The sequence below is a fragment of the Eschrichtius robustus genome, chromosome 1 (assembly GCF_028021215.1).
Source record: "Eschrichtius robustus isolate mEscRob2 chromosome 1, mEscRob2.pri, whole genome shotgun sequence".
NCBI classification, from domain to species: domain Eukaryota; kingdom Metazoa; phylum Chordata; class Mammalia; order Artiodactyla; family Eschrichtiidae; genus Eschrichtius; species Eschrichtius robustus.
In genome coordinates this window covers 135,192,010-135,259,458 of record NC_090824.1, presented here as the reverse complement: position 1 = coordinate 135,259,458, position 67,449 = coordinate 135,192,010, and the positions used below count along the sequence as shown (strand labels likewise).

Here is a 67,449-nt window from a genome sequence, read left to right as displayed (position 1 = left end):
CAGGCTCGCCCAGAGGCCTAGCTCCTGCCCTGCGGGCCGGCGGCCGAACCTGGTGACCGCTGGCCGTTCTCTCCGCCGCCTCGAGTTGTGGAGGACTCGAGGGCGCGCCCCCGGGGCCTCCCTCGGCGTGACTTCCTGGTGCGGGCACCGCGGACGGGTCAAGTGTGGACCTGCTGTGGGCGCAACGGAGGGGGCGCAGCGCACCTCCAGCGCCCACCGAATCCCTTCGGTCCCCGGGCCGTGACCTTGCCCCGGCGCTGACCCCGCGGCCACATGACTGGGAGTGGCCACCGCCGGCCTGCAGCGCTTCGGCGAAGGTGACATTGAGCTCAGGGTAGGGGCGGGGGGGGATGGTCCCTCCGGGGACCCCGGCACCGCCGCCCCCAGCTTCTTCCGAGAATGCGTTATACTTCCGTGTGGAACGCAGTATAGTCGTTTCATCCGACATTTCTCGGTTAGCGCTTTGTCACTTTCTCAGACCATTCTGCTATTTTTAGAGACTGCTGTGCCACGTTCTAATTCTTCCATTTTCACGATAGATCGACGTGTGTGGTTGTTTCCTGAGGTCTGGAAGAAAGCCTGACTGTTGATAGGTCTTATGATAAGAATATTACTCTTTCGAAAATTGGATACCACAGACCCAGGAATACTGGCTTCTACAAACATGGGGAAGCATTATTTTTGGCTTCCGGTTAGAAGCCTGATTGTTGGAGTATGAGATGGTCTGCTGATTGCTGTCTCTTATTTTGCCTTCCCCTTATATGTGTTCCGGGAAACTTTGTGTCCAGCACGGAACTTTTAATTATTTTAACTGCACTTTGATTTTGGTCCATGGTGGTAGTATATGCGACATTATGAAATTTGGCCCCTAAGCATGCGTATTTAAACACGTGAACTCAAACTGTTAGTAAGTTTGGACATAGTGATTTATCTTCTAGGCACTCTAGTCACCCTCTTTAGTGTAATTCATAAAAAGCTTTATTTTAGGTGTTGTCCTATAAACCTAAATATTTGCCACAAGGAGGCAGTCTTGGTTACATTTGTGTCAGCTACTTTCTAGCTGTGTGACCATGGACTTATTAACTAAACCTTAAGACTCAGTTGCCTCATCTGTAAAATTGGGATAATATTTAGTAGTTGTGAGGTTTAACTGAGATAATGTAACTCTTAGCACCTTTCCTGGCACAAATGCTTAATACATATTTGCTTTTTTATAGTGCATTTCATTTTTGCATATTATAGGTGAGGTTTGTTATCAATATGAGATGAAGAGGTTTTATGCAATTAAAAGTCAGAAAGGACTAAGATTCTTGGATGAGGCTATCCAAGGTCAAGTGAAAGAGCTCTGGAGGGGTTACCTGAGGGGCCTCAAGTTTGCTGTAGGTAAGTAGCAACCCAAATTCCATATTTGGTCCCAGGAGAAGTCTCCAACTTGTAACAGAATTGTTTTCCAATAACTGCTGAATTAGATAATTAAATGTTTTGAATAATGGTTAGATTCTCTAGTCAACCGTTAAAAGTTACACAGTCCTGGCACCTGTCCTTACCCTGATAGCTCTGAAAAGGTGGGAGGAGTTTCCGCTTTTCCTTTCTTGGTGCAGGGCTACATTTAAGTAGCACTTTTTATTACCTTCCAACCTTTTCTGCACCACTCCCACATTTATAGATTTCCAGCCTTAGGATCCCAAGGTTCATGACTGCTCTTAAGCCTTACACCTCTGTAACCCTGCCTTTGAGCTTGTTCATGTACCCTCTACATTGTTCACTTCTTTCCATTACTCCTAGAATCACCACCACCAAAATGTCCATTCTCTGAGCCTTGTCTGAGCTGATTAGTTATCGAAGGGGATTAATGTGCCTCTTAATTTTTCTAAATATATTGTTAGCCTTTTTTTAAAAAAAGATTGCTTAACTGAATGCCAGAAAGCAGTGTTAGAAATAGATTTTTAGATTGTAGCCCTAGAAATGTCCCAATTTTTTACAGCTGCTTCCCTTTTCCTAGTCTGGAATCTTTAGTTTATATAAAAGCACTGAGTAATTGTTTTCCAAAATAATTTACCATACAAGCCTCAAAACTAGGTGGAAATGCTGTACTTAAGTAGGGGTGGTGTGGGGGAGGGAAAAGATGCCTATATAGTTTACCTAAAAATCAAAATGTTAAGCATGTCCATAATAACTACAAGAATAGATCCTGCTCTACCCATTACTGGAATTAGCAATATAATTTAAACCATGTGGGAGAGTATGTTTTTCCCAACCTGGAAGCTATGTGTGTTCCCAGTGCTTGCTTGGTATTCTAAATACTTGTCTCATACAGGGTTTTTGTTTTTTGTTTTTGAATACAACCAGTTTGTAATTTGGGACTCTCAGAAGGAAAGTGAACAAATTGTCGAAGGTGATCCATTAATCTCCCTGTCTAGGATTTGTAGTTGCTAGCCATCTTTTTCATAGTTAGAAAACAAAACAAAGCCACAGTCATCCAGTGAAATCCATGCCCATGCCCAGCAGTGAGCAAAAGAAATTTGTTATCATGAAATGCTTTTCTGGGTGGTTGGAGAGAATTATATACTTCATTTTTCTTGGGTAAATACTAAGAAGTGGGATTACTGGGTATGGTAGGTGTGTATTTAACTTGATAAGGAACTGGTAAACAGTTTATACTTCGATTATATACTTGCACTTTAAGTATTCTGCTAGGGATAACTTTAGTTTTTAAAAACAGTAGTTTACAAATTTTTGGTAACAGTGGGCTAAAGTGTTATTTTTGGTATGTTAAGCCTTTAAAAATAACTAGAAGTTATACCAAGCTTGTCTAATTCATATAACAAGAAATGCAATTTGAAGAATGTTTTATTTCTATAAGTTAGGATTTCCATAAACAGAAGATCAATTAAGACATTTCTAGATAAGGATTAATTTAAAGCTACCATTCATTGAGTACCTACGTACAAGGTACTAAACCCTGGGCAAAGTGTTACCTTGCTTTCATTTTTAATCATCATACTCTGCTAAGGTAGTGGTATCCTCATTTTATACATAAGGAATATAAAACTTGAGTTAATTTTACCAGGGCCAAACAGTGGGAGAGTGAAGAGCCTAGAAGCATCTGACCACTAGGCTCCGCTGCCTCCTAAAACCCAAAGGTAAAAATGCCTTCTCCCACCTCCTGCTCCATTCAGAGGCTGTTTAGATAGAATTCAGATTTCTTAACTCCCAATTCACTGTCCATTTGATAGGCAGAAACTAAAAATGGGAAGGCTTTTCATATGGTACTAGAAAGGGTATATTGATTGAGAGCAGAATACTGTTTCCTATTTTCTTGATAGTGTTATATTAATAAATCTCACTTCTTAGAAATCTAGTAAAACTTTTTTCCATTAGGTGTAAGTCACTTTTTTAATTAGAATTTTCAAGGAGGGGGCTGTAGTTTGATAAAACAATTTTTAAATTACCATTGCTTTGTCACGATGTATAATTTATTTTGGGATATAATTTAATGGAGAGCATAAGTTTTTTTTTTAATTTATCAAGAAAGTGTATCTTATAAATTTGGTTAAGAACTAGAATGGACATTGTTTTATTTTATTTTTGGCCACACTGAGTGGCTTGTGGGATCTTCGTTCCCCGACCAGGGATTGAACCCAGGCCCTCGACAGTGAAAGCGCAGAGTCCTAAGCACTGGACCGCCAGGGAATTCCCAAGAATGGACATTATTTTAAATTAAGAATTAATAATTGCTTATCATAAAAATAAGTGTATAAAGAAATAAAGTTTTTCCTTCCAAAGATAACCGCTCTTAACAATTACATGCCAGCAGTACACATTAGTGGGATAAAAGCATAAACGTACATACATAGTACTTTTTGTTCTACTTGCTTTTCTGTGCTTAATTTTTAAGATTTTTTTCAAATCAGTACATAAGATTTGTTTCATTTGACCTGCTGAATAATTTTCCTACCATGACATACATAGCTGATTCAAAACTTCATGCACTGAGTGTATTTAATACCACTGAACTGTACATTTAGACATGGTTAAGATGGTAAATTTTATGTTATGTGTATTTTAAGACACCAAAAAAAGAAAAAAACAAAAAACTTTATGTATTGGCAAGATACGTCAAGTACTACTTCTATACATTGAAGTTTTTGCTCTCTCTCCCCTATAGCTATCCAGTCAATTCGCTGCTACTCCCATGGGTCACATGAGACAGATGAGGAGTTTGATGCTCGCTGGGTGACATACTTCAATAAGCCAGATATTGATGCTTGGGAATTGCGTAAAGGTAATTGGAACATAGGCATATGTGTCTGTTTTAGTATAGAGTTATGAACTGCTGTATAGTTTTCCACTACTTTGTTGAAAGTAACTACAGTTAATCCTTGAAAAATTTGGGGGGTTAGGGACACCGACACACACCCCCACATAGAAAATCCACATATAACTTTACAGTTGGTCCTCTTTATCTGCAGTTCTGTGTCCAAGGTTCTCCATCTACGGATTCAACCAACTTCGGATCATGTAGCACTGTAGTATTTATTGAAAAAAATCCACGTGTAAGTGGGCCTGTACAGTTCAAACCCATGTTGTTCAAGGGTCAACTGTATTTTGAAAACATGTATCATGCAAACTGAGTATTGTCATGCATCTTGCAATTAGGAAAGTTTATAGTTTCCAGAGTAAGTATTTCCTGTAAAGCAGGGTTTTAAAGGAGGCACAGTTGACATTTTGGGCCAGACAGTTCTTTGTTGCAAGGGCTGTCCTTTGCATTGTAGGATATTTAACAGCATCCTTGGTTTCTACACGCTAGATGCCAACACCCTCACACACCCCCAGCTGTGACAACTAAAAATGTCTCCTGGGGGACAAAATCATCACTGCTATAATGATAGGCCAGGATGAGCAAGATATAACAGTTGTGTAATTTTTAGATAATTTACGCAAGTAGTCATTTAACCCTCTTGGTAATAGTTTGGGATTTTTGTTATTTTTATTCTCAGTTATGATTGTCTTGCCCTGAATAAGTGTCCGATCTGAATAAGCTAGAACTTGTTTATCCTAAATTTGTAAGTACACATTTAACATAAGTAAGTAGCATTAATAATAACCAGGCTAGTAGACTGGTAGATAACTAATTTTAAGTGTAAGAAGTTTATCTCAGACCAAGAGTTCATTCTCTATGACTATATTCTAGCATTGCAGTCACTGGTGTCCTTTCTTTAAATATTTTAAAATAAATAAAAGCAAGAAACCTAAGTGCTTCATACTTCTCTGCAGGAATGTAATGACACCATTTTGCTGCAGCTGGGGAAATTCTTATTGGATAATCTTAAGTAGAAGTAATGAAAAGAACAGCAGTTTTGCATTCCCATTAAGAGAATCTTAAATTTTATGATGTATCATTTTGTGCCAAGCCAAAAGTAATCATGCCCAGTCATTTTCTGGTTGAATGTTTGTGACTGTGTGCTAATGGCTCTCTGTATCTCCTTAATGTCCTCATTTGGGCTTCATTACCTCTTCTTAAGCATTTCTCTGGTTGTTTTTAGATTATTTTCCAATCAGATCTATTTTAAAGCAATCAAAGTACATACATTGTACTAAGAGTTAAAGATATAAGTTGAAAATGGCCCTCTTGTTTGAAAAGAAACCAGCTACTTTTGAAAATAGGGTTTGCATTTAAGAAAACTCTTGAGGTTTTTTTCCTTCCATCTGTATGCTACTGCATAGTTCTTTTCACTAACTCACTGTGGAAGATCCACTATGATCTCATTATCTAGAATATTTTATTTTTGGCTGCGCCATGCAGCTTACAGGATCTTAGTTCCCCGACCAGGGATCGAACCCAGGACCCTGGCAGTGGACCCGCTGAGTCCTAACCAGTCCTCCCTAGCCAGGAAATTCCCAATTATCTCATTCTAGAGATAAGAGAACAGAGGCTCAAACAGACAAGATCACATGTCTATGGTTCAATAAAAATACAAATAACTAAATCATAGTTTAAGTGAGGATATTCCAGGTTGATATGACCCCTCTTTTTAATTTGACAGGGATGAACACCCTTGTTGGCTATGACCTGGTTCCAGAACCCAAAATCATTGATGCTGCTTTGCGGGCATGCAGACGCTTAAATGATTTTGCTAGTGCAGTTCGCATCCTAGAGGTTGTTAAGGTCAGTAAAATAACAATGCTAAAGTTGTTTTGGAAATAGGTGGACTATTGATTAGGTATTAGCATATTCTGTGTTTTTGAATTTGTTAAAATACCTAAAATTAGTTCTTATATAGCTAGAGGGAATATACATTGCAATTACAGTCTTTTTGGAGGGTGGTTTGGTAGAATTTATTCAGAGACTTAAAAATTATGCTTGGGGCTTTCCCTGGTGGCGCAGTGGTTGAGAATCTGCCTGCCAATGCAGGGGACACGGGTTCGAGCCCTGGTCTGGGAAGATCCCACATGCCGCGGAGCAACTGGGCCCGTGAGCCACAATTACTGAGCCTGCGCGTCTGGAGCCTGTGCTCCGCAACAAGAGAGGCCGCGATAGTGAGAGGCCCGCGCACCGCGATGAAGAGTGGCCCCCGCTTACCACAACTAGCGAAAGCCCTCGCACAGAAACGAAGACCCAACACAGTCATAAATAAATAAAAATAAATTTTTTTTTAAAAAGTACCAATTTAAAAAAAAAATTATGCTTGATACCCATTTGTTCAGCAATCCCATTTGAGAATTTACCTTAAGGAATAATTAAGAATGTACACTTTATCTTTGTGCTGTTTGTGATATGAAATTAAATGTTGCTAGTGGTTTCTTAAGGTGGGACTTCCCAGAAGAGGTTATTATTAATGTTGTAGAAATGTGCTTAACATTAAAGATATTCATAGTATATTAACTGAAGGAAATTATGAAATAATTTTTGCGGTGTATGACCCCATTTTATTAAAAAGTATAGAGAGAATGATCAAAATGTAAGAGGATATATACTTATTCTCCTCCCTCTTATTTGATTATAGTTTCTAATTTTTCTGTAATGAACAAATTAGTGCATGGAATTTTAAATAAGAATTTTATTTAGCAAATACAGCTAAGGAGACCTAGAATTTGTTAAAGACAGAAGAGTAATATTTTGGCACTGTCTTAGTCCATTTGACTTTTTTAATATTTGTCCCTGAGGAACAAATATTATGACAATATGGGTGTGATTGTATGTTATGGCGAGTATTCATCAAAACTCTCTTGCCTTGGAAATAAGTATTCTCTAAGTGTGGCTCTCCGTGAAAAGACATTGTGTTCTATAAGAAAGAAATTCAAGGTCTGTAAGAGGGTAAGTGTGATATTACTTTATCTAAAATGGGTAAGATAATTAAGGGTTCTGTAGGCTATCAATCCATTCAGCACCAGTAGTTAATTCAGTTAGGGTCTCAAATTGAGGCAAATCAAAAAACTTTTTTCTGTGATAATTTAATTATTACTGTTGCCTGCTAGGCATGTTTAATTGCCTTCACAAAATTCTGTCATCACCACCTTCTTTTCCAGTAACTCAAGGCTTTAAAATGTTTTTTCCCTTGGGTTTAGTCCAGTTGTCTTAGTTAGTCTCCAGGTGTCTTAAAAACCTACCTTGAATAGTGCCTATATAAGTTGCTGTCTTGTTTTGTTTTGTTTTTTATTTTTGGCTGCGTCAGGTCTTCGTTGCTGCGCGCGGGCTTTCTCTAGTTGCGGCAAGTGGGGGCTACTCTTTGTCGAGGTGCGTGGGCTTCTCATTGCAGTGGCTTCTATCGTTACGGAGCACAGGCTCTAGGCGCGCGGGCTTCAGTAGTTGTGACACTCAGGCTCATTAGTTGTGGCTCACGGGCTCTAGGGCGCAGCCTCAGTTGTTGTGGCGCACGGGCTTAGTTACTCCACGGCATGTGGTATCGTCCTGGACCAGGGCTCAAACCCGTGTCCCCTGCATTAGCAGGCAGATTCTTTTTTTTTTTTTTTTTAAGAAATTCACGTTCTTTTATTTATTTATGACTGTGTTGAGTCTTCGTTTCTGTGCGAGGGCTTTCTCCAGTTGCGGCAAGTGGGGACCACTCCTCATCGCGGTGCGCGGGCCTCTCACCATCGCGGCCTCTCTTGTTGCGGAGCACAGGCTCCAGACGCGCAGGCTCAGCAATTGTGGCTCACGGGCCCAGCTGCTCCGCGGCATGTGGGATCCTCCCAGACCAGGGCTCGAACCCGTGTCCCCTGCATTGGCAGGCAGATTCCCAACCACTGCGCCACCAGGGAAGCCCCAGGCAGATTCTTAACCACTGCACCACCAGGGAAGTCCCAGGTTGCTCTTTTTTGAACAAATATGTTAACTTAAAAGTAGGTGACTTGTATTCTCTGCTACTAGCCTCTGCATATGTGATTAAAAGCATTTTCAAGTTCATTTTGTTAATAGAGACAGCTTTTGAGAGCTAAATGTGACTATTTTCTTTGCCATCAGGACAAAGCAGGACCTCATAAGGAAATCTACCCCTATGTCATCCAGGAACTTAGACCAACTTTAAATGAACTGGGAATCTCCACTCCAGAGGAACTGGGCCTTGACAAAGTGTAAACCCCATGGGTAAGCTACATACCTGAAAAAGGCAGGAAAGAACCCAGGGAGGGGTGAGTGAGTGGCATTTCAGTATTCTCAGAGTAAGACCTTTTTGTGGCCTTGTTAGAGGCTATGAGCTTAGAGATTGAGAGAGTACCTATGATGATTAATTTAAGGAGCTAGAATTGTTGTTTCTAGTTGTCATAATTATTCTCTTACTGGCGTAAAGGCAAGTAAAAGCCTTATTTTAAAATCTATATAAAATATTTCAAGCATAAAGAACAGCATAGGGAATAAGTGTAACCACACCCAGATTTTGAGATATTATTATTTTTGCCATGTGTGCTTTAGTTTCCCCCCTCCCCCAAGAAATGACAGGTTTCACATAGAGTTGAAGCCCTCTCTGTACCTCTTCCCTAATTCCAGCCCTTTAACCTCCCCCAACTAAAGGTAATCTACTACATACAAGGTGTTCATCATGCATGCTTTTATACATCTGTTTATTTTTAATAGCAGGGTTTTATTGATTTGATGCTTCTGTTGTGTGCCCAAGTTGGAATATGATAGTTAAGTAATATTCATTGATAATAAAAGCTTATTTGGTACCTTGTCCTGTATGACAGATTAGGTAATAAAACGAGCCACAGGATTGCCTGGGTAGTGAGCAATATGCAGAAAATCCTTTGTAAAACAGAAAATATATAAGTAAAAAGTCATATATTTATTTTATTTCACAAACACACATAGTGTATATAACTCTTACTATGTGTCAGGTACTGTTTTATGAGCTTTATAAGTACTAACTCATTTAATCCTCAAACAGTCCTGTGAGGTACTTACTATTATTATAATTATTCCCATTTTACTATTTTACTGATGGGGAAACTGAGGCACATTGTCCAAGGTCATACAACTAGTAGAGGAGCCCACATTTAAACCCAGGCAGTCTGGCTCCAGAGTCCATTGCTTTTACTATGCCACACATCCTTTGCACTACTACACATCCTTTGCAGTACTGAGGCATTTACTAAGGCCATACTCTTACTTCACAGAGGTAAATGATGAGGTTTAAATAGAGGATTTGCTTCCTAAGAGTAAGAAGTTTATTTTTAAAAGATGGAACTAAACTATCTTATAAAAGTTTCAATAAAAGTGGACCCCAAATTATTTAAAGAGCTAGTATCAGACTCCTCACAAGATAAAGAGCCGGGTTAGGATACCATTAGTGAACATCTAATTTCACACCTAATAAGCACTTGTTTAAAAATCAGGGCTTCCCTGGTGGCGCAGTGGTTAAGAATCCACCTGCCAATGCAGGGGACATGGGTTCGAGCCCTGGTTCGGGAAGATCCCACATGCCGTGGAGCAACTAAGCCCGTGCACCACAACTACTGAGCCTGCGCTCTAGAGCCCGCGAGCCACAACTACTGAAGCCCGTGCACCTAGAGCCCATGCTCTGCAACAAGGGAAGCCACCGCAGAGAGAAGTCTGCACCGTAATGAAGAGTGGCCCCTGCTCGCTGCAGCTAGAGAAAGCCCATGCACAGCAACAAAGACCCAACGCAAATGGATGAAGAAGATGTGGCACCTATATACAATGGAGTATTACTCAGTGATAAAAAGAAACGAAATTGAGTTATTTGTAGTGAGGTGGATGGACCTAGAGCTGTCATACAGAGTGAAGTAAATCAGAAAGAGAAAAACAAATACCATATGCTAACACATATATATGGAATCTAAAAAAAACAAAAACAAAAAAAAACAAAGACCCAATGCAGCCAATAAATAATTAAATTAAAAAAAAATCTTAGAAGTCAAAAAGAATCCCTACATTCAGTCTTCCTGCTGACAGAGTGAGCAGAAAATGCCTGAGGTTTTGTAATCCAGTTTTGAGGTCTCTTTTCACAGCTTGCTTTGGAGCAGGAGTCTTAATTTTATCTTTGTCTACCCCTATACCACTACCACCTCCTCCTCCTCCCTGAAGCCAGAGAGCACATCTTTGTAAAACGTGGAAGGGCTTTTCATTTATCAAGTATTATTCCAAGGAGTCCAGAAGATCTTTGTTATGTAGGATATTTTGTAGCTGCAGTAACACTGTATTCTTTTACTTAAAATTTTTTTAAGAGGGCAACTCCCCAACACTTTTCTGATTGGAAAAGACTACCCCAATAATTACCGGGTGTATGACAACAAAAAACTAGGCAGTTAGTACCTGGTGTGTTGATTGCAGGCAGGATTAAGTAAGAGCAGAAGAGACTACACAGAAGCAGTGATTTTCTTGGGCTGTTGCTCTAAAGGTTATTTTTAGTAAGATTTCTACCTTTTCTTTATTTCCTAGCTAATTTTTCATGTTTTCTCTTACAGATGGGCTTCCTAAGGATTTATTGATAATGCTACTTGATTGTAAACAATCACCTGGAAATACTGATGAAAACATATTACCTTATTTGAACAAGTTTTCCTTTGAGTACCAAACCATGTAATGTAACTTGGACTTTAATAAAAGGGAAATGAGTTTGAACTGAAATTAGGTATTGTTTCATGTGTTTGCATTGAAAAGCAAAAAAAAAGAACTATTATAGGGTCGTTGGTTTCACTGGTTGCCGCGTTATATGCTGAGAGAACTGCTTCAATTCTCTGGAAACCACCCAACATGAAAGTCAGCTACATAAACATATTTGGGTGCACTGGCTGGTAAATTAGCTAAAAATTAGAAGTCATTCATGTAGAATTTTCTTGCTGACAGGCCAGCAAGTACCATGGACTTAGTACCATGGTCCTTGGGGATAGATCAAATTGTGTACCTTCCCAAAAATGGGTGAAATAGGGCTTCCCTGGTGGCGCAGTGGTTGAGAATCTGCCTGCCGATGCAGGGGACACGGATTCGAGCCCTGGTCTGGGAAGATCCCACGTGCCGCGGAGCAACTAGGCCCGTGAGCCACAGCTACTGAGCCTGCGCGTCTGGAGCCTGTGCTCCGCAACAAGAGAGGCCGCGATAGTGAGAGGCCCGCACACCGCGACGAAGAGTGGCCCCTGCTTGCCGCAACTGGAGAAAGCCCTCGCACAGAAAAACGAAGACCCAACACAGCCAAAAATAAATAAATAAATAAATACATTTTTAAAAAATGGGTGAAATAAAGTTTTAAAGTGGTCATTAAGATAGTCTTGAGGATGTGCTGATAATAGCCAGCCCCTTAGTGCCTCTTTTTTTCCCTACCTGTTCTTCCCTCGCAGTACAGTATTAGCCTTGGACATCGAAGACTTTGCTGGGGTAGATTTGGAGGCTTTCTGCTTAAAGAACTGAGTAAATGAGTTTCGGTTGTTTTTAAGTAATTTTATTTATTTTTTATTTTTTTGGCTGCATTGGGTCTTTGTTGCTGCGTGCAGGCTTTCTGTCTAGTTGCAGCCAGCGGGGGCTACTCTTCATTGCGGTGCACAGGCTTCTTATTGCTGTGGAGCGCAGGCTCTAGGCGCACTGGCTTCAGTAGTTGCAGCACGTGGGCTCAGTAGTTGTGGCTAGAGGGCTCTGGCGCACGGGCTTAGTTGCTCTGCAGCATGTGGGATCTTCCTGGATCAGGGCTCGAACCCGTGACCCCCGCGTTGGCAGGCGGATTCTTAACCACTGCGCCACCAGGGAAGTCCAAGTTTACTTGAGAGAATAAAATACACAAATCCTGTCTTACTTTAGAAGCCCCATAATAGTAGAAACCAGCTGCTGGATAAAGAGGTTTTAGGTTTGAGTGACTTAACAATACAGCCAGTTCAGACTGCAGCATCAGGCGAATTGGATTAATACTAGGTTGAAGTTTAGATGTCTTCTCTCCTAAAGCCATGTAAGGAAATGTTAGTAAAATCAGTTTTCGGGGACTTCCCTGGTGGTCCAGTGGTTTAGACTCCGCGCTTCCACTGCAGGGGGCATGGGTTCGATTCCTGGTCGGGGAAATAAGATCCTGCATGCCACGCAGTGTGGCCAAAAAAAGAAAAGAAAACTCAGTTTTGGTAAGATTTAACACAAATGACCTTTTATAGAAGGCTGATTCCCTACCAAAACGTCCCACTTTCCCCCTTTTTAAGAAGTAGAGATGTGAAACTAACAATATGGTCTACTTTTAGGTAGAGCTAGAACACAGTCACAGCTTGATGATGGGTAGGGCTTCTACCCTAACAGAATGGGGTCTCTAGCTTTTTCTTTCCCTACTCTTTGTTTTGAAAAATTTCAAACCGATTAATAGTTTGCTACATTTGTTTCGTTCTAGTATAGATACACTCTTTTTTCCTCAATCAGTTGAAAGTGAGTCCAAGATGTGACACTTTACCCCTAAATACTTTTTTAAAAATAAATTTATTAATTTTATTTATTTATTTTTGGCTGCGTTGGGTCTTCGTTGCTGCACTTGGGCTTTTCTGTAGTTGCGGCGAGTGGGGACTACTCTTTGTTGGGGTGCGCGGGCTTCTCATTGTGGTGGCTTCTCTTGTTGCAGAGCACGGGCTCTAGGCATGTGGGCTTCAGTAGTTGTGGCACGTGGGCTCAGTAGTTGTGGCTCATGGGCCCTAGAGCACAGGCTCAGTAGTTGTGGTACACGAGCTTAGTTGCTCCACAGCACATGGGATCTTCCCGGACCAGGGCTTGAACCCGTGTCCCCTGCATTGGCAGGCGGATTCTTAACCATTGAGCCACGAGGGAAGCCCCTACCCCTAAATACTTAAGCAACGTCTAAGAGAGAGGCCTTTTCCTCCTAAATAACCACAGTACCATTAACATGCTTCAAGAAGTTTGGCATAAAATATATATAATTGATTTTTCTGAAGAGGCCAGGCCAGTGGTGTAGAATGTCCTGCATCTGCATCCTCCTGATTGTTTCCTCATGTTAAAATCCAGTTAAACGTTTCTGGCAAAGATATAGTAGTCCCCTCCCTTATCTGCAGTTTTGCTTTCCGCAATTTGTTACCCATAGTAAACTGAGGTACAAAAATATTAAATGGAAAATTCCAGAAATAAACATGTTTTAAATTGAGCACTGTTCTGAGTAGCATAATGAAATCTTTTGCCTTCCCTCTCCATCCCATCCATCCCGTTAGTCACTTAGTAGCTGTCTTAGTTATCAGGTTGACTATCGTGATATTACAGTGCTTGTGTTCAAATAACTTTACTTAATAATATCCCCAAAGTGCAAGAGTAGTAATGCTGGCAATTTGCATATGCTAAAGAGAACCTGAAAAGTGCTTCCTTTAAGTGAAAAGGTGAAAGTTCTTGACTTAATAAGGAAAGAAAAAAAAAAAAGTCCTATGCTGAGGGTGCTAAGGTCTAAGAACAACTCCAGTCTGTTTTATTGTGAAGAAGGAAAAAAATTTGTGCTAGTTTTACTGTTGAACCTTGAACTGCAAAAGTTAACAGCCACAGTGAGATAAGCCCTTAGTTAAGATGGAAAGACATTAAATTTGTACAATAAGATATTCTGAGGGAGAGAGAGAGACCACATTCACATAACTTTTATTACACTACATTGTTATTAGTTATTATTAATCTCTTACTGTGCCTAATTTATAAATTAAACTTTATCATAGGTATGTATAGGGAAAAACATAGTCTTTACAGGGTTCGGTACTATCCCCAGTTTCAGGCATCCACTGGGGGTCCTGGAATGTATCCCGCGTGGGTAAGGGGGTGCTACAGTACTACACAGATGATGTGAAATTCCAATTATATCGCCTCAAGGGGACATGATGTTAGTATGTCCAGCATTTTTTTTTTTACATCTACCCATCAGCCGATGGAAGGCAACACAATGTAGAAATAGGGTGAGAAAATGGTTTGTATTCAGCCCTATGTTCAAATCCCATTCTATATAGCAGTTATGTGACTACGGATAAGTTAGCTAACCTTCCTGTGCTTCTGTTTTATGATCTGAAAATGGGAGCTACTTTGCAGGCTTATAATGAGAATGAAAGATTAATAAGATTAGGTCTTATTCATTATAATCATTTTTATAATCATGGTGCTTAGGAAAATGGTTTAAGCCTAGCCATTCTTTCCTAAGCTTTGCTAGCTGCCAATGCAGTTTCTCCTGTTTGTTCAGATGCCAGGGCACTTGTCCTTAGAAGCACATGGAGTCCATCTTCCATGTTTTGCAAAGCCAAGTTCATTTGGCCCAATTTTGCATAATTTTCCTACGTTGGGGAAGTTTGTTCAAAACAAAGAAAAGTGGGAGGGGGAAGGGTAAGCTGGGACGAAGTGAGAGAGTGGCATGGACTTATCTATACTAACAAATGTAAAATAGATAGCTAGTGGGAAGCAGCCACGTAGCACAGGGAGATCAGCTTGGTGCTTTGTGACCACCTAGAGGGGTGGGGTAGGGAGGGTGGGAGGGAGATGCAAGAGGGAGGAGATAATGGGGATATATGTATATGTATAGCTGATTCACTTTGTTATAAAGCAGAAACTAACACACCATTGTAAAGCAATTATACTCCAATAAAGATGTTAAAAAAAAAAAAAAGTGATGTCATTCTGTGGTAGCCTTGGCTCACCACAGCTGTGGTCATGCTTTTATTTATGATTAGCTTTCTGCCCAGCATTTTAATTCTAGAAGTATCATGTTAGAGCAAGTATTAAGCTCTGGAAGTAAATTCTGAAAATTTGGAGAATGTCATTTGTATTAGGGCTGCCATAACAATACCACAGGCTTAAAGAACAGAAATTTAGGACTTCCCTGGTGGTCTAGTGGTTAGGATTCGGCACTTTCACTGCCGTGGCCCAGGTTCCATCCCTGGTTGGGAAACTGAGATCCCGAAAGCTGTGTGGCCAAAAAAAAGAAAATAAAAAAACCACACACAAAAAACCAAATTTATTTCTCACAATTCTGGAGGCTGGAAGTCCAAGATCAAGGTGCCAGCAGGGTTGGTTTCTGATGAGACTGTCTGCCTTGCTTGCGGAGAGCTGCCTTCTCTCAGTGTCCTCACAAGGGCTTTTTCTCTGTGTGCACACGTCTTTGGTGTCTCTTTTTTTTTTTGGCCACACTGCATGGCATGCAGGATCTTAGTTCCCTGACCAGGGATTGAACTGTGTCCCCTTCAGTGGAAGTGCAGAGTCCTAACCACTGGACTGCCAGGGAATTCCCTGGTGTCTCTTTTCTTATAAGGACACCAGTCCTATTGGATTACAGCTCCACCCTTATGACCTCATTTAACCTTAATCACCCCCTTAAAGGCTTTAGCTCTGAATAAAGGCACATTGGGGATTAGGGCTTCAACATATGAATTTGGGTGAGTGGGGGCACAATTCAGTCCATAACATTAAAGACATACACCTGACGTATAAAAATAGGTCAGGCCTTTGAGGCAGATAAGAATTCAACTCTTACCTATACAACTTAGTGGCCTTCGGCAAATCAGTTAATCCCTGTGACTGTCACTTTCCTTATATATATGTGAAGTAGGTATGACAGTACCATATGAGGATGCTATGAGGATCAGGAAATATCTCTTCCTGAGAGGGAGATGACATGAATTAATGTGGGGATTAAGGTGGGGCTGGTGACCTGGAAACCCAGAAAGACCCGCAGATTCATAGGCTCCATTTGTCAGTTATCTGTGCTCTACCAATAATAGGAAAAGTCAAAAGGTAGAATCTGAAACCTGGTGAGATGGGGAAAGAGAACCTCAGAAAGAAGTAGCAGGATAAAAAATTCACCCCTGATGATGAACACAGATGCAAAGATCCTCAACAAAATAGTAGGAAACAGAATTCAACAATACATTTAAAGTATCATACAATATTATCAAGTGGAATTTATTCCAGGAATTCAAGGATGGTTCAATATCCACAAATCAATCAACATGATACAGTAAGTCCCCTACATACGAACCTTCAAGTTGTGAACTTTCAAAGATGCGAACGTGCGTTCGTATGTCCAATCACTTGAGTTAGTTCACGTGTCTGGCATACTTTTCAAGGTACTTACTTTTAAGATTTAAAATGTTTTATATTTGTGTTTGTTTTTTATGTATTATTTGTGTGAAAAATACTATAAACCTATTACAGTACAGTACTGTATAGCCAGTTGTGTTAGTTGGCTACCTAGGCTAGCTTTGTTGGACTTATGAACAAATTGGACTTACAAACACGTTCTCAAAACAGAACTTGGTTGTATGTAGGGGACTTAATGAACATCACATTAACAAAATAAAAAGATGAAAATTGTATTATCATCTCAATAGATGCAGATGTGATGAATTGGGAGATTGGGATTGACATATATACACTAACATGTATAAAATGGATAACTAATAAGAACCTGCTGTATAAAAAAATAAATAAAATTCAAAAAAATATAAAAACATAATAAATAACAAATTCCAGGTTTACCACTTAACTGGTGAGTTTGACCAAATCTAAGCCTCATTTGCTTAATGGGAGTAACAGTGCTTCATTGGGAGGTCAGGAGGATTAAATATTAAGTTGAGCCACATGAAATTGCTGTTTCTGGAGGTCAAAAACAGCGGTGGAATCTACCAAAATAGCATTCCTTTGCGCTTCTGATTTTTCAAAAAATTTAGTCCTTTCCTCTTATCCTGTCTGTGGCATACTCCCGCTCAACTCTCTGGGTGGCCCTGGGGGTTCATAAGTTGCACACTGTTGACCTACCCTGTGGAAGCTAATAAATTCACCTTGGGACAGCCTCGTGAGATTTGGCAATTACTACAAGGATCTGGAGCTACTTTCCAGCCAGCCACAAGCACATCCCTTGGGGTCCAGAAACGTCAAGAGCCATGACAGCTCCATGCCCCGACGCACACAAACGCAGCGCACTTTCTTTCTTTCTTAATAGTTATTATTTATTTGGCTGAGCCGGATCGTCGTTGCTGCCTGTGGGATCTTTAGTTGCCTGGCACGCATCGGGGATCTAGTTCCCTGACCAGGGATGGAACCCGGTCCCTTGCATTGGGAGCGTGGAGTCTTAACCACTGGACCACTAGGGAAGTCCCAAACACAACGCACTTTTGCTCTTCTTTCCAAGTCCTATTTTGTCCTTGTTTATCACTGTAAGACAGGTAGTGACGTTGGTTCCATTTTAAAATGTGGAAACTGAGGCCTAGAGAAGGTCAGGTCTCATCCAAGGTCTCGGGCACAGCGTGGTGTTGGAAATAACGAAGGTTTGGCGTTACCAAGGCACTGCCTCTAGTTTGTGTGACCTCCACAAGGTCCTTGAACCTTTCTGTCTAGCCTGTTTCCTTTTGTAGAGACGGGAGCTAATACCTTCCTTTGTCATACCGCTCTTTTCGGTTCAATCCAGCCTCTCCCCGCTCCGCCCTTGGGGAGCTCCGGCTGTGGCGAGAGGACCTGTGCGGAAACACTGCGGGGAGCGCGTGCGCGCCAGGGCCTAACGGGCTCTGAGTCTGAGGGCGCGCACCCGCAGCCCCTCGGGAATATCGATATTTAATTTCGACTAGAGACATAATTTGGCTTGACATCCCCAGGCTCAGGACGACTACGAGCACCGCAGGGTGCTAGAAAGGAGGGACTGAAACAATCCAGCCCCCGGAAGGGCGGAACAATTGAGCCAACCCTGAAGCAGGCGCGACCAGAAAACTCAGGCGCTTACGGTCCACACCTGCGCGCCGCCATCTTGCTCGAGGAGGGACCGCCTCTCTCCCGGCTGACGGCTGGTTAGCCAGGAGGCGGGGCTCCGCGACTCGGCGGGGCGTGGCCAGGCGATGGCGACCGCGGAGCCCAGCGGGCCGGCGGTGAGGGCGTCTCACCCGGCACCCCGGCCCAGCGGAACCGGAGCTGCGGGACCGCCCACCGAGCGAAGCGGCATTGGAGTCCCCTGGCTGGGGGAGCGGACCCCGGCGGCTGTGGAGAAGCGGGGGCCGTACATGGTGGCGCGCGCGCCTTCCAGTCAGGCCAAGCTGCGTGAGTGCGGCCCGATGAGGGGGTCTCTGCTTGGGCGGGCTGCCGCGTCCCGGGCGGGCTCCGGAGCGCCGCTGGGGCGACCCCGGAGGGGCTCCTACAGCCCGCTCCCGCACCCGGAAGTCTGTTCGGAGAGCGGGCTCCTGGCGTTTGGGAGGCACGGCGGAGTGGGGAACAGCCCGCTGACCCGGTCCCTTTGACTTCCAGAGAAGCACCGGGACCTGGCTAAGGCAGTTCTGCGGAGAAAACGCATGCTGGGGGCCGCGCCGAACCGCCCCGACTCTTCAGGGAAAAGGTCTCAGCAGGCGCCACCTCCTCTGTGCAAGCGTTTCCAGAGAAGGCCTGAGTGTAGTCTGGGAGACAGAGTACCCACGCTTAAGGCCCAGCTAGTGATGCCCCTGAGGCCAACCTGTCCGGTTCACTGTTTTAAAAGGGGAAGAGGAACGACCTTGTCTTTCCCTTCCAGGATGTGATGGCGTCAGGGAAGGAGCTTTGGAATAAGAGTTTTCGTCAGTGCCTAGGATCATTCACTGTCTAAATTAGGGGGGAGCATAGTGGCTGGGGTCCCCAGGAGTGAGGATGGAGAGCAGTGTGGAAACAGCCAGGGCTGTATTTTTTTCTTAACAGAACGGTAAACTTTGAGGGCTGGATGGGACCTTATCCAGGGCCTCTTTTACAAAGAGCTAAAGCAGGTGAGGGAATTTGTCTAAGGACTTTGGTTTTTCTGTTCTCTGGTTAAATAAGGTGGGGAGATGGGGCTTTTCCTGCTTCATGAAAGAGGAGGTGTGCTTTTGCTCGGGAGCAGCAGGGGGAGTGGTGTGGGGACATGCACATTCTGAGGAGCTGTGGCCAGATACATGGCAGGCAGTGGTGGCTGTCCAGACAGAAGGCAAGTCAGGAGTAGTGCAGTTTGTTTTTTTTTCCCCATAAGGGCGAGGACTCTGGCTTTCCCTGTGAAATGCTGGCGTTTCATCTATGCTTGGTCTGTCCCCCCCATCTCCCCTCAGGTCAGTGAAGTTTAACAAGGGCTATACTGCTCTTAGTCAGAGTCCAGATGAAAACCTGGTGTCCCTCGACTCTGACAGGTGAGTGCCCTCCTTGAAAATACCCCTTGGGGAGTGACTTGGGTAAAATTTCAGATCACTTGCTTCGCTTATTCCCTGTCTCTTCCAAGACCTTTTGTGCATGTTCCAGGGCTGCTGCTTCAGAGCACTATCTCTTCCCAGGATGGCTTGCTTAGAGGACTCATAGGTGATCTTGCTGCTCTTGGATTTGAAGCACCAACCTTGTCTGGGGGAGTCATCCTGCCCTATTATGTCTGCACTGTTAGTGACAGTGACCCTGTCCCTGCTGGAGCCAATGGAAGGAGCCATTTATACTCATGGCAGATTATGGGTTTGAGTTCTATGGTGTGTGGTCTTTGCTTCACAAGTCCTCCAGACCCCTTTGCATGCTGTGCACCTTGCCATTTGTGGCTGTGCTCCACGGGCATCTCCCCGAACTGACTGTCTTCCTTTTCTCCTAGTGATGGGGAGCTGGAATCCAGATACTCCTCCGGGTATTCCTCTGCAGAGGCAAGTCCAGAGCACCTTTCTGTGGTGGGGCCAGGCTGCAGGCAGTGTCACTGCCACTGCCAAATGCTTGTCTGGTTCCCGCTGTATGCATGGCATTGTGCTAGACTTCCAGTCTGTTCTCCAATCTTCTACTCTGCCCTCTTCCCCCAGCAGAAGTTTAGGTGTCTGAGGAGCGCTGTTGAAAGTCCAGGAGACCATAGACCCTTAGGGATGGAAATGACCTCACTAGTCTTCTAATCCAGGCCACCACTTAGAAAAGGAATCCTCTTGATAAATCCCAGCTAAGTGTTTACCATCCTCTGCTTGTTTGAATGCTTCTTGTAATTGGGTAGTGAGTAGTGAGTAGTGAGTACTACCTTCAAGAAACCTTGCTGCCTATCTTCCCCCACCGGCACACACAATTCAGGTAGATCGTAGAGAGGTCTTCCTTGTTAATTGGAAGTGTCTCCTGCAGCTTGGACTTAGTGGTCCTAGTCCTGCCTCCAGTGTCACACAGTAATTCTAGTCTCCCTTCTTTTGATTGTCTTTTATCTGAGATTAGCATTCCTGTCCCTGCCCTGGCCATCCTCCTCCAAGCTTGCTTTCTTCCAGGCCAACTTCTGTTCCTTCAGTTGTTCCATCTATGGGAACTGAGACAGAGATAGATACTCCTGGGCTGGACTTCTGGACAGTTTCCAGAGTGACTGGCCCAGACAGAAACATGGGGACGTAAAGTTCTGGCATGTGCGGCTTACTGCCTTTGACAGAGATGAAGTGCTGGGGACCTGACTGTATACCACTGGTATTTCTTCCTTATTCTCCTGGAAACCCTTGGCCGCCCCCTGAGTTTCTGCCAGAGAATACAGGCAGTTTGAAAATTGTATCCTCCTTGAACATCTGGGTGCCTAAGATTGTTTAAAAAAAAAAAGAAAAAAAAAATTAGCCAAGAACCAGAGAAAGTCCTACACTCTGCAGTCTCATTTTCCTTCTGCTCAGTGGAATTGGTGAAGCCGGGCTGACAGGTTCCACTTTGCAAGGAATGAGCTCTGTTGGCATCAAAGGATGACATGTCTAACTGGCAGTGCAGAAAAAGCCGTTCCCCACCCCATTCAACTCTAACCCATATTCCTCTACCCTTCTACCCGATTGTTCTGGTATCATTGTTCCATATTCTTCAGCCTTCATAGGGGCCAACCTGGGTTCCCAGTGGGAATGGTCAGGGCTTGACTTTCAAACATAATCTGTAATCTGATATTTATATCAGCTTTCTCAGGATTCTTTAGTGAGGGCAGCTTCCCTGGGGGCTAGTGACAATGCAGCCTGGATAGTACTGGCTCAGGCCCCTGGATGTCCCTCCCTGCTGGGTGAGGCACTTCTTCCTGTAATCCAGGGTTGTGTGGGCTTGGCCTGAGGGTGGAGCATGCATAGTAAGGAAATGTGGGTCTGCCTTTTGGGCAGCAGTTATTTCTGCCTCGTAGCCTGGCTTATAGTTCTCTCCTCTCCTGCTCTTAGCAGGTGAACCAGGATGTGAGCCGGCAGCTGCTCCAGGATGGGTACCACCTGGATGAGATTCCGGATGATGAGGACTTGGACCTCATTCCCCCCAAGCCTATGACCTCCTCAACATGCTCCTGCTGCTGGTGCTGTCTTAGGGATGCTTCCTTCTGTACCCTCCAGTAGACATAACCCCCTAAGATGGGCCCTGCTCACCATGCCTGCGGAGTCCTGTTGGCCCTTCATTGGTCACAGTGCAGTGGGAACTGCTGTCAACCCCAGAATCACTGGAGACACTGACCCTCTGGGAAAGTCAGTGACCGCAGTTACCCCATACCTGGTGCTTCTCAGGCCAGAGGCCCCCACCTGGGCCATAGGGGATAGGTGGAATTCTGCAGTTTTCCTCTGCTGTTGGAGTAGAGTTTGGAGAAACCACTTTAGTAAGGGAAGGAACAGAGGAATTCTGGTTCTTACGGTGAGTGACAAAGTAGGCTAAGAGAAAAACTTGCAGATATCTTGAGTGGTATTTGTCACCATGCCCTATAGAGGGGAAAGGAGAGCTTCTGCGCCCAGGCTATGCTGGATGGTGTTGTGTGGAGGCAGAGAACAGCACTTTATGGCTTGCAGCCGGGAGACTTTGAAAAAGAATTTAACTATTTGGGACCAATCCAGTTCAAGAAATTCCATATGCTCTCCTCCTCTTCCTAGCTCCAAGATGGGTTACCTGTTTGACCTTCAAAGGAACATAAAGCAGGGCCCTTTGGCCCTCTTCCAGTTGTTCCTGTTTGACTGTACAGCAGGTTGCTTAATGGCACAACTTGATCAAGGCTTCCAGAATCCCTGGAAGCAGAGCATTCCCATCTGGTCCAACTGTCTGGGTGAGCTTAGTAACTTGGTCCGTCCATCCTTAGAGAAAAACTGCTCTACTGTGTAGACAAAATTTATTTGTCTTTCCTTGGTTGCCATTCTTCACCTTGGTCTTAGCTAGTATCTTCACCCAGTCCTTGAGCTAAGGTTGGGTGAAGGTTCTGGAGCTCGCCCCGGAAGCCTGCACTTTATGCTTACCAGCAGAGGGAGCTGCAGGAGTAGTTAGGTGCCTTCCCAATTTGTTTAACTTTTTTTTTCCCCCACGCCGGCCACACCGCGGCTTGTGGCAATGTTGGTTCCCCCACCAGGGAGGGATGAACCCCAGGCCCCTGCAGTGGAAGCGCAGAGTCCTAACCACTGGACCGCCAGGGAATTCCCCTATTTGTTTAACTTTTTACACTTGAGGAGCAGCAATGGGTGAGAAGTATACTGGTGCAGATATGTGGGCTTTGACAGAGACAGAGGCTCACAGACAGGATGAGGAGGAGGGACCTGTGAAAGCTCCCACGGCCCCCACCTGAGGAAATAATCTTGCCATTGCAGAGGGCCTCCCTTCACCCTAGGGAAAGCCATTCTGTTGCATCCAGATTCCTCTGACCACAGCATGGGCCTCACAGTGGATGCTCAGGATTGGGCTTTACAGTAAACCTCTGGGTGCAATACAGCCTCTTTCAGTCCCCAGTTTGAACACACCAAAAGGCCGGCATAATCTCCCCTGTGACCCCCAGTAGATAGCATCTCTTGCTATACCAGACCTCTCTATGGAATTTAATTTTTTAGTGGTTCTCTTTTTTTTTGGCCTTACCTAAAACCGAATGGGACTGAATGGGAGTGGACAGGGTTCCCAGCCTAAGGGGTAGGGTAGTCAGGATTGAGGTGTGGCCCCAACTTGGGAACTTGCCCAGTCTGTTGCTTCATTTGGTTAGGACAGAGTAGCCTGAGTGTTTGACAGCTGCTGGGGGTGAGGATGGCAGCAGGACCCCAAGAACAAGGCCCTCCGGTGGTTGCTGTTATAAAGCCACACTGGTGTATTTGGCCGCACCTCTCCCCGGAATGTTTCAGAGCTGGTTGACCCTGTGTGGAAGGCATTACCTTCGTAGAAAAAGTTGCAGGAACATTGTACAGCAAGGAAGGGTAGAAATGGTCGATTGCTTGGAGCTAGAAGCCACGAATGTCACGAATAAAGCCTAATGTCACGAATAAAGGCACCAAGGTGTCTAGAACCAGACTGCCTTAATTAAAAGTGCTGGGTGTTTTGCAGGTGACAGCACTCCGAGGAGACAGGGAGGTATTCAGGCTTACCTCACAGATGGGAGTAGTACTGTATGGTGTTTACTCTACAGAACTCTTGGCTTAGGCTTCTATAGCTCTGTAAGTTTGTAAGAATAAATACAATCATGCTAGTTGAGCCTGAGTCTCTGTGTTGCAATAGGATTTTTAACAAAGGCCTAGACTACGGTCATTGCCCCTTCTGAATTCTGAAATGAAGAAATAGCCTAATAGCCCCAACTGTTCTGAGGACTGCCTCTCCTTTCTCCTGTTCCCAATAGGCATCGTTTTCAGGCCTGCTCATTGGGGACCATGGATGGAATAGGCCTTTGCATATCACTTCTCTTTAGAATGAATTCCCTTTGGCAGACCCTTTCTTCCCAGGTTTTGTTTTGTCTTTCAGGGTTTTTTTTTTTTCAGCTGAAGAAAATTTACTGGAAGCCAAAAAAAGCCGAACAGATTGGCTACAACTTTTTTGAAGGTAGTTTCCTGGAATTCCGTTGTACAGGTCTAGTGTGGGCAGCAGCCCAGAAAGATTCTTTTGTGTGAGATTAATCCCTTACCTACAGGAAGGAGCCACTAGCCTGGGTCTCTGCTTAGTCTGGGGTGATAGCATCTAAGACTGCTAGTCAGAAACTTCAGTGGCAAAACACACAGCTGTGCAACCTCCTGGGTGTGTCCCACCTCTAGAGGGTAGGCACAGGGAGAGTAGATGCCCTCATAGGTACTTCCTGCCAATGCAGAAAAAAAGTAGCTTGATTTCTCTTCACAACACTAATTAGATTGTCCTGTCCTTTAGTCCCTGTATCTACAGTGACTGAATGTGCTCTAGAGAAGTGGTTGACAACCTTTGTGAAGGGCCAGTCAGTACATTTGGCTTTGCAGGCCATACAGTTCGGTGCACCTACTCAACTTTGCCATTGTAGCCTGAATGGAGCTGGACAGTATGTAAATGAAAGGGTGTGGCCAGATCCAGCCTGCTGGCCTTAGCCTGATGATCCCTGCCCTAAAGCCAACTAAAGCACTGGAGAGAAGAACCTCTGCACTGACAATGCCTTTCTTTAGACCCATCTTCCACTGTCTGCAGGGCTGGAGGGCCCAAGGTTTGCCTGCAAGCTCTGCAGCTGAGGCTACAGCAGGCTATCTCTCCCACACCTTCCTTTAAAAGGCCTCTGGAGTCTAGCCTGCCTACCTCAGGAAGCTGTCTGAAACAGGAATAAAGCAAAAACTGGACAACATCCAGGGAGGGCTCTTTCAGCCCGCTTCAGGGACTGGAATGGAAAAGGCTGAGTGCTCTTTAGCCCACAGGCCTCAACACAGGTGATCTTTAATTGCTTTGACAGAGCAGCATTAGTCCACAGGCCTACCCTTTTCCCTCCTTCTCTGCACTGAGGAAAATGGGCAGTCCCAGGGCCAGAACGCTGTTCTTCCAAATTAATTACCTATCTTGCCGTGACTGATGCTGAGCTAATCATAGATTTCACCAGCCTGCCTAATGCTATAGGCTGGAACAGAGCTGCCGCTTCGTGCAGGAGAGCCTGGCTCAAGGGTGGCAAGAATACAAGGGGAGTATCAGCCCTCAGTTCTCACGTGGGCCCCTCCTACCAGGAAGAAGACGGTTCAGCCTAGGCCTGCTCAGGAGTCACTGACTTCAAGCTCTTCTACCCGAGCTCTTTCAGGGTGTACCCAAAGAGCCCGGAACAGGGAAGCGATTTGGGCTGGGCCTGAGGAGGTGAGGCTGGCCAGGACGTAGGGTGACTGGCAGAGAAGAGCCAGGAAGGCTGTGGCCTCTACAGCAGGCAGCAGGCACGGAACATCAGCAGGTCCTCAGGCAGCGTGAGCTTCAGTGAGACACTCTCATTGGCCCCAATGAAGAGCACCCTGCCACGCTTCAGGGAGATTGTGGCCTGGGCTGTGCGGGTGCTGGCTGTCACTGTCCCCTGCACCATCAGGAGGATACTGGCAGAGTCCAGCGCCAAGACCCTGTATTCAGTGACGGAGCCAGGCACCTGGGCAGAAAGAAACAGCAAGTTGGAGCAGGGTCTGAGCTGCTGTTAGCTCACAGGGGTCCCGGGACAACCCCAAGGACAGTGAGAGGGAGAGCTCTGCCGCCTTCTCCCCCACGGCTCAGGCTTTTGTCAGCACGGAGGCCCTCGTCTGGTCCCTGGTGCAGAGAGCCACAGACAGGCCCTGTGGCCATTCTCCCACCACGTGAGCTTGGCGGAAAGGAAACCCAGCCCCAGGTATACTCCACATTGTGGCCCTTACCAGCGTTCTTCATGCCACACAAAAAACACCCACCACAGCCGTCACTCACCTCCATCTTCATAACGGTGAAGTCTGGCACAGGGGGATCATAGATAGAGAGGTAGGGGTCTTCCTGACTCCATGCTGGAGGAAAGAGCCTGTCCTGGCTGGGGCTGGGGATATAGCTGAGCATTTCACACAAAGTTGGCACATCGATGAACTTGGGTGTCAGGCCAGCACGCACCGTGTTGTCTGAGCATGCCATGCACTCCACGCAGTCTGGGGACAGACAGTTGTCATGTGGTAAGCTAATGAAGGATGCCTTGGAATTTGGCTCTCCAGGGCGGGGCCTTCTAACTTGAGTGCCATGAGCTCCCTGTAGAATTAGGTAAAAATGTGTGAATTGCGTCTTCTGTGAGAATGGGCTAAGATAACAGATACCAAAACAGGTGACACGTCACCCACCATTGTCAAGGGGAGTCATGTTATCCCCTGGAGGAGCCCCAACCCTCTGGAGACTTTGTATTCTCCCCTTCTACCACAGAATCCTGTCCACGAGTGGATAAACGGCCAACAGTCAAAATGTGACACCATTCTGCGGCAATGTGTTTTTTAACATAAAATCTCTGCGAAGACAGGACAGACATGTGAAGGCAGGGAAGAGAACAATGGCCTTGATCCAATATAGCCTGGATTCAAACTGTGGTTCCCACACATATTGACAGGTCTTAACATGAGAGCATCATGACCTCACAGGGGTGGTGTGAGGATCCAAGCAGTGTCCAGCTCAAGCTGGCATTCATCATCCATATTGGTCACTTCCCTGCTGACCCCAGGAACCCTGGGAGGTCAGAGCTGGATGGGACTTTAAAAGTGGTCTCCTCGACCACCCCCTCCTATTTTGTCCAGGTGGGGAAACAAGGCCTGAGGCGGATGGCAGTGGGGCTCACTGCTGAAATGCGGCTCACCTCCTTTCAGGTAGGCATGGGGCACGTTGGCCTCCAGAAACATGGCCTCCCCCGGCTTCAGGGTAAGCAGGTTCAGGAAGTAGATGGCAAAGCATCCGATATCACCTGGGTACTGCTGGTGCAGCTGCAGCAGGAGTTCTCCATAGATGTCCTCCATGTTGTTTCCAGCAGCCACTGAGGGTCACAGAGCACCCCAAGGCCACTTAGGAACCCTCAGTGGTGTTCACAGCCCCACCTTGGCCAAGGAGAGTCCTGGAGAAGATCCTACCCAAGGAATCCAGAAACTGGTGGGCATATTCTCCTAGTCACATCCCCCACCCTTTGGGGGCCAGCATTCCTTGATATTCCAGCCTACACAGATGGCCGTTTTCCCCATTTTGACTATCTATATGCCCACCACTCTACTAGGCACTAAAAGGGCTAGAGTGTAGTCCTTTTAGACAGTGTTTCTCAACCTCAGCATTATTGACGTTTGGGGACAGGTAATTCTTTGTTGTGGGGACTGTCCTGTGCATTGCAGAATGTTCACCCACCCACGAGATACCACTGGCAGATACCTAGAGAAAACTCCAGTTTTAACAGGTGTGCATGTGATGATATCTACTCACAGGTGTTAAGGGCTATACCTGACGTATGAACGGGGTGTTATGGGAGCTCTGAGCAGAAGTAATCAGCTCTGCTGTGAGTGCAAGAAGCCCTAAAGGGAGAGGCATGCAAGCAGAGAAGACAGTAAAAAACAAAACAAAACAAAACGTAGGATATGCTTGGGTAAGATAAATAGTTCCCTGTGGGTCAAAGGTAGTAGGGGAAATGGGTAGAAACAGAACCAGAAGAGCTCTGGGCTTGCCTGGAAAAGGAGCTGGGGCCTCATCACATGTGCCATATAAGCTCCTAGCAGAGAGTCCATTCTGCCTTGTTTTTCACTGCTTGTATTGACTCTCCAACCCAAAGGTGACACAACCATACCCATCACAGTCATTTCCTGAACTCTCCTTAGTTAGCACAAGGTTGGGCACAAAGCAGGTATTTAAGGAAAGATCTACTGATTGAGAGCTCTGGACTTCAGGCCTTTGGAGGAGAGAGAGGATCCCTTCATCTCCTTCCTGCTCTCTAGCCCCAAAGTATAAAACCCTCCATGGAGAGCAGCTAGAAGCAGCATTCAACCTAGGGCCTTGTTCCACAAAGACTGGGAAAGAAATGCTAAGTCACTAACAGGCCAGCTAAGTCAGGCCCGTTTTGGTGTTCTACTTGAACAAAGGGGTTGAGAACCCTATCCCCACAGCCTAGTGTCTGTGCCAGGGGTCCAGGACGGGGCATTGCACCCAGGCCTGAGACACCTACCTTGCTGGGAGATCCGCTTCACCAACAGGTTGAGCTGCTCCACCACTACCTTCTTCTCACTCTTCATCAGGTGGGAGAAACAGCTCCGCAGAGCAAAGGCCACAGCCTGGGAGTCACGGCTCAGGCTCTGCTTCAGCAGTGTTGCTGCATTATCTCCAATTAGAAACTGGAACTCGGGCACCTCTGCAGGAAGGGCAGGCCAGGGCCCATATCAGGAATGGTTAAGATGGAACCGGCAAAAGTGGGAAGCTGGAGGAGGCCTCCCCATCTCATCCCTAACCAAGGAGCCAGGCAAGCTTTGCAGTGAAAAGCGACTGCTCACCACCAACCCTCAGCAATCACACCCGAGCCTGGTCTCATGGGCCTGCCCTCGGAGTGTCAAGAATTCATGAGGTCAACCAGCCCCTCAGTTCCTGTGACATTCAGCCTCTGTTCTCTGCCACTGTTCCAGCTCTGCCCTGGGCTGCCCATGCATCCTAGGCCAATATGCATGCTCTCAGCATTTTGCCCAAACTTACTTGTCAGAAAGGTCACAATCTCCTCAACTGGCCGGAAGCCACATAAGCCCTGGAAGGGGGTGAGGGCAATCGCCATCTCTGGCTTATGGTTGGCATCGGGGTAGTGCTGTGGAGCCTGGAGGTGCAGCTTCTCTGCCAGCTCCTGTGGCATAGCCAGGGAAGAGGAGAATGGTTAAGGTGCAGCCATCATCTAGGAAGACACCAATCTCACCCAGACCTTGCTCTCGACACTCCCCAGTCAGCTTCCTACCTCTGGCACTGAGCCCAGTCAAGGCATAATTCAGAAACTCAGGGCTCAGCCAATTCAAGGCAGGCACGTGGACCAACTCTGGGGGAGAGGTGGGGCAGGCTTTAAGAGGACTGCGAGGGCTTCCCTGGTGGCGCAGTGGTTGAGAATCTGCCTGCCAATGAAGGGGACACGGGTTCGAGCCCTGGTCTGGGAAGATCCCACATGCCGCGGAGCAACTGGGCCCGTGAGCCACAACTACTGAGCCTGTGCGTCTGGAGCCTGTGCTCCGCAACAAGAGAGGCCGTGATAGTGAGAGGCCTGCGCACCGCGATGAAGAGTGGCCCCCGCTTGCCACAACTAGAGAAAGCCCTCACACAGAAACGAAGACCCAACACAGCCATAAATAAATAAAGAAAAATTTAAAAAAGAGGACTGCGAATCAGGAAACCCAAACACCAAGCCAAGCTCTGACACTAACAAGCTGTGTGACTTTGGGTAAATCCCTCTCTTCTCTGGGTCTTACTTTGCTCATCTAGAAATGAGGAGTTTGGACAGACAAATGCTTAGGCTGCGACTCACGGGCTTGTGCAGAAAGACATGGGAGTGGAGCTGAGGCAATGACTAGGGTACTTGCCCTGCCTTGGAACGTAAACTCTTTGAGAGAGCCAGGTGGAAAAATGGCAGATATGAATAGTCCTGGGTTGGCTGAGGGGAGCCCAGGAACAAGCATGGAGAAGGTCCCCTGGCACAGGCTGGTCAGCTGTCCACTTAAACTTAGCTGCCACATGTGTCACCAGCAATCAGCTTGGCAGAGCTAAATTGGGAGTTGACAGGCTTGGATTTAATTTGGGGCTGGAGCCTGGCATGGGCAGGGTAAAAGCAGCAGTAAAAGTTGTGGGAGGGCCTTGACATAAGTTCTTCTCTACCCTGATCTCTGTGCCCTACCCTGATCCTGTACCTTGTTAGGGTGTGCCTGGATAGACAGGGCCGTTTCAACTGAGAGCACTTTGAAGAGAAAGGGCAGCTTGCCATTAAAGGTGTCCTTGACTTTCGAACCCAAGCAGTCCTGGTTCTCAGCAATCCACTGGCCTAGGGTCTTCTGCAAGATGCTGTTGTCAAGGATCTTGGCATCTCCCCGGGGGTGGGTCCCCATCCACAGCTGTAAAAACAGGAAACTTGGGAGGGAAAAAGGAAGAAGCTGGCACCACCCACTGGCCTGCCCCAATCCGTTACCCTGTGCTCCCCACAGGGCAGCTAAGTTCTGAAATGGGACTCCCAAGACCGGGTATAAATGCTCATACCATCAGAGACATACATGAGGGCAGCAGAGCTCTGACTCTGAGGTGGCTCTGTGAGGGGTTAACATTCATTTAGTCTAGTCTCAGAAGTAGAGGCTAAGCCTTCCTGTGCTTTGGCTTTTTCTCTACTAAATGGGCAGGAAAAATATATATTTTAGGTTATTAAAAATGTCAAACTTAGTCAAAGTAAAAATTTTAATTGTCAAGGAGGGCTGAATTAAAATTCAGTAAGTGCTGGGACTTCCCTGGTGGTGCAGTGGTTAAGAATCCGTCTCCATACTGAGCCTGCGCGTCTGGAGCCTGTGCTCCGCAACAAGAGAGGCCGCGATAATGAGAGGCCCGCGCACCGCGATGAAGAGTGGTCCCCACTTGCCCCAACTAGAGAAAGCCCTCGCACAGAAACAGACCCAACACAGCCATAAATAAATAAATAAATTAAAAAAAAAAAAAAAAAAAAAAGAATCCGTCTCCAAAGCAGAGGATGTGGGTTCGATACCTGGTCTGGGAAGATCCCACATGCCACGGAGCAACTAAACCCGTGCGCCACAACTACTGAGCCTGTGCTCTAGAGCCCGCGAGCTACAACTACTGAAGCCCGCGCGCCTAGAGCCCGTGCTCCGCAACAAGAGAAGCCACCGAAATGAGAAACCTGTGCACCGCAACGAAGAGTAGCCCCCGCTCGCCGCAACTAGAGAAAGCCCGCGCAGCAACGAAGACCCAATGTAGCCATAAATAAATAAATAAAAGTCAGTAAGTGCTGACAGTTCTTGGGAAATTCCAGTCTATTATGCCAAAACCTCACTTCTTCTGGTGCTACCATGTGGGTTCATCAACCTGCACAGATCTGAAAAGGCAAGGAGGCCTCCTCTCTCTTTCCTGTCTTCCCTTCCCAGCTGATTCACATGACTTGCCTGGGGCCCCTTGAGTGGAGGAGTACCTTGATCCCACCTGCTGGTAAAGTAGGCTAAAATACAGCCCGGGTCTCACCTCTGCATATGGTTTGTCCTCTGAGATCTGGGCCAGTGGGTCACTGCTAGCCAGCAGCCGAGCCACTTCACTGTTGGAACCCATCTTCCCCCAGGCATACTGCTGCACCACACAGGAAAGTGGGAATACTGGGGGTACAGACAGAGCGTCAGTTTCCACTCCACTCCTGAGGCCTGACCCTCCTGTCCCGGGGAAACTACACCCTAGCTGAGGGTTCTGTCTGGGGGATAGAGTCAAATAAGGAGTTTGTAGGTTGTTAGTTGAGACCCTTCTGCAGGCCTCGATGTTCCCATCTCTAAGACGGGCAGTAAAGATCTTCTGCTGACGTGAGGCAGATAGTTGCGTTAAGGTGACGGGGAGGGGGTGGGAGGAATCTATTTCCACCGCACCGGGTCTCGAAGTAACCCACGCGCAGACCCCTCCCCTCAAGACCCTTCTTCGAGGGCTGCAATAACGGCTCAGTTCTCATCGTAGGTGCCCCCTCCTCTGCCCGGCGCCCATCCATCCTTCCGCAGAGCTCCGCGGGTGGGTTCTACCTGGCATATCAGGTCGGGAAGGGTCCGAGGACGCGACCCACCCCCACGCTCGCTGGCACCCCAGCCAACAGCCCACCTCTCTGAGCGGCCATCTTCACAGCACCAGACCTGGCTTCGCCCACGTATACTTTTCCCGGCAGCACCCTCGGCCCCTCTGCCCCCAGAGCTTCATGGGAAGTGTAGTTTCTCGGGGGCCTTTTCGGAGACCCGTGCGCCCGTTGCGGCCACTTCCCGCACTCCGAATCCCTCTCCCACCCTCCAGCTCTCAGAACGAATACCCTCCAGTCCAGAGGCTTCCAGCCCACAATCTTAGGTCTCAGTATTCATTTATTTGTTCATTCACCAGGCACACATTTATTGAGAACCTGCTAAATGCCACGGACTGTTCTGAGGGCTGGGGATACATCCGAGAACGAGATGACGATTACTTTGCCTTTGTAGAGCTTACATTCTTGTGAAGGAAAAACAAAGGCCCTAAGGTGGGAACGTGGAAATGTGCCTGGCATTTTACGGAGTAAATAGCAAACAGGCCAGAGTGGCTGGAGCAGAGTGAGCAGGAAGGGTGGAAGTGAGGTGGTTAGAGAGGAAAGGCAATGGGCAGAACTCCGTAGGCTATTGTCACGACTTCAGGTTTTCATTAGCCGGTTTGAGCAAAGAATTGTTAGGATCTCATCAGGAACTCACTGATGCTTGATGATGATGGCAAATGTCACACGCAAGGCCCTTAATCTGAGTTTCAGTTTCTTCCTCTGTAAAATGGGGATAATAATGCTGGACTGACAGGCTTGTTGGAGGGTGAGATGGGATGATGTGGGACTCAGGCAGGCAGGCAGTGCTTGGTGCTCCTCTGATTCTCCCTGCCCTAAGTACTGCAGGACTCAGAACCCTAGCTTCTCCTCCAGGCTGAGCTGTTCACAAGTCACACACACAGAAGTCAAGGGAAGTCACCAGGAGTCCTGCATTGTGAAGGCTGGGCTTGGCCTTGGCTGTGGAGTAATCTTGCTATATCCTGGAGAGAAAGGCTCTGACATACGGCTCTCCTCACTCAACAACCCAGGAAGAGGGCAGCCAGCTGGAGGGGCCCAGGAGCATAGCAGTCAAAGCTCCAGGGAACCTGGAGTAAGGGCCTATAATCCTGACTCTGCCTCCTCTTTCCTCCCGCACTGATTCCCATGGCCTCTACCACACATGTCCAGGGGAAAGAAGGGTACTGTTTTCTCTGCAATGTTCTGCCCAGCTATGGACATCGACCTCCCTAAGGGTCCCCTGGCTCAGATAAATCAGCCTGCATTTCAAAGGAAGCTTCACCATACACTAAGGAATAAGAAAATGAACCATACAAACAGCACATCTCACATACCTCCTAACTTTGAATACCTCTCCTTCCTCTCATCCCCACTCCTCCAGCAATATGAACCTTCTGGGAGAAGAATGAGGGATTAGTCTAGGCATAGGGAGTTCTTAGAGCACCTCCCACTATCACCATCACTGAAGTCAAGTTAGAGTCCCTTCCTCACAGTACCTCTGCACAGGGAAGGAAGAACTTAGATGGTTGGGACAGAGCCCCCACCCCTTACCACCCTCCCCACACACAGAAAAATATATCTAGAAGGGAACTAGGGTGTTTGGAGAACCTAGAACCTTTTGCCCTTAACTCTTGCTTGTCTACCTCTAATAGAACTGATCACACTTTGTTATCTAGTGATGATCTACTTTCCTCTCTCTCCTTCTAGACCATACGTCTAATTCAGCTTCACATTTCTGCCAGTGCCCAGCTGATGCTCAAGCGATAATAGCAGCTAACATTTATTTGTTATGTACTAACGATTATGCTAGCCCTTTTCAAGAATTCTCAGGACAACCCTATGAGATAGGTACTGTCATTAGCCCCATTTTCGAGATGAGAAAAATGGGTCTTGGAGAGGTAACAGGTCCAAGAGCATAGAGTTCCAATTTACTATACCTCCTCTCTTGTTGAACAAGTTAATGAGTGAATAAATGTATGATGTCTCTCTCAGAGGGAAGTAGACAGATCCCAGGGGTCTTCAGAGATAGATGGGTGGAAAAGCTTCACGTTGGCGATATCAAATTCCATTCTTTCTTCAACAGTTCAGCAATGTACGAGGCTGGGCAGACAAGGAGGAGGCAGGACAGCCTCATGTTGTGTGGACTGCTCTCCTCTCAGGCTGCAGACAGCAAAGATCTCTGTGTGTTGCCTGTGATACTGTGATAGAATAACTGGCTCCTGGCGAGAGCTCCTAAAACCTTTGTAATTTCCTAAGCAGTAAGAGTACTAGGGGCATCTTTTGTTCTAATACTTGGTCTTTGACCCTGGTTCCTGACACGGAGATCCTAAATCCCTTGGAATTTCCTGGGTGATCGGAGCATCTTTTGTCCTAATGAGGCAACTGTTGGTGGGCTCCTGGATAGCATCAGGATGGGGGCTGGTCACCAGAAAGACTAAGCCACAATTAGAAGCTTGGAACCTTCAGCCACACTTCCCATCATACGGGGAAGGGAGAGATCGCATTAATAGTTGATCACGCCTACATGATGATGCCTCCATAAAAATACCTGAACTACTGGTTTAGAGAGCTTCTGCGTTGAACACATCTCCTTACCAGAAGGGTGGCAAACCCCAGCTCTACAAGGACAGAAGCTCCTGCGCTCAGAACCCAGACCTCGCCCTATGTATCTCTTCAACTGTCCATTCATCTGAATCCTTTATCATCTCCTTTATTATATAATAAGCCAGTAAATGTGTTTCTCTGAGTTCTGGAAGCCATTCTAGCAAATTATTGAACCTAAGGAGGGGGTAGTGGGAACCCCGATTTATAGAGGTACAGGTGATGACATGACACCCGGACTTGTAATTGGCCTCTGAAGTGGAGGCAATCTTGTGGGACTGAGTGCTTACTTAACCTGTGGGATCTGACCCTAGCTCCAGGTAGATAGTGTCAGAACTAAATTGAATGACACCCAGCTGGTATCAGAAAATTGATTAGTGTGGGGAAAAAAACTCCACGTCTGGTAACAGAAATGTCCTGTGTGACTAGTAAAGGAGAAACACGAGAGGTTTTCCTTATACTGCCCTAAAAGGGGTAGCCACGGGGGGGCGGGGGGGAGGGTTACGGGTAAGTAGTTTCTAAGGGGATACAAACATAGATCCCTACCATTCCCCCACTTCAGGACATTTCCTGAAAAAATGTTGAGCTGGACCCTAAGAAAAGTGGATGAGGGAAATAGTAAAATATTTCCTAAATGCTTATCACCTGCTTGGTACTATGTTAGTGCCAGAAATACAACAGTGAGCAAAACAGATGCTACTTCTGCCCTCGTGGAGATTACAATCTGGTGGGAGGGACAGACATAAATAACCACCTTTACAAGTGTGTAATTACAACCTGCAATAGGTATTATGAGGGAAAAGCACGGGGTAATAGAAGAGCTTACGTTGTGGGGGAGGAGTGCTCTAATCTATGGTGAAGAGAGACCACTCCTGAGCAAGGGGCCTGTACGCCTAGATTTGAAAGATAAGCAGGTGTTAACTAGGGGTTGAGGAGGGCATGGGCTAAGAGCATACCAGGAAGAGGGAAAGGCCAGTACAAAGGCCCTGAGGCAGGGAGGAACAAGGGAAGTTTGAGGAACTGAAAAGCCACTAGGAGGGCTAGAATGCACAGCGGTGTGGGACGTCGTGGTGGGGTAGGCACAAGAAGGAATGGGAAGGATTGATAGGTGGGGCACAGATCTTGCAAGTCCTAGAGGCCAAACGAAGAATTGGGGCCTTCATGGAAAATAACTGAAGGATTTTAAACAGAAAGTTCCGTAGTAATTTTGCCCCCTTTGAATGGATCTCTAGTTACAACATGAACAACAATAGACCAATTAGCAGCCCTGTACTTGTCCAGGGTAAGGGATGACAGTGGCTGGATTCAGGGGCCGCAGAAATATACAAAGATATGAATAAATAACGTGCGTTTGCGGAGAGTGAATCAGCCATCTCCCCCATGCTTGATGGCTCTACTGCGGAACTCCCTCATTCACTTAATAAATGCTTGATGCGCAGGTTAATCCCAGCTCAGGCCCTAAACCTGTCTGGGCTCAGGGATCCTCATCCCTAAAACGATAAAACTTGACATCCGGGGACAAGGCCTAAGAGAAGCAGGGCTCAGCTAGTGTGGGCGACAGGTGCACGGTCGGTTCTTCCGAAAAAAACCTCTCTGCTCGGCTCCTACCACCAGAACCCTTTCCTAGCTTGGCGAAGTCCTCTCGAGTCAGGAACTCCATTCCCCGCTCCCGCCGTTGGCTCGAACTTCTGTCCCCTGCCTGAACCAGTGCGTACTTCCCAAACTTGCCCTCCAAGAAAGCAAAGGGGTTAAGTTTCCAGCTCCACTTTGGGGAGTTCCCAATACCATGTTGGAACCTATCTGACCGAGAGGCCGTTGGCAACGGCTCCAGCCCCTCCTCTGTCTCCCAAATCCCTCGGGGCCTCCCCAACCCCTGAAGCACAGGCACAGCGAAAAAGCCAATGGAAGCGGAACGCCCTCCAGCAGCTCCACAGTGGGTTGGGCAGGAGGGCGGAGCGGACTTCTGTGATGTCACATGACCACGCCCCTCTGAGAGGACGCTGCGCCTGCGCCAGAACGGCTGCCTCGCTCCCGGAAGTGGAGGGTCTACACGCAGAGTGCCGCTGGGTCTGGGTGCCCGGAGGCAGAAGCGCTCTCGGAGCTTCCCCGTCGGTCCCCGACCGCCATGTCGTCTTTCGACACCAACCCCTTCGCGGACCCAGTGGACGTAAACCCCTTCCAGGTAGAGCCCTCATCTTACAGCGCTGTCTAGTGCCAAAGGCCGCCGCCCGGGCCTCTTCGCCAGAGCCGGGAGACGTGGCGTAGGAGGGACGGGCCGTCTGCCCAATGGGAGAGCGGGCTTTGAGGGCTGGCCTATCGTAGCGTCTGGGGGGCGGGACTAGCAGCAGGTGGAATAGCGGACGGGGCGGGGTGCTGTACTCCGGGAAGAGGTGGGACTGTCGAGCTCCCGGGACGTAGCCCCTCTAACTGGACACTGCTGGGGAAGGGGACTGGCGCATACACGATCAGGGAGACCCCCAGCTTCAGGGAGAGAAGCGACTTTACCTGAAGGGGAAGTGTGGCTACCACATCCCGCAGTCTTGGAGAGACACCAGCCTTGAGTCACTTTAGGAGAGGGGGTGACAGCAACATAATAAGGAGGTGGAACCCTCTAGTGGGACGGAGAAATGTGAGAAAATCCCAAGAACACCACCCCCCCGCAACATACACACAGCCAACTAGTCTATAAGGTATAGGAGAGCCCCTGAAATTTGTCAGGAAAGGAAGGCTGGTAACCCAGGCTGAAATACGGCCTTGATAACAATTTCACACCTTGGCCATGGATCTAGTTTGGACTGGGTTTTGGCTAGATGAGAGAGCCCAGGTTAGGGAGGGAGGATAAGTGAGGAGCCTCCGAGGGTCTTGAAGTGCAAGGAATGATGGTCTGATGGTCCTGTGTATGGTGGCAGGGTAGTTGAGATACACTGACCTATGAGCTGGCCTGACCTTTTGAACAATCGACCGAGGAAGAAAGAGACTTCCTATTTAAAGCCAAAATTCTTCTGCCTTTGAGCTAAGAGCACAAGGGTATTCTTTTCCATGATGAAGGATTGGAACTCCTGTTAGCTCCAAAGTTCCTATGCCTCTTGTTTCATGTCTGCTCAAAACCAGTTCTAGGGAAGCTTGCTTGTGCTGACTGGTGATTTATGAGCCCTGAGCTTTCTGCTTTGTCAGGATGTCACCAGGCACATGAACTCATCCTGCTTGTACTTTATTTTGGTCATTGGCAACTTTAAGTTTCCTGCAGGTGTAGGGGAAGTTCTTGGAGGGGTCCTTCCTGCAACTCACAGCATGAACTTTCCCACCTTGAATCCCTTCAGGGGTTAGACAAACACGAAGGAGACTAGAATGAATGTCTGAGAGTAAAAATTTTGTCTCTTTCTTGGTCTCAAGGTGACTTAGCCACTGGGAGCCCTCAAGGCAAATTTTGATAGCTTTGTAACCTCAGGAAATTCCTGACATTCCTCATGTAGCTTAATGCTTCTTGAACTATTTGGAGGACTATATCTCTTACGTAATGCAGTCATCTCTATTTGAGTAAAGAAAGAACATTTGCATTTTTTTCTTCTGCCAGTGTCTTCAGGTAACTGTTTTGCTTTAGTTATAAAACTTCTGTATGATACTGGAGTTTGAGTTTTAGTAAGGATCTAGTAGCCTTTTGGTATGTGTGCTGTGTAATGATGTGCCTTTTTCTTTCTTCCTTTTTTTTTTTTTTTTTGTCCTGTCAGAATCAGAAATAAAATGTCTGCTGCCATCTGACAGAGGCAGTCAGCTGTCCAAAGATGCAGAGAGCTTGTCCTTAGTGCTAGCAGTGGGACAAATAGTTGGCCTAAACTCTGCCCTGTATAAATAGCAGCTTGAAAGTCTTAAACCATATCTCCAACCCCAGAAATGATTGTGCAAACTGTGGTAGAAGTAACTTCTGCATTCAAGCAAGACAGTCTGTCCATCAGGCAGCCCCAGGATATGGCAGGACAGGAAGCAGCTGTGGTCCTGTAAAGAGCAATAGCTGGAGGGGAAGCCTGTGTGGGAAGAAGAGAGCTGGCTGGCTGCGATTCTGCTCCTCCTGACCCTGGGCTGGGTTTTTCCTCTTGGCGCACAGCTGTGTGGGGAGAAAGAGCTTTGGGTGTGAGGCCCCAGATCTCCTTCTTCTGGAGAGCTGCTCTCCCTCTCCTTGTGATGGTAGTGTCTGCTTCCCTGACTGCCAGAGCTGGGACATTGGGAGGGTGCAGCCCTTGGGTGACTGGGTGTGAACCCAGCTTCATTTACCTAGGGTGTTGACACAGAGCTCAGGAGAGAGCAGGTGGAGAGGAGATAGGCTCAGAAACTGTCACACCTAGCCGGCCTTCAGAGCAGAGTCTTTTTTTTTTTCCTCCATGGTGGTTTACAAAAATATACTTAGTGTTCGGAGTCCATGGTTGACTTTTAGAGCTGGAACATCATCAGAAATCTCTTCTAACCCCTTCAGTTTAGAGATGAGGAAACCAAGAACCCAGGGAGGATGGGACATACCAGAGTCACCAGCTAATTTGAAGCAGGAAGGGACTCAGATCCAGGTCTCATTCTCAGGACAGTGCTGTTTTAAAGGTTTGAAACTGCCTTGGCGTTATTGAGGCCAACAAATTAATATTAGGTAAGCTTTTTTGTTGTTGTTCAGTGGATGGCGCTGGAATAATATGGATTGTATTGTGCTTTTTAAGATGGTACTGTAATGCAGCATGTGTTCTGAGTAATACCAGTCCTGAAAGGGGCTCAGGGTTCTGTGGTCCAATAAGTTTAGGAATCATTTTTCTTGAAAGTTGACCAGGCTTTTTAGTTTGTTAAAGGCTTCTAGAAATGCTACAATAAAGATGTTTCCTCAACTTTGTTTGACCCAGCCTTTCTCAAAGTTATTCAACCACAGAATCCTTTTTCTGCTAACTCTTGTAATATCCCCTGAAGCTCCTGGTGTGCCTTTAAGTTGACTTCCTTATAAATGTTCTTTAGGTATACCCTACTCTCATCCCCACCCCGAACTGTGGGCATGGGTTTTTATGATCCCCTCCTTGTGTATAGTTATAGTGGGATTATTAGAAAACTTCCTGCACAGTAACACTGTGAGTGGAAAGTTGTCACAAGAGTGCAGAAGAGGTTTTACCAAACTCCTAGGAGGAAGCAGGAAACTGCAAGCCAAGTGTGGCTGATTTCCCAACCTCCACTGGCACTCCCTAATCCCTCTGTGAATTATGGCACATCTGCTTTGTACCATCTGGGTATGCAGGTCCTTCTTTCCAGCATGTCTGTTGCCAGAATTTTCTCAGGAAGTCTTGGGTGATGAAGAGGTTGAGGGCTACAGGTAGGCATTGTACTCCCCGTTTTCTTTTTCAGCAGTCCACTAACAAGCAGCTCACCCAGGCAAATGCCTGGGCTGCTTTCCTACTTGGCGTATCTGCCAGGTTACCCCAGGCAGTCGGCATTGATCTCAGGGAGGGGGAGTGGACTAGCTGGTGGTGCTGAACAGAGAAAGCCTTTCAGCGTTCATGAGTTGCCAAATCACACCATATCACTTTCACACGTTGCCTCCTTGCAGTTAAAAGATAATCTCAGTGGTGTGGCTGCTTCCAAGGATTTAAAACGTTTCTCTCCTGTGGGAGGAGAAAGTGGTGGCAGAAACGTGATTTGGGTGTGAGCAGAGTTACATGAAGTTCCCTGCACAGACACTGAGGGCTTTGTCACTTCCCAGAGAGGGTGGGCTCCAGCTTGACTGTACCTTTGGGAATTCTCAAAACCACCAGTTGGACCTGGTAGAACTTTCCTGTGGAACAGGAGCATTGTCTCGAGAAATTTGAAAATGGCAAGGTTCATATAGTTTAACTGATCCCAGACAGCTGCCCAGATGGGGGGCAGGGGGTGAGAGAGGTGTCCTTGACTTTATGGTTGGCGCCTGGAGCCAGGCTGGGTGTTCGAAAGCACTAGGCCAGAGACACAGCTGAACTCTGACCCTACACTATTAAGTTTTCTTTGGAGCCACTTGGTGTAGGATGATCCTGGGTTCAGAGAAATGGTAATATTTAACCAGGACAAACAAGGGGTACCTGCTGCTTCTTCAAGAAAAGAGTGCCGTGCACATTAATTAGCAAGGTGTGACCCGTCCAGCAGTGCTCCTTTGAGATGCTGACATGTTTTTGCACATCACTGAGTCACTGCTGCTCCAAGATCCTGTGCAGGTGACCAAGATAAATGGGCACATGGCCTGTCAGAGCTTGTAATCTGGCAGGAGAGCTAAGAAATGCTCACTGATCATGACAGCATGCCGTGGTGCGTAAAGGGCAGTCAAAACTTGCCAAAAGGATCTGTGAGGGATCTGAGGAGGAACGAGGCAGAGTCTCGTGGTAGGAAGGGCTTGAGCTGAGAGCAGAAAGCCTGGCATATGGTAAGAGAAGGTATCTCAGGTGAAGGAGCGCCAAGAACTTAAAGTCGCTTCCACGCACTGTCACCCCCGCAGCCCCAGGCGCCTCCTCACTCTTGGATCCTGTGGTCTCTCTGGGAGCCATGGGCCCACGATATGTCTGCTGCTTGTGATGCACAAGCTCGTTTGGCCAGTCTCTCTTGAAATTATCTCTGTCCTTGGCCTCTTTACACTGGTAACTCTCACCTCCTTCCGTCTGTTTTGTCTTCCTGTCTCATACCTTTAAGGGTGTCCTGGAGTTCTGTCCTTGACTTTGTTCTCACTGTATACCTTTCCAAGTAAGTCCTCCCACTTTTATGGCTTCAGAATAGCATCTGCATACCAGCGGTCCCAGATCTAGAACTCTAGCCCTCACCCTTCTCCTGAGCTTCAAACCAGTACTTCCAACTCTCACCTGGACATTTCTACCCATTCCACCCAGATGCATTTTTTTAAAATTAATTAATTAATTTTATTTATTTTTTGGCTGTGTTGGGTCTTTGTTGCTGCGTGCTGGCTTTCTCTAGTTGTGGTGAGCAGGGACTACTCTTCATTGCAGTGCGTGGGCTTCTCCTTCTGGTGGCTTCTAGGTACGTGGGCTTCAGTATTTGTGGCACGTGGGCTCAGTTGCTCCGCAGCATGTGGGATCTTCCCGGACCAGGGCTCAAACCCGTGTCCCCTGCATTGGCAGGTGGATTCTTAACCACTGCGCCACCAGGGAAGTCCCGAGATACATTTTATACGTCTCTCCAGTGCGACTCAGTACCTTCTCAGATCCTCTCCCCACTCCCACACACCTGCTCCTGAAAATCCTGTTCCTCTTCTCCCATGACCGCCTTGCTCAGTGGCACCCTCTCCTCCCCTCCCCTCCCCTCCCCTCCCCTCCCCGTCTTGTCCTGCAGTAACTCCATACTTCGACCATCCCAGGGAGTGGCTGAGCCTGTGCCATCTACCTGAGAAGGGTCTCTGGAGCCCGTACCCTCTTCTCCATCTCCAGAGTCATCCCTTAGTTCAGGCCTTATTATCACCCACATGGATTCTTGTGTCCCAGCCAGTCTTCCCACCATCCTCCTTCCCCACGCATCACACTCTCCTCACTGCTGGCAGAGGTGATCACTGCTCACAATCTCTAGTTGTCCACGTTGCCCACAGGGTGAAGTCTGAACCCCTGCAGTCTGGCCTAACCTCTTCTTCAGGCTGGGTCCCTGGTGCTCCTCTCTCTATATACGCACTTCGCCCCACTGCCTCCAGAACCTTCTCCCTGAACACACGCAAGCTCTTTTTAAAGATGCTGTGTCTTTGCAAATGCTGTTCTTCTCTCCCTCTTTAGTGCTTGCTAAATTTCTTTCCTCTCTCAAGATCCAGCTCAGATGCCACCTCAGTGAAGCCTTCCCTGAGTCTCCAGACAGCTTCCTCACTCCCTCCTCTGCGAGCCTATTGCACTTGCCCGCACCTTGTTCAGCATTGATCACGTGCTGTCGCTTCTTACCCTGGCTTCTGTTGTGTTCTCTGTGCTATTTGCCTCTTGGGGGCAGGAACCAAGGCTTTTTCTTGGTGCCCTTGCCCTGTGCTGGTGTGGAATGGTTTGTGTAGGGAGTAAACAGACTGAGGTGGAAGGAGATGGCGGGGGCTCCCTTTGATTGAGGACAGGCTGTGCCGAGAGGAGAGCTGGTGCCAGGTCAGGGAGGGCCTCGACGCCAGGCCGGGGACTTAGACTCACTTTTTTGGGTGCTTCTGTACATCACTGCTGTGGCAGGGAGGGAGGCCCCAAGGTGCGTGTTGCTTATTTGGTGGGTTCTTAGGCTGTCGCTTTTTTTTTTTTTTTAATTAATTAATTAATTAATTTATGGCTGTGTTGGGTCTTCGTTTCTGTGCGAGGGCTTTCTCTAGTTGTGGCAAGCAGGGGCCACTCTTCATCGCGGTGCGCGGGCCTCTCACTATCGTGGCCTCTCTTGTTGCGGAGCACAGGCTCCAGGCGCGCAGGCTCAGTAGTTGTGGCTCACGGGCCCAGTTGCTCCGTGGCATGTGGGATCTTCCCAGACCAGGGCTCGAACCCGTGTCCCCTGCATTGGCAGGCAGATTCTCAACCACTGCGCCACCAGGGAAGCCCCCCTCAGGCTTTCTTTTTAAAAATAAGTGTGTACGTGGTGTACGTGTGTGTTTAACGTAAACATAACATAATCCCATTATAGAAAATTTGTAAAACAAAGTAAATCATCCATATTTCTACCAGTCTTTTGCAACCATTGTTATTTTGATGTGTTTTCTATATGAGTACTTCTGACAGAATCGTCATTTGGTATTCATATAACCAAGCGTTTTCTCTATTGCTGCCCTGTGTTCATAGCTGTGATTTTTAGTGGCTGTTTAGGCCATTGAGGGGATGTGCACCAAAATGTACTTGTGCTCGCTGTCACTGGATATTTAAGTCATTCCCTGCTTTTTTCCCCCTGTTGTAAATACTGGTGCAATGAATACATTGGCAGATACAGATTTTTACATATTTTCCTCATGTTTCCTTTGGATGGCTTCTCAGGCTCTGGCTCAGAGAGTACCAAGGTTAACTGTGGCTCTTTGTACGCCTGGGACCCAGCCAGCCGATCTGGGGATGACTGCCCCTTCTTATTCTATGACACACAGCCTTGTCGCTGAAGCAAATAGGACTTCACAGAGGTTCCAAAGTATTGGTGACTCTGCCTCCCGGAGAAAGTGGCCGAGTTTCTTTTAGTCCATGAGGTATTTATTTAATGTGTTTATTCGGAGCTTGAAATAAATCTCACATTGGGAGCCTGGGTGGAGTGTAGGGTGGGAAAGCAGGGAAGAGTCACAGTAAACTCGAGCACAGCCAGGACCTGGGAGATGCATGGAAAGGGGTTGCCAAACTAGTGAAAGCAAGTGTGTTTTTCAAGCCCCTTCCCCGGCAGAGTTGCAGCCTAGCTGTGCTGCCTCTTTTTCTCAGTCCCTCACACCCCAGCTCCACAGAGTGTTCCTTTGCCCCGCAGCTGTGGTGGCCTGAGCTTACCGACTGGGCCTTTGCTCCCCTTCCTCCCCTCCTCTTGGAACCGTGCCTTTCTCCAAGCCCGCCTGGGCCTACTCTCCCCTCCCCTCCCCTCCCCTCCTGTTTTTACTCTCGTGCTGTGTGCACGTGTCTCAGCTACCAGATTTTGGTCTCCAGAAGGGCAAGAGCTGCGTCCTTTTCCTCTTGGTGTGTCCCTCACGCTGTTTGTGACTGCTTGCTGAATGAAAAGAACTGAGATCAGGAGCGTTCTGTTTGTTATAAATTCAGTAAAGGGCATTAAGCAGTTTGAGTCCTTTGGGCACTGAGGGAGTGTCAGGTTACTTCTTTGTAGTTGAAACTTAGCTTTTACCATGCTTTTAAATAACTACTTGACCCACTTATGAGCCAGCTGATGCTGGGTGAGTGGGAAGGAAGGTTGCTGCTGTTGACTCTTACTTGTGACTTGGAGTAAAATCTGAGGGTCCTCATTCAGGCCAGTCAGTGTGGTCCTTACTTGCAAGATTCTCTGCCTGTGTCCTACCAGGGGTGCTCGCCAGGAAAGACTGCTTTGAAGTCCGGGAATAAAGAGCCGAGCAGAAGCAGTCGTCCCAGTCACTCACGGTGCCCTTGTCAGCATCCCTCGACCCCTCAACCCCACGTTGACTGAACACCTTCCGTTGGTCAGCCCCCAAGCCAGGCTTTGGGGACGCACTGCCCACTCAGGTTTACCACTCGTGTCTTTGGAGACAGACAGACTTGGATTCAAAATTGGGCTCAGGGACTTCCCTGGTGGCGCAGTGGTTAAGAATCCGCCTGCCAATGCAGGGGGCACGGGTTCCAACCCTGGTCCGGGAAGATCCCACATGCTGTGGAACAACTAAGCCCGTGCGCCACAACTACTGAGCCTGCGCTCTAGAGCCCTCGAGCCACAACTACTGAGCCCACAGGCCGCAACTACTGAGTCCCGCGCACCCTAGAGCCCGTGCTCCACAACAAGAGAAGCCACTGCAATGAGAAGCCCGCGCACCGCAACGAAGAGTAGCCCCCGCTTGCCGCAACTAGAGAAAGCCCCAACGCGACCATAAATAACTAAATAACTAACTAACTGACTAACTAACTAACAAAAACAAAATCTGGCTCAGCCACTACAGTCCCTGAGGTCTTGGATGAGCTACTTCCCCTCTCTGAGCTGGGGCTTTCTTCATGTGCATACTCCTCCCTCACAGGATGGTTGTGAGGTTGAATGAGGAGGTGTGTTGTAGCTTTTCTCAGCCAGTGCTGCTCAGCTGAGCTGTGGAACACAGAAGCTGAGTGGACCTAGTGTTTTCTCCATTCTCCCAAGGATGGAACATAACCAGGACTGTTCTAGATGCGCAGGAGAGAAGTCAAGTCATTGCAGACAGTGGATGCCTTGGGGCAGTGGGGCTTAATTCTGTCGAGGAACCAGGTTGAAAAAGAACCTGGTAGAACCTTCTTTTCTGGTGGCTTGACACAGTGGCCAGTTCTGGGATGTGACTAGAATTCCACAGTAGCATCGCTGTGTGATGAGCCTGGCACATGGTAGACACTCAGTAAACGTCTGCTCCCTTGTCTGTCCCTCTTCTTCCCTCCCTTTCTCACCAGGCCTCAGCCTCTCTTGAAGCCATATACATCTTTAAGAAAGAGCCTAGGTCTCCTCAGGTGGAAAGTACCCGTGTCTCCCAGAGTGTTCCAGGCTCCTTTTCCCAGGCAAGGTGCTTCTGGGCCCCAGGGCTGCTGCTGTGATGCAAGTGGCCCTCCCCTTCTGTGTGCCCTAGCATTTGGGCAGTACCTCCCGGAGAAAGCAGAGGAGGGCCTACAGCATCTAGCACTTACTCTCAGACATTACCTGAGCTTCTGCTTGCATCAGGCTCTCTTCACCAAGCGCTAGGGAGCCAGAAATATGAACTAGATCCAGAAACACCTGGCTGCAGAGTTTATAGCCTGCTAGAGGAGACAGGATTTGTTTGTGGTGAGGCTGGTGAGGGTCCAGGGCCAATTTTTTTAAGATTTTAGAGAAAGGAGGAGGGATCACTATGGATAGGGTAGTCAGTCCCCCTGCCTCCCAGAATCCTCTTCTGGCTGACCTTGGTAAAGGAAATGACATCTCTTCATGGCTCTGGAGGCTGCCTGTTAAACATGCGTACCACAGCCAGGCATGTACGCTGGCTCCTGAAACTGCTGCCAGAGCTGCCCTGCTGTCCTTGTCCTGTAGTGACAGACTCAAGTTCCTTGGACAGTGGATCTGATTTCAGTGACTTCAGCTCACTTTCTCTGCTGTGGCTTGATGTCTGCAGAGTCTGAAAGGGGAACAGATACTGAGCCCCAGATCTTTCATGCAGGAAGGCAGCTCAGTAATTCTGGGAGAAATCTGCTAGATGTTCAGCCAACAAATAACCTCAAGGCCAGTTCCTCCAACTTCAGGTGGCCTCTCAAGCCTCACCTTGTCACTTTATCCAAGTTGCAGGAGCCACCAGGCAGGGATGGTGTCCATCAGAAAGGACACAGCCACACTGCCTCTTTGCAGAGGAGACTGGGTGAGGTGCAGAGGACAAGGACCATCCAGAGGCGGGAAGTGAGTTGGGGCTGGGCTAGACCCTGGGGCCCTGCAGACACAGGCTCACCTTCTAGGAGCTGATGGCCTTGGTAGGAAGTTAGTGTGTGTGAAAAAGGCACGTTTGGTGCTGACCCCTGGCTCTGTAAATGTTCAGAATAGCGAGCCAGCTCCCATTTTGAGACCTAGGACAAGTACTGCACTGTGGCAAATATCCGTTTCCACATCTAAAAATTGAGGGGTGGTTCTCTGAGGATCTGTCTATTGTTAACATTGTGTTTAAGAATCCAATCTATGGAGGCTTCCTGCTGGAGGGGAAGCTGGGCATGAAGGACAGGAGCATCCGGACCAGTAGTGAGGGACTAGGGGTGAGGTGTACAGACAGGGGAGCCTAGGTGAGGCCTTATAACGGGGACCTTGGCAGAGTCTGGTGGCAGCTGTTTCCCCCAGAGGCATCTCTGTCCAGCTGGACCTGAGTCCCATACTATTTTGTATGGGGAAGGGGAGGGAGTGTACAGGAGCTCTGTTGGGTGAGGGGCAGGATGAAGACAGCCCAGCGTCAGGCCAGCATGGAAGCTGCTCTGGTGGAGAGGGTGGTGGAGATCCCTGCGTGAGGCCCTCAGCATGAAGGGTTGGCCTCGGCAGAGATAAGACGGGAAAGGGAAGATTGAAAACTCGGGAAAAGGCTGTGTTCTGAGGACATTTTTGCATTTTCTGAAAAGAATCTGGAAAAAAAAACCCCAAAACAATTTCTTGGCTTTTCATCTGAGTCCTTCATATCTGTATTCCTAGCAAGTATGCATGATTTAATAAAATTAGCACTGGCAGCCAGCAGCATGTTTTTGTTCCAGAATCTTAAACTGTCCTTTAAAAAATAAGAGGAATAAATGTTTTCTGTAAAATAATAAATAAAACAGTACAGAGAGGTTAGAAAGTGAAAAGTACGTATCCATCCCCGCCACCTCATTTACCCACCTTGCCCACCTGCTTCCCCTCCAAAAAAACAAAACAAACCCTCCCTGGAGGTGAATACTATAAACCATTTTAAATTTCTTTCTTCTCTCTTTTTTTTCTTTTTTGGATCTTCGTTTCTGTGCGAGGGCTTTCTCTAGTTGTGGCAAGCGGGGGCCACTCTTCATCGCGGTGCGTGGGCCTCTCACTATCGCGGCCTCTCTTGTGGCGGAGCACAGGCTCCAGACGCGCAGGCACAGTAATTGTGGCTCACGGGCCCATTTGCTCCGCGGCATGTGGGAACTTCCTGCACCAAGGCTGGAACCCGTGTCCCCTGCATTGGCAGGCAGATTCTCAACCACTGCGCCACCAGGGAAGCCCCCTCTTTTTTTTTTTTTGGCTGTGCTGCGTGGCTTGTGGGATCTTAGTTCCCCGATCTTAGTTCACTGGCTTGAACCCGGGCCCCAGCAGTGAAAGCGCCAACTCCCAACCACTGGAACTCCAGGGAATTCTCTAACCATTTTGAATTTCTAAAGGGCACTAATAGGAACATGTGTGGTGTCTATTCACACGCCTCAGAGTGTAGACCTTGCTCTGGGTCTCTTCCGGGAAGTCCTCTGGGCTGAACTGCTCCGTTTCCAGAAAGGGAGAAGCGATTGCAGCTGTGGTGTGGCAGGGGCTGGGCACAGGAGCCTTCGGGAGAGGCTTTCCAGGGCACTAGGAAGGGCCATCAGCAACCTCACTTCAGCCAGGTGTCCCTGGGAGGGGCCGAGAGATGGTGATCTCCCTCTTCCTCACCAAGGTTCTCCCTTTTCCCTAGCGTCTAATGGCTCTTTTTCACCTTCTCAGGATCCCTCTGTGACCCAGCTGACCAGTGCGCCACAAGGAGGCCTGGCTGAATTCAACCCCTTCTCCGAGGTTGGTGAGCGTGCCCTCTTTCTGAGTCCCTGGGTCCTCTGGGTGGTGCTGGCATCTCTGGGGTAAGGAGACTTGGCAGAGACAGAAACAGAAAAGCTGCAGTCCTCAAAGGGACAGTCCTAATGTGAACTCAGGGGGGTGGGGTAAGGATGAGGAACTCATCCATTCTCCCCTTGGGATCCATGATCTGGGCGCCTCCCGGAACAGGGCCAGGCAATGCTGGGGAGCTCTGGATCCAGCAAGGGTCTGGGTTAAGCATCACATCACCCAGAGCCTGAGGCTCGTTGGCCAAGAAGCTGCGGAAGGAGGCCCAGGGCAGGCCCAGAGGGAGTGCCCGTCACAGGCAGGGGCATATCACTCACCCTGCTGTGGGTTTGTCCCCACATGGCCAACTAGTGGAGGCCCACTCACGTCCCTCCTCTGATCTGCCCCATGCAGACAAATGCAGCGACAACGGTTCCTGTCACACAGCTCCCTGGGCCCTCGCAGCCGGCAGTTCTCCAGCCCTCAGTGGAGCCAACACAGCCAACCCCCCAGGTACTGTTGACAAGATCCCTCTGACCGCTCCTTTCTAGAAAGGGACACACCCAGACCAGTAGCTGAGCCCTGAGATTGAGGGGTGGGCAGAGGGCTTTCATCCCTGGCTCCCCTTTCAGGGCCCTCTGGATCATCTCTTGGAAGTTGGTCACTTGCAGATGGAGAGTCTGCTCTGCTAACCTATGTCCTCTCCCCCCACCCTACTTCCACCACCCAAAATAAGCTCTACTCACCAGGCCAGGGTCCTTGGTGTCAGAGAGAGCATTTGCCTCTTTTGTGCCATTCCACATCCTCCTTGGGCCTTTGGTTTGTTCTCTCTTACGCAGGGCCCAGAATCTCTCTTCTCTCCCTCTCTCTCTCTCCTCCTTCTTTTTTTTTTAACCTCATTTATTCCTGCCCACCTTCCTGTTTTCCTTTGTCCGTTCACCAAATACTGTGAATCTGTCTGCTTTGTGCCCGACACTCCCCTCCATGCCTCACTGCCCTACCCCACGCTCCTCACTGCCCCCGGTGAGCATGGCCCACAGTGGAGTTGTATGTTGCAGCTCCTGCTTAGACAGGCCAGCAAGTTCCTGCCTACCAGATTCCTGGCAGTGAGCGAGCTCTCAGAGAGGCAGATGCTACTAGGAGGAGATAGTATTCTCAGAGACAGCTACATGCGAAACCTTCCGAAGGTAGGCAAAGTATAGATGAGCAAGAGTGAGGGCAAGGCCCCTGGAGCCTGCCCAAGCTGGGCTGTGGACTCTAGTGGGCCCCAGGCTGCTCCTACCGTCTGACTGGACTTGCTCTGAACGTTCTGCCCTGCCTGGGCTCCTGAGCCCCACCCATGGCCCTAGAACCCTGTGGAGGTGAGGCAAGGCTTAGAGGCAAGGGTGACTTTCCTGCTCGGCTGGGTGGTGGGCCGTAGGGACCTGGTCCTACTCAGCTGAAGTTGCAGACTTGGGAGAGGAGGCTAAGCCCCTCCACATGGTCTCGGGTGGTCAATTCTTCCGCCCCCACTGCCTGAAGTTTACCTCCTGAAGGCAGCCTTAGCTCTTTGGAGAACGCCTTTTGGAGAGAGAGAGAGCGCGCACGCGCGCAGCTACGTATGTACAGGTATGCCTGCCTTGTTATCCTGTGAGATGACCTGTTTGATACCTACTCCCTAAAGAGGACTGTAGAATTCAGGAGGAACCAGGTTCCAACAGGAGGAGCAGGGCCCTGGGCTGGAACACCGGACCCAAGCCCAGCTGTATTCAGCCTCACGTGTAGTCTCCTAGCTGCCTCACTCAGAGGCCCGGCTCTGCCTGGAGAGGGATAAAGCTTGGACTCTTCATGCCATGAAAGCCAGGCGAAGCAGGGCCAAGCCTAAAGGGCTGTCCTGGGTTATACTGGGTAACAGTTCAGGTGGACCTCTGGGCAGCTCCTGGGGGTGGGGCGGGGGGGTGCTTAAACATAGATCCCCGAGGCTCTGGGTACCCAAGGCTGCGCTCAAGTATCTCCCTTCCCCTTGCACTGCTGGCAGGTTTGCACTGTTTCCCCTTCACATACACACACATACACACCCCCGCCTCACCCACCCACCCACCCACACTCTTCAAGTGAGGTTGGGTCTCTGGGTTTCTGGCTGTAGGTTAGTTTCTAGTGAGGTCTTTTTCCCTTTGCCATTACTCCAGAAATCACTTTAACTGAACTTTGCCTGGACTCCAGTATGGGAAATAACCCTAACCCTAACTCAAGCTCAGGGATGAAGGGGAGAGAAGAGCCCTGGTAATGGCTAAGGAGCCAGAGGTGGTATAGAGGCGGTAGGGGGCAGGTCACCTTGGCCTCTCTACGGTGGTCTCAGGTACCCAAGACACCCTGGGGCTAGGATTGTGGGCTCTCCCTGCATGGGGGCAAGGCCCCTCTGACTTCTGCTCATGCTGACACTGTCTCACTGTCTCTTGTGTCTGGCCACCCGCCACCTCCTCTGTTCCCTCCAGGCTGTGGCCTCTGCAGCCCAGGCGAGCCTCCTCCGGCAGCAGGAAGAACTGGACAGGAAAGCAGCTGAGCTGGAACGCAAGGAGCGGGAGCTGCAGAACACTGTGGCCAGCTTACACAGTAAGGGAGGCTGCCGTGCTTGGCTTAGGGAGTTCCCCGAGCCCTCTTGTTCTGGGGCAGCCTCGGAGCTTTGCTGAGCTCTTGTTCATCTTAGAATGGCGTTGGCCCTGGGGAATACCAAGTAAGGTGGAGGTCAGGAGACTTGCCATGTAGTCCTAATGGATATAGATTATTTCTGCACTCCTTCCCAGCTCTAGAATTCTTAGATAGAGTGGGGGCACTGGTCCCAGGACTCCTTACTCATGATGATGACCCTTTGCGCTTATGGTCTGGTTGTTACTGAAAATAATCACTTAGGCTGTTGAGCTCTGTGTTTCCCAGTACATTTGGGGTCCGTTATCTTTGAGTGAGCTCATGGGTGTTTGTGTCCCATCACCCTTTTCCCATCCCACTCCGTATCCGTAGACCCCGAGCCCCGCCTGCTGGCGCCGCTCTGGGAGCCCTGGTTTGGCCCATGAACGAGGCCGGTGTGTGCATTCCGCCAAGCTGCTGCTGAGGCTGGGCTCACCTCCTCACCTCTTTCCACACAGTGAGAGAGAACAACTGGCCGCCCCTGCCCATGTGGTGCCCTGTCAAGCCCTGCTTCTATCAGGATTTCTCCACAGAGATCCCTGCTGACTACCAGCGGATATGCAAGATGCTCTACTATCTCTGGATGTGTGAGTCCCGCTCCTGCCCCTTTGAGCTCCAGGGTGAAATGGGCTGTGACTCGAGAGCCCTATCTCTGCTCTGGCTGCTCCTCCCTGGCGGGCTCCAGCCTTTCTCGGTGCTGGGCTGGGCTGGGGGGTGCCTTCTGCCCACATAATTGGCCTTCTACAGTCTGCTGCCTGTCCTAGGAACCTCCCCTCAAGGGCCAGTCCAGACCATGGATCAGGTAGGGTGGGACTAGCTGGAGGCTTCTGAGTTCCTGCAGAGCTCACTGCGCTAAAGGACCCTCCTTAGGTGAAGGCCTCCCCTCCCCACAGTCCCCTCAGCTCCTAAGAGTGAGGATAAAAGACTTCCTGTAGCTCCATTGTGGGCTGTGCAGGACCAGGGGAAAGAGTTGCTGAGAAAAAGACTTCATTCCCCAAGGGTCAGCCCTTGGGTCTGCATCTGCCCCTCCACTGCCACTCCTCAGATACCTAGGCTGTCCCTTCGTCTCTTAGGAACTTGGTTTGGTCCTTGGTTTTAAGGTCGCAGAAAACCAGGATTTGGGAGCTAACCCTGCCGGTGTACAGACTGAGGTCCTCTAGTATTTCTGCAGCTGCCCTCATAGCCTGGACTTCATTTCCTCTGCAGGGGGTGGTTTGCCTTGTTGGGGAAGCCTTCAGTCACCTTGGTACAAGCCTCTCTCTCCCCTCTCCTTCCCCAGTGCATTCAGTGACTCTGTTTCTGAACCTGCTTGCCTGCCTGGCCTGGTTCTTAGTCGACACCTCCAGGGGAGTAGACTTTGGCCTCTCGATCTTGTGGTTTGTGATCTTCACCCCCTGTGCCTTCCTTTGTTGGTACCGACCCATCTACAAGGCTTTTAGGTGAGTGGGGCTGGGGCAAGGGGTGAGTGTATGGCTGGCATCCCCGGTTGCAGGCCACGGGCCATAAGCCCTGGGGCCCCATCCCAGTCTTAGAGCAGAATGGATTGGTGGGGAAATTCACTTTCCCATTTCCACCCATAGTGAGAGCAGACAGGAAAGCTGTTTTCCTCAGTTGTACCTGAAGTCTGCTCTGGGCCCTGTCCTTGGACTAGACACAGGAGACCTAGAGAGGAAATCAGGAGCCTTACTTGCCTTCCCCCTGCTCCCAGTTTGTCTGGTTCGGTGGGATTTTAGTCACTGGGAAGAGGGTGTGCTTCTCTGATAGAAGTGGGACTTCTCTGATAGTCAGACAGAGTCTGACAGAGTCGGATAAGCTCTCAGTGGCTTACCCCTCCATGCTCATTTCTGCTCCTCCCCCACCTCCCCAATAACTCTTGAGCATCGCCGAGTGCCAGTATTTGACCGGTTGACCTAGAGTCGATTCTGTGGACATGAATGAATCCACCTCACACCCCCCTAGGGCTTTTAGAATTGTGCCTCAGAGTTGATGCTTTCAGGACAGAGAGCCCTTCAGGCCCCTGGAACAGGGGGCGGGGCAAGTGGCTGAACCCTCCCATGCACTCAGCAGGTAAAACCTGCACTCTCACTGTATTCTATCTAGCCCTCCAGGACACCGAGATGGAAGTACTCAAAACACCAGTTTTGTCTGATATTCCCTACTCCCCAAATACCTTTTCTTCCGCCCAGGACTACAGTTTTATTATAAAAGATTTATCATTTTTATAACAGGCTTAGATTTTCTTCCCTGTTATAATGCAAATAAGTACTCCAGGAAATGGACTGTTAGGCTGTTTACATTGTCCTTGGGGTGAGCAACTTTATTAGTTCTTTGAGGAAGGAGTCAAGCACTGACCCCTTAAATTGGAAGGCAGTGGAAGGCAAGCCCTTTTTGATTACGGTGGTGAGTGCCTGTGTCCTTATGGACAGTGTGGCTGGCCCACTGGAGCTCTTTCTACTAGCATCCTACCTCCTGGCTCCTAGCGAGGAAGGTGTCATAGCAAGTGAGGAAGGCTGAGGAATGAGCCCCAAACCCTCTTGTGACTTCTCATTTCCCCCTCTCTCCACAGGTCCGACAACTCTTTCAGCTTCTTCGTGTTCTTCTTTGTATTTTTTTGTCAAATAGGGATCTACATCATCCAGTTGGTCGGCATCCCTAGCTTGGGGGACAGGTGAGAGCTGGGGCAGCACAGAGGGAGTTGTGCCCTGTTTCTCTGCTCCTAGAAAGCCCCTGCAGATGACCCATCTTCCACCATGGCAGGGAGAGGGGACGGTGGGTCAGCTGGGGTCTGCCTTCGTGCCCCCGTCCACTTCTTCACTGGTAACCTACACGCACTGTCTTGCCTTGCTCACCACTTTCTGGGGCATTGTGAGTGGATTTGGCCTGAATCCTAGGCTACCAGGGCTGTGTGCTGCCCTGGGTGGCCTCCTCTTCCTTTTCTCCTGCCACGCCCTCCTAGAGGCCGGTGCTACTCTCACAGGCCCCAGACAAGCCCTGAGGTTTGGGCAGCTGCTGATGGGTGTCCTGGCCTTTGCAACCTGTGAACTGTGACTTTTTCCAGAGGCCCTGTCATCTCAGGAGATGGAGCCCTTGCCCCTCGTGGATCGGCTCCTTCTGGCTGCTCTCCTTGAGCACAGCTGGCTTGAGTGCCCTGGCTACTGCAGTCTTCAGCTCAGAATTAGTCTCAGAAAGAAAAGCCGATGGCTGATGTTTTCCTTTCTGCTCCAGTGCACAGGGAACATTACAGAAAGGTCAGGCTGGCACTTGGCTGAAAGCCTGAGCCTGGAAGGGCTGTACTATTTTGGTCCCCTCCCTCCAGTGGAGCTGGCAAGTCCAGAGTGGTGGGGAGGGGTGACTCAGCTCGCACTAGGAGCAAGTGCACGCTGCCCTCCCCCCACCCCTCTTCCTTCTCACCTTGCTGTTTCTAATCTGGCCCCTTTTCTCTTTGACTGGTGACCCAGTTTCGTTACTCATTACCCTAAGTGAGGTCCTGGTAAAAGGCTGTGATTAATAACTGCTGTTTATACCCCGGACTGGGAGCCAGAAGGCTTGAGTTCTGGTCCTGGCTCATCCCCTCACTGCCCTGCCTGGATGAGCTCTGCAGCCTCCAGCCTCCCAGTGCCTTTCTCATCTCACCTCAGAATCCCCCCGATTGGGTGGATATAATCCCCCCTCCCTTTTTTGTTATTGATTGTAAGATACACATAACATAAAATTTATCATTTTATTTACCACTTAAACCATTTTAAAATGTACAATTCAGTGGCATTTAGTACATTCACAGTGTTGTGCAAACATCACCACTGTCTAGTTTCAGAACATTTGTTTCACCCCATAAGGAAACTCCATGCCCATTAAGCAGTCATTCCTCATTCCCTCGTTCCCTTGTTCCCTGAGCCCCTGGCAACCATTGAACTGCTTTCTGTCTCTCTGGATTTGCCTATTCTGAACATCTCATATAAACGGAATCATACAACATGTGGCTTTTTTGTGCCTGGCTTCTTTCACTTAGCATAATGTTTTCAAGGTTCATGTTATTACTTCATTCCATTTTATGGCTAAATAATGTTCCATTGTTTTTGGAGATAACTGCATTTTGTTTATCCACTCGTCGCTTGATAAACATTTGGGTTTCCACCTTTTTGCTGTTGTGAATAGTGCTGCTGTGAACATTTGTGTACAGGTTTTTGAGTACCTGTTTTCAGTTCTTTTGGGTGTGTATCCGGGGGTGGAATTGCTGGGTCATATGGTAATTCTGTGTGTAATTTATTGAGGAACTGCCAAACTGTTTCCCGCAGAGGCTGAACCATTTCACGTTCCCAATAGCAATGTATGAGAGTTCTGGCCCCTCCATATCCTCACCAGCACTTGTTATTTTCCTCTTTTTTTTCCTTTTTTCTATTATAGCCAATCGAGAAGTGTGGTAATTCATTGTGGTTTTGATTGCTGTTTCCTGAATGATTGTGATGTTGGCCATCTTTTGTATGCTTGTTTGGCCATTTGTATATTTTCTTTGGAGAAATGTCTATTCATATCGTTTGCTAATTTAGTAATTGGGTTGTCTATTGTTGAGTTCTTTATATATTCAGCATTGTAGCTGCTTATCAGATATAAATTTTTTCCTTTCTGTGTGTTTTTCACTCTTGATAGTATCCTTTGATGTACAAAGGTTTTAAATTTTGATGAAATCCAATAGTTTAGTTATTATTAGGTTTGAGTTAATTTTTGTATGTGGTCGAAGTAGGGTCCCCCTTCATTGTTTTGCATGTGGATATCCAGTTGTCCCTGCACCATTTGTTGAAGAGGCCATTTTTTCCCCATTCAGTGGTCTTGGCACACTTGTCAAAAATCAGTTGACGATTGGGATTTCCCTGGCAGTCCAGTGGTTGGGACTCCACGCTTCCGGGGAACTAAGATCTCACATGCCACGCGGCCAAAAAAAAAAAAAAAATCAGTTGACGATAATACATAGGTTTGTTTCTGGACTCTCAATTCTATTCCATTGATCTATACATCTGTCCTGATGCCAGTACCGTACTGTCTTGATAGCTATAGCTTTGTAGTAAGTTTTTAAATCAGAAAATGTGAGGACATCCCCTTTATAGATGAGGACACTGGGGCTCAGGAAGGAGACATGACTGGCTGGAGGCAGAGGGGCTGTCCCTGAGCTGCAGTGGGAGGAGCTGAGGTGAGGGGATGAATGTAGTGGGTTGGCCAGTGGTCCTCCTTCCCAGAGGGAGGGCCCTCAGGAGTGAGCAGCCAGGCTTTCCATGTCCCCCTAACCCCCAGAGCAGCAGGAAAAGGCTCTACCCAGGGCTATTCCTGACTGTGAAGGCAGCAGCCACATCCTCCCTTCCAGACCTCACATGGCCCAAAGATTCCCAATGGGCAGTGTGGGGCCTGATGGCCTTCACAGAGGCCTGGCCTCTCACAGGCCAAGGGTTTCTGGCCCACAGGGCTCTGTGCTGCAGGGAGATGCCTGGGCAGTGTTCAGCACACAGTGGCCATTTGGAGAAGAGCCCCTCACGGGGAGCTCTGGGGCCCAATCCCACTACACCCCCTCCGGCCTCTTCCTCCCTTGCAGTGGTTGGATCGCAGCCCTGTCTATACTGAAGCAAGACTTGGCTGTGTCGATCATCATGATGGTGGTGGCTGGCTTCTTCACCCTCTGTGCCGTGCTCTCACTCTTCCTCCTGAAGCGGGTGAGTGGTGGGTGCTGGGCCAGCTGCAAACCCAAGGAAGCAGGCACCTCTCTCCTGCCTTCTGCATGGGGGTGTTCGTCACTACAGCAGTTGGGCCTCCTGGGTCCTCAAAGGTCCAGCAGCTTCCTCCAGGGTTCTAGGTGGGAGGTCAGGCAGGCTGGGGTTTGTGGTGGCTCCCTTGGGAATATAACCTGGATGACTTGGTTCCTGGTGGCCCACAAGGCGGGGCTTTTCTCACCACAGCCTCTTTCCGCAGGTGCACTCCCTGTACCGCCGGACGGGGGCCAGCTTCCAGCAGGCCCAAGAGGAGTTTTCCCAGGGCATCTTCAGTAACAGGACCTTCCGCAGCGCCGCCTCATCTGCTGCCCGAGGAGCCTTCCAGGGGAATTAGTCCTCCTGACTCTCTTCCTCTGCCCTGGCCTTTTCTCTCACCTGCCTTCTGAGCTGCACTTTCCGTGGGTGCCTTAAGCAGTGGTTATGCCCAGCACAGACCTGGGGAGGGTCTTGCCCATGGCTCTTCCTCCTTCCTCAGCAACCAGCTCTCCCTTCCACCTGAGGAAAGTGGAGGGAGGGACGGGAACTGTTTTTTACACAAGAGGAAAAAAAACAGCTGTCTTTCCTTCTCTGGTGGTGGTTTGGTAGGATTTTTTTGTCCTCTGGAAGCAGCGGGACTGAAGTTCTCTTCTCCCTACACACATACACACACATGTACTCACACACATACAGACACACATGTAAACAATTGGGGTCACTGGCTGCCCTGGGCCCACCCCAGCTGGAGTTTTATTTCTGCTGGAGTTCTGAGATTCCACTCTTTCCCCAGCAGGCCTGGCCTGAATCTGGTGTCACAGACCCAGCCTGTGGCTCCCACAGTCCTGCCCTTCTTTCCTGCCCAGGCTTGGGTAGCCTCCTAAGGGCTCCCCTTTAGATGAGCTGCAGTCTGAGCTCTGTTGCTCAGATCGCTGGGGTGGTCTCCGGGCTTCCAGAGCCTCTGGCCTGGTTGCCCCAGCGTCTTTCCTGCCTCATGTTTCTCACAAACAGTTGCATAGCCCTTTAGGCCCCCTGCACCCTCCCAGTGTGCCCTCTGGGGCCCTTCCCTCTTTAGACTTACTGAATGTGCAATGGGGTTGGTAGGGCTTTGCGAATTGGGAGGGATAGAGGACGCCGACCCAAAGTTGTCTTGGCCAGCCTTTGGCTGTCTTCTAGGAAGGTGGGTTTGACTGTTTGGTTGTGGTTTATTTGGTCCTGTCTGTTTTGATTTCTTCTCTTCCGGAGAGATAGCTGCCTTTTCCCTTGGCCTGACTCTACCCCACCCCTGCCCCTCACCATCAGCAATATCTAGCTTGTATGACTCATAGGGAGGGCAGGGGGAATCAGTTCAGAACTGCATCCTTCAGGCCACCTTTCTGAGGGTTCCAGACTAATCCTCTAGGGTTCTCCCATACTCCCAAGTAGAGTCTAGGTCACCTTCCACTAGTCCTGGGGATTCCCAAGGAGGTGTGTCACTGTGATGGGTGCTTAGGAGTTCACGGTTAAAACCTGTACCCTGTCCTCCAGAGGCGGTAGGAGTTGGTGGGTGGACTGAGGGGACTTCTCAAAAAGCTGGCCAACCTGCTACCCAGAGACAGCCCTCAGGCTGCCAGCTTACACAGCCCCAGAGCCACTGAATGATAATGGTAGTGGCCAAGGTTTTGTAAACTCCTTTCTGGTATGTTTTTCTCTGTGTACAAATGTATATGTTATGTCTCAATTTTGTCCTTAAATAAAAACAAGACATTTTCAGACAATACTGGTCCTCGGGCTTCCCTGGTGGCGCAGTGGTTGGGAGTCCGCCTGCCAATGCGGGGGACACGGGTTTGTGCCCCGGTCCGGGAGGATCCCACATGCCGCGGACCAACTGGGCCCGTGAGCCACAACTGCTGAGCCTGCGCGTCTGGAGCCTGTGCTCCGTGACGGGAGAGGCCGCGACGGTGAGAGGCCCGCGCACCGCGATGAAGAGTGGCCCCTGCTCGCCGCAACTGGAGAAAGCCCTCGCACAGAAACGAAGACCCAACACAGCCAAAAATAAATAAATAAATAAATAAATTTATTTAAAAAAAAAAAAAAAACTTGTCCTCGTGTCTGTTGGACTTGGGAGGATGGGAGTGGCCCATAGGGTAGGGGCTGAGGCACACCAGCCATAGGCGAGAGGAGACAGTGAAGACGCCGCGTCTGGCTCCTCTACTCCCTGGCTGGTTTGTGACAGGCCAAGCCCCTCATCCCTGGGGGTGAGCCCCGTACTGAGATTGCTTGTTGTCGTCCATGGTACTTTCTTGTCCCAGTACTTCCACTTTCAGAGCTGCTGGTCTTGGGGGCGGGGGACCTCTTTGAACCCTCCCGGCCCATCTTACACACCTGCTCAGCCGGGCTTCTCTCATCGCCCCTTCACGTGGGCGATCTCTAGGTTGCTGTCTGAGCCTGGATGGGATTCCCCAGGTGACCTCGTCTGCTGGTCTCCACTAACTCCCGTTAGGCCCGCGAGCTCCTCAGTATCCCCAAAAGGATCTTGCGGGTACTGGCGGGTCATGTGATTTCCAGTGCGGGTGGAGGCGGTGGAGGCGCCCAGGAGCAGCCCCTGGAGCACCTGGAGGGGGCGGGGCTCGGGGGCGGTTGGGAGCCGTTGCCCCGCCCCACCCGCCGCGCTGCACTTTCGGCGGGCTCCGCTGGGGGCAGCGTGGAGTTCTGTCCTACAGCCGCGCGCTGTCTGTTCTGGGCTCCTGGCCGGAACCTGGCGCCGGGAACCAGGAAGCTCCCGGCAGCGGGCGCGGGGCGGTCGGGATGGCGGGCCCTGGCTGGGGCCCCCCGCGGCTGGACGGTTTCATTCTCACCGAGCGCCTGGGCAGTGGCACGTACGCCACGGTGTACAAGGCCTACGCCAAGGTGGGTGCGGGGCGCCCCGGGGCTTCTGTGCGAGGCAGGAATCGGGGGCACGAGAACTTCTGAGGGCCTGGCGCCGGTGCCCGCCAGACCCTGAGCAAGCCCAGGCGGGTGCCGGGCCGGGAAACTAGAAAGGGTTAGAGAGGGTGTGAGAGCCGTTAGGGGCCCACGGCCTGCCCTGTCCCAGGCCGACCTTCCGTGGAGGTGGGTGGTGACCGCCACCAATAGGTCTTCAAAACAAACACACATACACACACCCCTGTTGTGTGAAGAGACAGGTGGAGACCTCGATGGAGCCTCGGTGTCCGTGGCTGAAGAACAGGCTCAAAACAGGGGGGATACCTGTGGGCTAGGAGGAGTCTGGGGCAGGGTTCTAGAAAGCTGGACCCACTTAGGAAGCAGAGTGGGCAGTTTAGAACAGTGAATAACATGCTTTAGCAGGGGCACTCTAGAATACAATGAAAGGGATTGTGGAGCAGAGAACACGAGGCTGGTGGGGAAGCCGGGATTCCAGAATCCGGGTGCCTCATTGGCCTGAGAAGGGGCAGCTGGGAAGCCTGGATGCTAGTGTGAGTGGGTAGGCCCTGTGAGGGGGAGAGGGGCAGAGGGAACCAGAGCCCTTCTGGCTGCACATAGTCCCTGGTACCCTCAAGGCAGAGCCCTCAAATCTCCTTTCCCCACAGAAGGATACTCGTGAGGTGGTAGCCATAAAGTGCGTGGCCAAGAAGAGTCTGAACAAGGCATCTGTGGAAAACCTCCTGACAGAGATTGAGATCCTCAAGGGCATTCGACACCGCCACATCGTACAGCTGAAAGACTTCCAGGTGTGGGCCTGGGATGGGGCCACCCCTAAAGGGGGCTGGAGAAGAGACACTCTCTTCAAGCCTCCTCTCTGCCTTTAACCACAGTGGGACAGTGACAACATCTACCTCATCATGGAGTTCTGTGCAGGAGGTGACCTGTCTCGCTTCATCCATACCCGCAGGATTCTGCCTGAGAAGGTGGCTCGGGTCTTCATGCAGCAGTTGGGTAAAAGCCTCTGACCCCAGCCTGACACCCCTTCCCATGATCTCTGCCCTCTCACACTACCCCTGCCCCAGGCTTAGAGCTCTGACACTCTTAGCAGTCGTCTCCCATCCCAGCTTGGATTTTTAGGGCCCATCCTTCCTATGTGCCCATCCCTGGCTTAAGGATGCTGTGAGAGAGATGGGGAGGAGCCCCATCTGTGGGGACTACAGGCTTCCACATGTGGAATGTAATGCAAAGACCTCATAGAACATACCAAAGACCCAAGTGCTTTGCTAAGGAAGAGAGCGAGGACCTAAAGGGCTGGGGCATCTAGGGAAGCTTCTAGGAGGAGGGGAGACTTGTGAAGGGGTACAAGGGAGGAAGGAGGTCACTTGAGGTGGGGGTGGGGAAAATTCTTAGCAGAAGGGGGAGCGTGGTGCTTGTATGTAAAGCATCTGGTAGACTAGCCAGGTCAAAACTGGGGTTGTGCAGGCTTGAAGGGGCAGATATAAGGCTGGGGAGGTGAGAGGGTGTGGGAGATGGGCTTCTCTGACCTGTCTGTCTGCATGGGTCCTACTCCCCAGCTAGTGCCCTGCAGTTCCTGCATGAACGGAACGTCTCTCACCTGGACCTGAAGCCACAGAACATTTTGCTGAGCTCCTTGGAGAAGCCCCACCTTAAACTGGCAGGTGTGAGTCTGGAACAAAAGGCATGGAGGTTTGGAGGGTGGCTCTCATGGAGCCCTCTATTGAGTCATCAAACAGTGACAGACTGGGAGGTCCAGGGATGGGCCCCGTCACCAAAAGGTAGGGCCTTTCTCAGGCTACCCATGCTCTGACTCCAGCAGTGTCATGGATGGGGTCAGGGCTCAGTGTGTGACCCGAGTCAGGTTTCAGAGTGTGACCAGGGTTAGTACTTTTATCTGCCACCAAGATTGGGGCTCAAAATATGACTCAATCTGTGGTGGCAGTGTTGGAGAGTGTGAGGTGGGAAAGCAGTGGTTGTGGCCCCTGATAAAATTTGGAGGAGAACTGACTTGAAACTGGAGGCCAGAGAGGCCCCTTAACCTGAAACTGGAGGCCAGAGAGGCCCATTAACCTGAAACTGGAGGCCAGAGAGGCCCATTAACCTGAAACTGGAAGCCAGAGAGGTCCACTGAGCTCGGTGGGACAGTGACGGAGAGTTCTAACCCCTTAGTGGACCCTTATCCACATCGCTGGTGTGATCAGGGTGGGCTTCCTGGGAAAAAGGTGCTGAGGAGGCTGTGCAGGATGGGTAGGATATATGCCCCCACAGAGGTAGGAGTGTGTTCCAGGTTTATAATGAGAGAAACGGCGTGAGCAAAGTAGGAAAGTGAGCAAAGTAGGGATGAATCGTGGTGAGTCTAGAGGGTGGGAGGAGCCCTGCACTGGAGCCCAGGGTGAGGCTGTGAAGGCCAGGGGCAGAAGCAGCTGGAATCTGAGCCCTACTGCCTGGCCTCTCGCCTGCAGACTTTGGCTTTGCACAGCACATGTCCCCCTGGGATGAGAAGCACGTGCTCCGTGGCTCTCCCCTCTACATGGCTCCCGAGATGGTGTGTCAGCGGCAGTACGACGCCCGTGTGGACCTCTGGTCCGTGGGGGTCATCCTGTATGGTGAGAGCGCTGTCCCCTGCCCCCACCTGGAGGCCTGCACTGCAAGGCCTCTCTGGGCCACTCCTGAAGGGTTTTAATGAGAACGCTGACTCTCCTGGTCTGGGGCCGCTCCCCAGGAGTGGGCCAGGCCAGACTTGACCCTATCCCCTCCCAGCCTCCCCTCTGCCTCCCTTCCACAGAAGCCCTCTTCGGGCAGCCCCCCTTTGCCTCCAGGTCGTTCTCGGAGCTGGAAGAGAAGATCCGGAGCAACCGGGTTATTGAGGTAGGTCTAGCAGGGCCTCGGCACCTGCTGCGGGGCAGAGAGAGTCAGGGCCCTGAGGTAGGAGACCTCACTTCCACCTGCACAGACTGGGGTGTGGGCTCCAGGCCACCTTCGTGGAGCTGGGGCACACTCTAGCCTGGAAGTCGGCTCCATTCAGTTCCAGGGACCCAGATCAGCCACAACGGGGAGCAAAGGGACTGCCCCACAGCCCGCTACAGGCCCCCCATGGGGAGAAGGCCAAAGCAGATCTAGGCCCAGCCTTCCCAGAAACATATTCCAGAGAGAGGAAAAGGATCTGGAAACAGGGTTCCATGACGGCTACGGGTTCCAGTGAGGGCGTGGACAGGACCCTGGGGGAGGAGGCTTGGCTCTCACTGACTGCGACATTTTGACCCATCACTGTTCCTCCTGGTCTCACTTTCTCTATCTGTCAAATGTGTATCTCTGGGGTGTCCCAGGATAGGGTGGTCCTGACCGGCACGTGGGGCTGGGGGCCGAGGTGCCGGAGCCCAGTGTGATCTGTACCTCCCCAACCCCCGCAGCTCCCCCTGCGTCCCGCCCTCTCCCAGGAATGCCGGGACCTGCTGCAGCGGCTCCTGGAGCGGGACCCCAGCCGCCGCATCTCCTTCCAGGACTTCTTTGCCCACCCTTGGGTGGACCTGGAGCACATGCCCAGTGGGGAGAGCCTGGCACGAGCAGTGAGCAACCAGTGGAGATGGGTGGGCTGAGGGCAGATTGGGGGTTTCATCTACCCCTTTCAGTGGTGACCAGGTGACTTGCCCAGCAGGAGGCAGAGGGTGGGCTCAGGGCATCGCCCCTCGCGGTGAGTATGGGGGGTGGGCATGACTTCTCATCTGTCCGTCCCCCAGACCACCCTGGTGGTGCAGGCTGTGAAGAAGGACCAGGAGGGGGACGCCGCGGCCGCCTTATCTCTCTACTGCAAGGCTCTGGACTTCTTCGTGCCTGCCCTGCACTGTGAGTGCCAGGCCGGGTGCAGCAGGGGTGGGGTCTTCCAGAAGCAGCTCCTCTTCCAGAATTTTGTGGGAGACAAGGCAGAGGGTAAATCTGGAACTTAGTGCTTTGGGGGATTCCAGAGGGTTTGGTGTGGGGCAGGCGTCTCCTCGCTCTAGACTCTTCATATAAACCCGCACTTTCTGCAGATGAAGTGGACACCCACCGGAAGGAGGCAATTAAGGCAAAGGTGAATGAGAGTCCCCTGAGGAAATGGGTGAGGGATCCCAGGGCCTCTGGGGATTGGCTCTTAGCGGAACCTCTCTCCCTGGGAAGGGGGTCAGGCCAGCCTCAGTTGACCTCTGACGTTACAGTTTGGGGCGGTCCCTGAGGGAGAACCTGGAGGTGGGTGCTGGCGAGGCAGGCAAGGTGCGGAGAGCCCTTCCTCGGCCCCTTGCCCTCCTGCAGGTAGGACAGTACGTGTCCCGGGCTGAGGAGCTCAAGGCCATCGTCTCCTCCTCCAATCGGGCCCTGTTGAGGCAGGGGACCTCTGCCCGAGACCTGCTCAGAGGTAGGCCCCAATCCTGGCTGACCACCAGTTCCCAGCAACTCCCCTCCAGCCTGAGGGGGAGGCAGGTTGGGGTAGGCATCCTGAGATGAGAAAGCAGGCTGCTCCCCTCACCCTGAGCCTTTACGCCTCATCCCAGAGATGGCCCGGGACAAGCCGCGCCTCCTAGCTGCCCTGGAAGTGGCTTCAGCTGCCATGGCTAAGGTTTGTAGCCAGTGGGAGGGGTCCGGGCAGGGCAGGGAGGAATCCAAGTCATGCCCCTAAATGACCTGGTGTCTCTGTGGCTGCAGGAGGACGAGGCTGGCGGGGAGCAGGATGCTCTGGCCCTGTACCAGCACGGCCTCGGGGAGCTGCTTCTACTGCTGGCAGGTGAGGCTCCATCACCATACTCCCCTCAGCCCCTGGCTGCCCTGCCCTCACCACGTGCCCTCCCTCTCTCTGCAGCGGAGCCCCCAGGCCGGAGGCGGGAGCTGCTTCACACTGAGGTGCCCACTGGGGTCGGGAGGCTTGGGGGGCTTCCTCTTCCCCGTTTGCCCCGCTCCCATTTGTGGGGACCTCCTTGGGTTCCCTCAGGGTGCTCCAAGTCTGGGAGTTAGACCACACCGACTTGCTAAGTTGGTGGCCCCTCGCACTCCATCAGGGCTTGGGTGCTCAGGTCAGGGCAAGGGGACAGGCAGGATCTGGGAACTCAGCAGCAATCGGGAGGCTTCCTGGAGGAAGGAGCAGATAAGGACTCAGAGGCAGGTTGTTCTAATGAGGCAGAGGGCTCTGGAGAGCATCGGGAGTGAGGAGGAGCTCAATTTGAAGGCCTCTCCTCGCCCCACGTCCATGGGCATGTCTTCCCTTGGCAGGTTCAGAATCTCATGGCTCGAGCTGAATACCTGAAGGAGCAGGTCAAGGTGGGCACATGGGTGCCCACACTGGGGCGAAGCTATATGTATTCTGTTCCTCTCTGCCTGTGGCTGTCTGTCCCCTGCTCCCCATTGTGTGTCCCCCACTCCCCGCTGTGTATGTCTCCCTCTCGTCTCTGTCTGAAGGCCTCTCCTTCACTGTCTCTGCCCTTTATGTTCCGCAGATGAGGGAGTCTCACTGGGAAGCTGAGACCCTGGACAAAGAGGGGCTGTCGGAGTCTGTTCGTAGCTGTGAGTCCTGCCCTGGGGTCTGACCTTCCCCGCAAGGAGGGGTGAGAGCTGGGGCAGCCCTGGATTCTGCCTCTTCTGCTAGAGACCTGAGACTGACGCTCCCCACTTTCCCCTCCACAGCTTGTACTCTGCAGTGACCCTGCAGGATGATTGGACAGGTCACTGGGAATTGGGGACACGCTCGCCCCAGCTGATGCTCCGAATTCTGTGGCCCTCTGCCACCCTGCGGAGCAGGCTTCCTGGATGGGCAACTCTGGGACGCCCCACATCCCAGCATCCCCAGCACCACTTGAAAGATTCTTAACCCCCTACCCACTGTGTGTACTGGGAGCACTGGGGGTGGGGAGGACTCTGGGAGAAGAGTGTTTCTTTCACGTGACTTTTGTTATTTGGTGGTTGCTGAGCCCTGAGCCTGTTGATTTCTGTTTTTGCTCTGAGACGAGCAGGGAGCCCTCTGCAGGACACTTGTTCTCTTTCCCCTCCTTGCCAGGAGGCAGCTGTGCCCTGTGCCCACCCCTTTCCTTCCTGGGAGCCTTTATTGCAACTCACCTCCCTCCTTGCACTGGAGCAGGGCACTCCAAGACCCCTCAGGGAGCACCCATCCCACCATATGCACTCAGCCCCACAGAACTCACCAGTCTTCCTGGGAGCTGACCCCTGCCCACCCTCTCAATATTTTAAGATAATCCTTCATGCATGAAAATAATATCTTTTGTAGAGGTGGGGCAAATTTGAGAAACCCATGCCTTGTTCTTGCCCTGGCCTGGGGGGTACAAGGGGAGGGGTCCTCAGTCATCCCTCCCACCTTCATCCCTCTGTGGGGAATGCCCTTACTGGCCTCAGAGCTGGTCCTGGCCTAGGAGGGGGAGGCATGGGGATTGCCTGGCCTGTCAGTCTCCAGGGGACCCAGTGATCCAGGAGACCTGATTCTAGGTCTGACACTGCTGCTACTCCAGTGTGTGACCCTGGGCAAGCTCCTTCCCCTTTCTGGGCCTGGGTCTCCCCATCTCTCCAATGCGACTGCTACTATCTCCTCAACCCCCTACATGGGCTTTCAGGAGAACAAAGTGACTTTAATCTGGAAAGAATATATACACCTAGAGTTGTTTAGGGGTTTCTTTTCTAAAAAGTCAGAGAGGGTGTTAGTGATTTCTAACCCTTCTGCCCTTAAATGCCTCCTTGGGGCAAGAGTTGTCTGCCTTCCCTGTAGGAGGCTGGGTGTAAAGAATGTAACTCATTGTTTTTCTATTAAATTATTTTTTAAACTTGTTCTTCTCTTCTTGACCTGGGAAAAACTGGAGGTAGGCCCTGTTCACAGGCTGGGACTAGAGGAGCCCCAGGAAAAGCTGGGTGACATGAGGGAGGGCTGGGGGACGCCCCAGGGTGGGGGAGTGAGAGCCACATCTGCCTCCTGCCCTTAGCCCCTGGGAGATCCGGGAAAGTCAGGTGGACCAGCCACCAGTCCTCCCACCACCCAGGAGACCAGCACAGGCCTGGGAGCCCAGGCAAGGCCCTTCCTCTCTGCACGTGGAGGAGGGCTCAATGGCAAGAGTGCAGTCCTGTTAACCCTCTGTGCTCTGCACTGTACACTCCCTCACCCCAGCCGCTACCCCCTCTTACCCTGGGCCAGTGAGTGGGCAGTGAGCTAGATTGGGGAAAGGGCATCCTCTAGGGTGTCCTGTGTTCATGCTCAGCTCCCCAGGCCCCCCAAGTTGGGGTGGTTTCCAGCAGCCCTCACCCCAGCCACTGATGGGGTCTTGGCCTGAATGGCACTCAGGAGCATCTTTGGGGACTTAGGGGAAGGGGAGCTCACCCCCTGAACAGCCACCAAGGCTGCTCAGCCTTCCATGCAGACCTTAAAGGGCTGCTGTACAGGGAAGGAAACGTGAGGAGGGACCTAATTTCCCTGAAGCCTGACTGTTGGGAGGCAGTGTAGAGCAGTGGCCCAGAGGGCAGGAGGCATAGCTAAAATTCTGGCCTTGCTATTTGGCCCTGAAGCTTGGGACCCATTGATTAGCCTGTTTCTCAGTAAAACGAGGATGAAGATAAATGCCCCGTGGGAATATTAAGGATTAAATGAGTCACCGTACATGAGCCTGGCACACAGAATTCAATAAATGTTATTTTCAGATGGGGAATGGGCTGGACGAAAAAGCCTCAGTGAGTAAAATGAGGGGAAGGAAGGAGGAGAATGAATGGCCCAGCTGGGTGGGTGAATGGAGAAGAATGGGTGGGAGGGAGAGTGGGAATGAGGAGGACAGGGTTTGTGAAAGACTAATTGAATAGAAGGATGATGGGATGAAAGGTTGGCC

At 49.7% G+C, this 67,449-nt stretch overlaps 5 protein-coding genes across 12 annotated transcripts in view; 4 read left to right on the top strand and 1 right to left on the bottom strand.

The window, feature by feature from the left end:
• COX5A (cytochrome c oxidase subunit 5A) overlaps window positions 1–11,086 on the top strand; it is an 11,356-nt gene extending 270 nt beyond the window's left edge. Inside the window, exons 2-6 of one of the 2 annotated variants that reach the window (XM_068555822.1) lie at window positions 1,243–1,383; window positions 4,169–4,285; window positions 6,048–6,169; window positions 8,465–8,587; window positions 10,924–11,086. In XM_068555822.1, the coding sequence (XP_068411923.1) occupies window positions 1,243–1,383; window positions 4,169–4,285; window positions 6,048–6,169; window positions 8,465–8,578 (494 nt within the window). In that variant the 3' untranslated portion in view covers window positions 8,579–8,587; window positions 10,924–11,086. The remainder of the gene's footprint in view (window positions 1–1,242; window positions 1,384–4,168; window positions 4,286–6,047; window positions 6,170–8,464; window positions 8,588–10,923) is intronic. The other variant, XM_068555831.1, reaches the window with a different exon arrangement.
• Window positions 11,087–18,244: 7,158 nt separating this feature from the next.
• On the top strand, window positions 18,245–23,791 carry FAM219B (family with sequence similarity 219 member B). Of its 2 annotated transcripts, none has more exons than XM_068555810.1 (5): window positions 18,245–18,472; window positions 18,677–18,764; window positions 19,477–19,554; window positions 19,995–20,043; window positions 21,538–23,791. In XM_068555810.1, the coding sequence occupies exons 1-5, from the start codon at window positions 18,274–18,276 to the stop codon at window positions 21,700–21,702; spliced, it is 579 nt and encodes a 192-aa protein (XP_068411911.1). In that variant the 5' UTR covers window positions 18,245–18,273; the 3' UTR covers window positions 21,703–23,791. The 2 variants fall into 2 exon arrangements, with proteins under 2 accessions (XP_068411911.1, XP_068411903.1); XM_068555802.1 differs by having other exon boundaries at window positions 21,535–23,791.
• A 1,157-nt stretch (window positions 23,792–24,948) lies between these two features.
• MPI (mannose phosphate isomerase) lies at window positions 24,949–31,900 on the bottom strand. Of its 5 annotated transcripts, none has more exons than XM_068555763.1 (8): window positions 31,853–31,900; window positions 31,241–31,368; window positions 29,914–30,114; window positions 28,727–28,868; window positions 28,209–28,391; window positions 26,868–27,041; window positions 25,970–26,178; window positions 24,949–25,661 (listed from the first exon to the last, which is right to left on the bottom strand). In XM_068555763.1, the coding sequence occupies exons 1-8, from the start codon at window positions 31,866–31,868 to the stop codon at window positions 25,443–25,445; spliced, it is 1,272 nt and encodes a 423-aa protein (XP_068411864.1). In that variant the 5' UTR covers window positions 31,869–31,900; the 3' UTR covers window positions 24,949–25,442. The 5 variants fall into 5 exon arrangements, with proteins under 5 accessions (XP_068411864.1, XP_068411880.1, XP_068411872.1 ...); XM_068555779.1 differs by lacking the exon at window positions 31,853–31,900 and adding an exon at window positions 31,777–31,799 and having other exon boundaries at window positions 29,914–30,130; XM_068555771.1 differs by lacking the exon at window positions 31,853–31,900 and adding an exon at window positions 31,777–31,799.
• Window positions 31,901–36,420: 4,520 nt separating this feature from the next.
• SCAMP2 (secretory carrier membrane protein 2) lies at window positions 36,421–58,443 on the top strand. The gene is made up of 9 exons (XM_068555752.1): window positions 36,421–36,585; window positions 48,201–48,269; window positions 48,708–48,806; window positions 50,768–50,885; window positions 51,416–51,544; window positions 52,237–52,396; window positions 53,524–53,625; window positions 56,539–56,656; window positions 56,913–58,443. Exons 1-9 carry the CDS (start codon window positions 36,529–36,531, stop codon window positions 57,045–57,047), a joined length of 987 nt encoding a protein of 328 aa, XP_068411853.1. The 5' UTR covers window positions 36,421–36,528; the 3' UTR covers window positions 57,048–58,443.
• Window positions 58,444–59,409: 966 nt separating this feature from the next.
• Window positions 59,410–66,402, top strand: ULK3 (unc-51 like kinase 3). 2 transcript variants are annotated; one of them, XM_068555739.1, is made up of 16 exons: window positions 59,410–59,575; window positions 60,256–60,396; window positions 60,481–60,601; window positions 61,165–61,269; window positions 62,071–62,214; window positions 62,394–62,476; window positions 63,019–63,174; window positions 63,346–63,451; window positions 63,637–63,677; window positions 63,896–63,998; window positions 64,135–64,199; window positions 64,286–64,364; window positions 64,440–64,480; window positions 64,847–64,894; window positions 65,071–65,137; window positions 65,258–66,402. In XM_068555739.1, exons 1-16 carry the CDS (start codon window positions 59,474–59,476, stop codon window positions 65,272–65,274), a joined length of 1,419 nt encoding a protein of 472 aa, XP_068411840.1. In that variant the 5' UTR covers window positions 59,410–59,473; the 3' UTR covers window positions 65,275–66,402. The 2 variants fall into 2 exon arrangements, with proteins under 2 accessions (XP_068411840.1, XP_068411833.1); XM_068555732.1 differs by having other exon boundaries at window positions 64,286–64,480.
• The last annotated feature ends 1,047 nt before the right edge of the window (window positions 66,403–67,449 follow it).

Coding starts and splice junctions, on each gene's coding strand:
- FAM219B (XM_068555802.1), top strand. CDS start 18,274: ATGGCGACCGCGGAGCCCAGCGGGCCGGCGGTGAGGGCGTCTCACCCG. Junction 18,473..18,676: donor TTCCAGTCAGGCCAAGCTGC/GTGAGTGCGGCC, acceptor TTTGACTTCCAG/AGAAGCACCGGGACCTGGCT. Junction 18,765..19,476: donor CCCGACTCTTCAGGGAAAAG/GTCTCAGCAGGC, acceptor ATCTCCCCTCAG/GTCAGTGAAGTTTAACAAGG.
- MPI (XM_068555763.1), bottom strand. Junction 30,115..31,240: donor AGGACAAACCATATGCAGAG/GTGAGACCCGGG, acceptor CTGTTTTTACAG/CTGTGGATGGGGACCCACCC. Junction 26,179..26,867: donor CCATGCCTACCTGAAAGGAG/GTGAGCCGCATT, acceptor GTCTGTCCCCAG/ACTGCGTGGAGTGCATGGCA.
- SCAMP2 (XM_068555752.1), top strand. CDS start 36,529: ATGTCGTCTTTCGACACCAACCCCTTCGCGGACCCAGTGGACGTAAAC. Junction 36,586..48,200: donor TGGACGTAAACCCCTTCCAG/GTAGAGCCCTCA, acceptor TCACCTTCTCAG/GATCCCTCTGTGACCCAGCT. Junction 56,657..56,912: donor CACTCTTCCTCCTGAAGCGG/GTGAGTGGTGGG, acceptor CTCTTTCCGCAG/GTGCACTCCCTGTACCGCCG.
- ULK3 (XM_068555732.1), top strand. CDS start 59,474: ATGGCGGGCCCTGGCTGGGGCCCCCCGCGGCTGGACGGTTTCATTCTC. Junction 60,602..61,164: donor GGTCTTCATGCAGCAGTTGG/GTAAAAGCCTCT, acceptor CCTACTCCCCAG/CTAGTGCCCTGCAGTTCCTG. Junction 64,200..64,285: donor CTTCAGCTGCCATGGCTAAG/GTTTGTAGCCAG, acceptor CTGTGGCTGCAG/GAGGACGAGGCTGGCGGGGA.